Below are 72,089 nucleotides of genomic sequence, written 5' to 3'. Positions count from 1 at the left end.
TAAATACAACTAAATTAATTTACTAAGTAATATTTAACATACATTGCACATATCCACATTTGTTTGTGTTTGTGTGCATGTTTACGTGTTTTGATAGAGATAGATACCGAGAAGAATTCAATGACTTCTGGTGGCAAATTGGCATAAAATATCTGATGATTTCCTAAAACTTAAAAAGCTTGGATTATTTTTGTGTACAGAGGAAGTGACTCCTGATACAGAGGTAGAAAACACCTCATGCTGTTAAGAATTCATTGAGACATTACTAGTAGTTTCACCTTGGAGAAGTTAGTTCTTCTCTCAGAAGTATATCTTCAGTCATCATACAATTTTGCCTTAGGCGGAGTTGAAATTTTCACCACCAGGATTCAATGGATTCTTTGTCTTTATCTCTGTCTTTCTGTCTCTATCAAAATACAACACACACACACAAGAACAAACAACACAAATATGTGTATATTAAATATATGATAGCTATTACCTGGTAAATTAATTTATTAGAATTTATCACCTAAACAGAAACTCTCAGTAATACCAACTATTACTGTATACAAAGAAGCTTTACTGTATTAAATTACATAATTTCATAAAGTATCCATAAGGCAGAAAATATTACACTCTTTATACAGATGAAGAAGTGGAGTGACTTCAAGGTCAGCCAGGGTCTCATGGTGAGTCCATCTCCAGCCTGGGAAGATTCAAGCCATCCCTGGACTGCTGGCATGTACTACACAGGTCAGCCAGTTTATGACAGTGACTTCAAAGCAAGACTGTGTGCCGGAAATCAATGTGAGTCAATGCCCTGTATAGCTATCCTTATCTCAATCATCAAAAACACTTGTTCCTTCCTATTATTGCTTATACTCTCTCTACAACAAAATTAGAAATAAGGGCAAAATAGTTTCTGCTGGGTATTGGGGGGAGGGGGCGGAGTGGGTGGTAAGGGAGGGGGTGGGGGCAGGGGGGAGAAATGAACCAAGCCTTGTATGCACATATGAATAATAAAAGGAAAAAAAAAAAGACTGTGTGCCACAGTGAGTTCAAGGATCCTAGTCTGCAAAGGAATTTAAATGCACTGTGATATAACATAGATTTTTCTGATTGCTTGCATGTGTAGGCATTTGCTTTGTGGCCATGGTCCCTTCAGTTTACATCAAAAAGAGGGAAGCTCCTTTTTGTCAAGTAGATCACTATTCTGCTCCAAGTTTAACATTCAGCTGAAGATAACCAAATTATCCAATGTTTTGCTAGGATAAAATTCCTGATGATTTCCAAAGAACTTTAAAACCTTGATTAAAATTTCAGTATAGAGGGAGGACTCCTAATAGAGGGTGCAAACCTCAAGCTATTGAGAATACCTTCAGCCATTACTTGTAGGTTTCCTAAGACAAGTCAGTTCTCCTCTCAGAATACCACAGCATGTTGTCTTAGATGTCCCTGAAATGTTAGCCACCAGGAATCAGTAGTTTCTTATTCTCTGTCTGTGTCTCTCTGTCTGTATCAAACACATGTACACCCACACAAACACATGCACAAACATAGGTATATTCAATGTATGTGGAATATTACTTAGTATATCTATTTGTTAGCATTTATTCAATAAACTCCCAGTACTATCAAATATTACTGAATATAAAGGAAACCTCCTGCACTAATTGTAAAATATTCTATGTGACAAGAAATATTGTACCCTTAAACAGATGAAGAAATGGAATGAGTTCAAGGACAGACAGGCTTTACTGTGAGTCCAATTCCAGATTGGACCTCAGAATGAGTTCAAGGTCTCCCGGGACTGCCACCTTGTACCACACAGTGAGTTCTGCTTGGCCAGTGATGACAGTGACTTCAAGGGCAGCCTGTGTGACACACTGAGTTCAAGACCAGACTAGTCTGCACAGAGATTTCAAAGTCACCTAGGGCAAATGTGATTTCAAGGATGAACTAGTGGGGTCAAGTCTTGCCTGGGCTGCCAGCGAGCTGAAAAACGCACTTTAGCTGTACAGTAATTTCATGGTTGGCCTGGCACATAGCATGTTTAAGGCTCTCCTTGTCGAAATTGTTTTCCTGTACAAACTGGTCTAAACAGTTATTTCAAGGCCTAACTTGGCTATATTGGAAAACTTGGGCTCAAGCACACCAGGAGGAAGACATTTATTTCTATCTTTAGACCCCAAAAATGCAACAAAACTCCTCTTTGTGAGATACCTTCTACTTGTGGTATAAGCCCCATGCTGGCAGCCTTAGGCTTAGGCTTACCTGTTGCCTAGGTTCTTACAGAGAGATTTAATCCTAATTCACAGCTGGGATCTGAAAGTAGAAGAAAAGGACCATAAGCCAGTACAAAGCCCTGTGTCCACCCTCTGACTCCTTGACTCACTGCAGCGTTGGCTGGAGGTGAAGAGTGGAATCACCTAATTCATCTGTGCTGAGAGTGGCCATGTGGACCTGGTGGATCTGCTTAGCTTCCTGATGCTCACCTTACCTGAGATGTCTTTTCCACATCACAGAATTTTGAAAGGGGGTAGCAGCTGCTACCTGGCCAGTAGCTCTGGCAGCATGGACAGCAAAGGAGGAAGAATCTGCCCTTTTTGTGCTCTTAAATTTATTTACAAAGTAACATTTAGCATACATTAAATATACCCATGCTTGCATTGGTATGTGTTGGTATGTGTGTGTGTGTGTGTGTGTGTGTGTGTGTTGTCATAGAAACATAGATAAATTAAGAATCCACTGATTGCTGGTTGTTAGCATTTCAGGTTCACCTAACACAACATCCTATGGTGATTGAAGATACATTTCTCAGAGGGGAACACACATGTTTGAGGTGAAACTACTAGTAATGGCTGAAGGAATTCTTAATAGCTTGAAGTGTTTTTGCACCCTATCAGGAGTAACTTCCTCTACACCTAAATTATAATTAAGACTTTTGAGTGAGGTTTTGGAAATCATCATAAATTTTATCCCAACTCAACTTTGCACAAACTGGATCCAGAAAGATGACAGGGAACTTCATTGGACTGATTTGATGCCTAGCTGCTGTAAGTTTTAAGCCTGGTTCATGCTAAGTGTCTGGAAGCAGAAGAAAAAGTCAGTAGGTTAGCCCAGAGCCCTGTGACCACCCTCCAATTCTCTGGGTCACCACAGCAATGACTGGACTTGGAGCACAGTATCCATGCCTTTTCTTTTCTGAGAGTGGCTATGTGGAGAGTGGCATACCTACCCAGCATCCTGAAGTTCAACATACCAAGTATGTCTTTCCAACAGCACAGGGGTTGGTTTCTTCAAGTTCATCATCCATTGTTAACCATTTTGCCATAGCCCCTGGCCAGGCAATGACTTCTAAACCCTATCAAAGTTCAAGGATTTTTAACCAATGTAATGTTATAAAAATGTTTTACTGAGTGGTCACATGTGTAAGCCTCTGGGGCCACACTCCCTTCAGACTATACCAACTTAAGTGGCAGCTCCTGGTCACCAATTTTGGCAATAAGATCCTTGTTCTCCTCCACATTCCTCTGTCAGCTTTCTCTTATCACATTGTACAACTTTGAATCAGGACAAAATATGTGATGATTTCAAAAATGCTCAAAAGCCTTGATTATAGTTTGAGTATAGAGGAAGTGACTCCTAATACAAAGAACAAAAATTCCTCATGCAATTAAGAGTTCTTTTAGCAATTTCTAAAAGTTTTACTTTGTACAATTCTGTGCACCTCTCAGAAGTATATGTTCAATCATCATAGGATGTTTTCTTAGGTGGAATTGAAAAGTTCACCACCAGGAATCCATAGATTCTTATTCTCTGTCTTTCTGTCTATCAAAAGACACAAACACACACAATACATACAACACAACAAATATTGGTACATTCAATGTGTTCTAAATATTACATAGCAAATTAATGTATTAGTATTTACCTAATAAACAGAAACTATCAGTAATACCAAATATTACTGCATAAAAAGAAACTCTCTTGCATTAAATTACTCAATTTCATAACATATCCTATAAGACAGGAAATATTACACACTTTATAAATATAAATAAATATAGTGACTTCAAGGTCACCAGAGCTTCAGGGTGTATCCAAACCTGCCTGGGCCATAGAGTGTGTTGAAGGCCTTCCTGGGCTGCTGGCCTGGACCACACAGTGATTTCAGGTCACCAGTGCATGACAGTGACTGCAAGGGAAGTCTGTGTGCCACAGTGAGTTCAAGGTTATCCTGGTCTGCACAGAGAATTCAAGGCTGTGCAAGGCATATGTGCTTTCAAAGATAACCTAAGAATCTCTTTGAGTTCAAGGCCAACCTGGCTGCCAGAGGGTTGAGGAAGGGCCTGGGCTGCACAGTGATTTGAAGGCTGGCCTGGGCCTCATAGTGTGTTTAAGGCCATCCTTATCAAATGTGTGTTCCTGTCCAAACTGGGTGAAACAATTATTTCAAGGTCTGCCATGGCTATATGTGGAGACTTTCTCAAGTACACTTAGCAGAAGGCATTTGTTTCCATTCCCAGATCTCCAAAACCCAACAAAACTCCTTTCTTTGAAATATCCTCTACTTCTGATATAAATCCCATGTTTGCTGCCCTAGGTTTAGGCTGATCTGATGTCTAAGTGCTTGTGCATAGATTTAAGCCTAGTTCACATTTAGAATCTGAAGGCAGAAGAAAAGGATGGGAAACCAACCCAGAGCCCTGTAGTCAACCTTGTAATTCCCTTGGTCATGGCAGTATAGTCTGCACATAAAGAGTAGAATCACCCAACTCTCCTGTGCAGAGAGTGGCCAAGTGGACCTGCTGTATCTGCCCAGATTCCTGATGTTAAACTTACCTGAGATGTCTTGGCCACCGCACAGGGGAAGTTTCTTTGATCTTCTTCCTCCTTTGCTACACATACTGTCCTGGACACTGGCTAGGTAGTAGCTTTCATCCCTTTCAAATTTCATGGGTTTTTAACCAACTGTGATGTCATAACAAAGGCTTTTCTGAATGGTTACACAGCATGGACACTTCCTCTATGGTCATGCCCCCTTCTGCTTACACAAACATGAGTGGCATTCCTGGGTACCATTTTTGGACAAGATCACTGTTCTTTTCCATGTTCCACAGTTAGCTTTGTGAAATTGAATAGTACTAAATTGAATTGGGATAAAATATGAAACAAAAATGAGAATCCACTGATTCCTGGTGGTAAACATGTCAGGGACACCTAAAGCAACATCTGGTTTTATCATTGTACTTATATCTAACATTTGTATAGATATTAAAGTCCTATTTTGGGTCAGACCTAGTACAAAGAATGCGTTTTCTGCTTGGTTGCCTTTCTCAAGGGGAAGTTTAGCCCTTCAAATTTGCATATTACAAGTAATCATCTGTGGTAAATGGCAGTGTGATCTTAGGCCAGTCTCAAAATTTCCACATAACTCACTATAAACTTTTCTCTTCCAAGTGGTTTTTAAACATGTGCTTGATGCATTTTAATATTGCTATTTGTGGTTATTTCTCTTCTGCTGTATATATTTCCTCTCAAATTTTTCACATTTGTAAACTCTGTAACAATCCTACAATTGTATGTTTATTTTGATGTCATACTAATACTAACATTTTAAAAATAATATCATGTACATCTTTCTGAACATAAACATATTAGGCATTTGTATAGTTATACTAGAATGTAAAGAAAGCATATAAGACTGATTTAGCAGGTTTGGAACCACTGCACAGCACCTGTGACATAACGAATCAATAATTCAGTTATAAAAGATGTACAAAACCACTTACACACAAAAATAATTGTATAGATAAACAGCCATGCAAATTGGTAATGAAATTTTGTGTTCAATGAAAAAGACCATTCTCATTTTGATGTAAAAATTACTTTGTTTATAGTTTAAAAACTCCCCTTATATACTTAATTTTTGGAAGTACTCAAGTCATTTTGTAATTGTCAGAATATCTAAAAGCTTTTCAGATATTTACACATGAAAATTTACATATAAATATCTTCTATTCTTATTCCCAGAGCTGATCATGACAAAACAAATTTCTCCTATGTCTTCATTTATGCAGGGCAAATAAAGTAAATGTTTTCAACTGATGAAAATTTTGAATGTCAATAAAATCTTTGTTAAACAATTTACATTATTTCTACCTACAAATTCCATCAGTGATGCACATTAGTCTCTGCTTTGAATTTTATATCATACTGTAACTTGACTTTATTAGATTATTTATGAATTCAGAAAGTAACAATTGGCTCATTTACTTTCAGGGGATTAAAGGCAATCTTTGTAAATTTTTGTGGCAGTAGCATTGTGTCCAGATGACTTACTATCCAAGTTTGTGGTACATTCTGACATTTATTTGGAAGAGAGGCCTTTTCATACTCTAAAATCCCATACAAATAAGCTACATTCCAGTGTCTCCTCCTTTCAGCCCATGGAATTTGTTTGATGAGAGCACTGAGCTTTTAATAAATTTCAAATAAGGGAAGAATATCATATGTTTAGATTTTTAATTCATATGGAGGCAAATTGGTGACTCTATTAAACTGTCATCTCAAGCTCTTTTGAAAACTTGTAAGTTTGTTCTTTCAGAATTTTATCACTGAACTACAAGAAATATAAGAAAGCAATAATTCAAACTTCTAACTCATCCTTTTTGTGACTGTTCTCAAAACTTACTTCTACATGAGAGAATGCACAAAAAAATCTTGACTCATTCAGCTGGAGTGTTTCTTTCTTGGTCTTTTTGTATAAACCAGAATAGAATTACCTGTCTGTATTGTATGGCATTTTAGATAATACACTAGTAGTCTCTCATTTAATGTTGAGAGAATGTCATATATTTGTGGGCATGGTACTTATAAAGGAAAAGAAAATCACTTGGAGTAGCCTCTTTCACTCCCCAACAATGTAAGTTTTCTAGTCAATGAACAGAATACTTTTGCATTTATTAAAAATATTCATTTAATTTCATTAGTCTTTTGTACCTTTTATTATACAAAGCTTTTCCTTCCTTATTTAATTTATTTTTCAATATTTTTTTCTTTTACAAGTAAATGTAAATTGAATTGTTTGATTATTTCTCTTTTTGGGTTAATTATTGCTAATGCACAGATATACAACTGATTTTCTAGGTCTGACTTGTATCTCTCAGGTTTGCTGAATTCATTTAATATTTTTGCTATTTTATGTTTGAATTCCTTATAAGTTTCCAAATAAAATATCATGTCATCTGTGAATTATAAAAAAATTATTTTTTCTCCTCTATATTTTTCTTAAACAGTGTGATGTATTTTAGGAATGAGTTCATTTTTAAATTACATTTTCATTTGTGTAAGTCCTAACTTATTTGTGATTTTTTTCACAGATACACTGTGGTGAACTTGCTTTTTTTATACTGTGATATCAGAAACTTCCTCAAAATAGTATGTTCTCCAAGTCAATTTCATGTATAGAGTATAGTATTTGAAATATCTCTAATTATCATTTCCGTATAATATATTTCTTGTTACATGTTTTAGATTTCTGAATAGTTTTGAATTGATAATAGACTCTTGAAAGTTCCAGGATTGTATATCTAGATCTTGATGCACTATTTCAGAAATAGGACTGATACCCTAATATTCTAGAAAAAAAAAAAGGAAAAACTTCTAAAGATATAACAAAAACTAAGATGCCAATAGTTGGATGTAATACTCAAATTTTCATGAGAATGATTTTGGTAATATAAAATGATCATCTACAAAGCAAAATATGATTGGAGAAGTGAATTATTAGATTTTCCTAAGATGGTTTCTAAGTAAATTGCATATGAAAATGACTAAGTAATATTAGAAATTGATGGACCTGAAGAACTCACAGGGAAATCTAAGAAATGGAGCACATGCTCCATTTCAGGATGGGCCAAGAATGGGGCATTATATTTTCAACTGAGTGATTTAAAGTACACAAACCATATCAAAGAGAAAAGTACTTTGAGATATTAAGTTATAAATTACCTTATTAATAAAGAATAAGAAAATTCATGAAGATTGAGCATTAATATATTGGGAAGAATGCATACAAACAGAACATATGATAATTTGAGGAACATAATAAACCCACAATTAAATCTGAGAAATTTAGCATGTGCTCAAAGCATCAGTATAATAATCCATTTTTGAGCATTATCTGGTACTTCATTTCTATCTTTGTACTTTCTGTATGATACATTTCTGGTTTTGTAATCAATACATTTTTATTTTACTTTTCAATTTCATTTACATATGCTTTGTCTTTTAAGTTATACTTCACCATTTGTACATCTCAGATATCAAGAATGAGCTCATTCTGTCCCCTAAATCATGTGGTCTTCTTTCTTTGATTTCTCATTTTCACATTTGGCACTCTCTCAAAATTGTAAATTGTTATGTTGATCTTTGGGTACACAGTATTTTAGAAATTGCATAGGATTACCACATAATTCAACTATTCCATAGTTTTTCTCATTTATCTTTAAATCCATTGTTAGCTTTTGAAAGTTAAATTGAATATTACTTACATTTAAAAATCTTTCTTATGAATATTGTGATGTGTTTTGCAGTAATTACTTAATTTACGTGATTTGGAAATTTTCCATTATTTTACACTTTAATTTTGATGGTCTAGTTTTCAACAGTCTTTCTTAAATTCTGTTTACTCCTTTATCTCTATTTTCACTTTTACTTTTTAATGGCGATATATTTTGTGCTATATTACAAGTAGAATACATTTTGCTTGCTTCAGTATTTAAAACTACATATACTATTAGTCTCAATCTTTAAGTTGACAGTGTGAACTGGTTAAGACACTAGGAACATGTGACAAACTTAGTTGGCTTTTTAATTGTGTGCTCCAAATCTTCCTATAAATTATACACTTTCTTGGTAACATTTATCTACATACTGTTCAGTAGCCATATTAGACTGATGTGACTGTTTAACTTTTCAAGGTAATATATTTTTATTTTCTCTTTTTATGAGAGTTTAAATTCAGCCTTTATTTTGAAAGTTCTTGCATATTATAGTATGTCTGTCTATATGCATCATTCATTTTTTATCATTCTGATATAATTTGACTTTTCTGGAATTTTCCCCTTTTTCAATATAATTTTAACAATTTATTTCATCACTCAAATATATTCTTTTTATTTTCTGTTACTTAAAAAGTATTCATTTCTTAATCACAATACATCTTTTACTGTTTCTAAAATTATCATTTTGACTGATTTTTGTTTAAATTTGTATCTATCACTTGTTAAATCTTTAACATTCTAGTGTAATCCTGTCTGGGCACTGTGAATATGTTCCTGTGTTGGCTGACCTTTTCATTGTGAGGTCAGAACTCCATCAAAATCTTATGCTGGATTTGTGAACTTCAATTACACACTTTTCATGAGCCAACTAGACCTGTTTGATAATTTATCCTTCATAGGGAAGATACTGTCTACCTGTACTAGTTTCTACACATTTTTAATTTATCCATGAATTTTAGAATTTCATTAGAATATACCAAGGTATATTCTAATGAATATATACCCTTTATTATTATTGTAATATTTTGGCAGGATAAAATTTATGTTTTCTGGAACCTTTTCAGGTACTTGTATAGGTCCATTTTTCAGTAGTCTTTCACATACATTTGTTACTACTTATTTGCTCCTCCATTTATTTATAAATGCTCTTCTCAAAATGTATTTTGTTTTCTAAATTGGAATGCCTTTTTGGCCTTTGATTCTATTCATTAATTCATTTTAGTCACTTTATCATTATATCCGAGAATGGGGTTCATTCTGGCACTGTTGTGGTTGTTGGTTGGCATCTTCATTGTGAGGTTAGATACTGTCATAATTTTATTGTCAGGGTGTCCTTCATGACAACTCAGTAATCTTCAGCTTATGCAAACCTTGTTACTCATTCTTTCCAGGTAAAATATTTTACAGAATTTTCTACATTGTTATGGGAATATAACTATTGCTTGAATGTTGAAGTTCTAGTATATATAAGCTTGGCAGTTTCCTTTTTGATTATTTGGTTATTTGGTGAGGTAGTTATTTAATACATATCTTTGTAAGTTATTTCCTTCTTTTATTTGTTATAACTTTAATGATCTGTTTTTCATCAGTGTCTCATGTGTACATGCCAGTACAACATTTTTTCTTCCAAATTATTTATCTCTGTATCCATATATTTTACTCTAGTATATGAATATTTATGTTCTTCGACTTTATACTTTTAAATTGTGTAAGTCTTTTATAATCTTCAGTAAGTCAATCTGGTCTGAAGAAAATAGTTTCATCATTCTTGACTGTTTCATTGTGTGGTCAACAACTTCGTCAAAATTCAACATTGTCCTGTTCATAAACACTATCTCCATTTTTTGCTTTTCTGTTTTTAACTCAGTTTGAACTCAGTATCTCCATTTATGTGCTATACCACTTAATCCTCAACTTCATCCATTTTTAGTAGGATTACATTTGAGACAGGGTCTCACTTTTTGCCTAGGCTGCCCTGACCCAAGATTCTCTTAATTTACAGTTTTTAACATTGCAGGAATGACAGGCTCCTGTCACAACTCCCAGATTTTATAGGATGACATGGAGTCTCACAAATTCTTTTTTTTTTCCCAGGGCTGTCCTGGAACTGTGATGCTCCTAGTCTCAGTCTCATGAGTAGATTGGGATCACAGTACATGGTACTGTATCCTGCTCTTGGGTGAGATAGAATCTCATGAATTCCCTGCCCAGTGTGGTCTCAAAGATTGTTCCCTTCAATCAAAGCCTCCCTAGTAGGTAAGATTATAGGCATGAGATACTGGCCCCCAACTATAAGTACAGTTTTGAACAGGTATATATGACTAATCTATAAACTCAGTTTCCAGGGATCACATTTCTCCATATCCTGGATTTTTAGGGGATTCAACTTCATTCTTTTCTTTTCAGAGATGCTATAGATTATATGTACATACTGGTATCTTTCAGAAGTTTTTTGGTATGTAGTATGATATTTGTTTAGTGTATTCTGCACTTCTTTTGTTAAATTTAATTTTAGTAGTCTTTTTTCAGCAGTATCTCATATATAGTTGTGACTCTATTATTACTCCAATTTGTTCTTCTGTGATATCTCTTAGCACAACATATTGAGACATGAGAATACACTCCTTTATGACTTTTGTTAGAATTTAATATTCTGTTCTGGGAATGGGGAAGTGTGGCCATCTTTGTTGCCTTTTTCATTGTGAAGTTGGATTATTCCTCAATATTTTTCAAATTTCTGTTCACCATCATGTGTATAGTTTCAGTGAAATCTTAGATGAGTCTTGTTATTCTTTTCCTTACTTTTCCTTTTTTTCTGACTTCAGGGAGATTACATTACATATGACTTACAAAAAATCCAACAGTTTTTGTCCTTATATTGTTTTATTTCTATTATTATTTATCTGTTTATGGAATATTTATTTGTATTACTTATTACATTCTGGAAATTAGTTTTAAATCTATTAATGGACTTCTAGAAAAACACATTCCTTTATATATTTTGTATTTGTGATCAAGTTTTCAAGTTATTCATATTTTCCTATAATATGTGTATTTTATGTCACAAGGTTTGTTTATATTGATCCTTTCAATTCTTAAAAAATTGTATTCATTCATTGAATATAAAGTCACTCTCTGCTTAGGCAAAGCTAAATAATGTAAGCATATGGCTTTCCTGGTTGGATTTCTCATTGTGAAGTCACAGTTCTCAAGCTTCTATCTGAATTGTTCTGGAAATGTTCATATACCCAGTGTTTCTTAGTCACCTTACAAAAGTCTCTTTATTCATCTTTTCCAGGTGAGACATTTTTTGGGCTTCGGACTTTATCATTCACTTTGTTCTAACAACTTGTCCCTCAATATAGTATTTTTTGTCATTTTTTTTCTAAACCTTCCATAAAGACTTTGTGGCATACTTTGAATAGTCTCCCTGAGACATGACCTAGTTATTTTTCAAGGTTGCTTTATTGATTTGTGAGAGTGGGTGTTTTTCTTTTTTCCCCAAACATGCATTGGATAATTATTCAATTTTATCACACACATGTACTAAACATTACTATTTTGCTACTTCAGAAAATTTATTTTCCTCTTTGTTTAGTCTCATTGTATTTTTACAAAATTTTGGAATGTACTTTAAGGACTTTCTTTCTAATTTATATTACCCTTTCCATAAATTTTTACTTATTTAGATTGGATAAGTTTGGCCCAGTTAACCTGTGGCTACCTTGAACACCTTTAACATTGTGATGCCAGAAACACACTCAAAACTCTTTGTTTTCATTGTCACTTTTAGGAATACAGCGTTTAGAAGCCATCTGAAACCTTGGCAATATATTACCATTTCCATGTGATATATATTTGTTACATTTTCTAGGTTCATATGTCGTTTTGAGTTAATCCCAGACTCTTGAGAGATTCATGAACATACATATATATTTAGAAATATCTTTTCAACAAGATTATTTTCATATATGGAAGAGGGAAATTTATAAATATGTCTCTTCAGGTGTTTTTATGTGTTTTTAATCAATTTTAACAGGTATTATTTCAGCACTGTCATGCACATTAGTCAAAAAATTAGTTCTCCATCCACATTATTTATTAAGTCTTTCTTTACAGTATAACATTATATCTGAGAGCAAGTTTAATTTGATTTTCTCCTTTCTATCAGAGGTTCAGGGAAAATGTAATGCTTTTAGACATGGTTGATGTCCTCATCTTCTTAAGAAATGTCTTTCTGAGTTCTCTGTTATGTTCAATTTCTAGTATGTTTTGATCATCTTCATGTTCAGTGATTAGAATCCACATTGTGTCTTTTTTGTAGATGCTGACTAGATTTTAACTGCATCCTCTTTTTAAAAATTTATATCTAAATATTGGCATCTTTTAAAATTATTCAGACATGTAGTGACTATTTTGTTATGCCTTCTGGGTTTTTTCTTCTTTTCTGAAATGTACCAGTAATTGTCCATTTTGCAATTTTCTGACATGGTCTTTTACTTCCATTATATCTTCTTTGAAACTGCTCATTCTTACTGTTTTTACACTCATATTTTCTACTGAGTGATTTTTTTCCTTCTATGCTTCTCCATAAATTTCAGTTTATCTCTATGAATTTATTTTATATCATGGACTTGGCCTATCTGGGTGCTAAGACTGTGGACCTCATTATTTCTTCCTTTACATCAACAGTTTTGAAGATATCAAGTTTGTTCCACATCCTATCAATATATTGGACTGAAATCCTTCTTTTTTCAGTCTGATTTTGGTCCCACACGGTGAAATTTTTATATCTGGATGATAGTAGGGTTAATTATTTTCTTTGTTACTGAAGATATATTACAGTCACAATGCTTGTGACATTGTTATTAGACAGTATGTTGCAGAATTGCTTATGTTTTGTGGATGGATTTTTTTCAGTTTTCCTTAAAAATACATCATCTATTTATTCAGTTTCACCTCTCATATGTAACATTATTTTTTATTTGAAAGTTTTCTCTTTTTTCTCTCTATAATTTCAATGTGCTTTTTTCATAAATTGTGGAATGTATTTAAAAATGGGTTTCTTTTAATTTTATTTGTCTCTTTCTGAAACCTGTAATAGCATAGACAGGCAAGTCTTAGTTTAACTTTCCTGTGGCTGTCTTTATTTTATTTGTCATATCAAACAATCCCTAAATGTTCTTTTTTGTTCTGTTAACCTTCATATACACAGTGCTTAGTAATCAGCTGAAACCATTCCATTAATTTAGCTTCCATGTATTGTTTACTTATTGCACTTTCTAGGTTTCTATGGAGTTTTCTGTTTATCTTGGATTTGTGAAAATTTGTAGAGTGTATGTCTGAGTTTAGGTACAACTTTTCTTCATGATTACTCTGATAAGCAGATGGTAATTTTAAGGTATGTATCTTTGGCTTCTTTTTACCATTTTTGTGATGGAATGTATAAGGATTGTTGTTCATGTAGTTATCCACATTACCAAATTTTTAAAACTTTCATCACAGGATAATTTGTAACTGAAGGTCAGTAATCAGTTTGTTTTTCTATTCATTTCATTTTTTTATGTACATTTCTAGCTCTCTTGAGTGAATATTGATGATCTTAGGCTAGGCCCATCATAAAGCTTGGGCCATGTGCTGAGTTCCTTTTGAGACACTTTTGTGAATTCTCAGATTTTGCTTAAATTTTTATATGACCAGTTTATGTACAGTTCCACAATGATAAAAAAGAATCACTAGGTTATGGCAACCTGATAATTCACATTTTCCACTCAGTTTTTGCTCTGGAGACACTGACTGGGTTTTAACCAATCCCTTCTCTCGCGAAAAATACAATGTACTCTATCTAGGTGTTGGCACATTTCTATAATGGCTATGTTGTTAGGTGTACCTAATTTTTTATTCATGCCTAGTGAATTTTTATTTCATTTTTAGAATATAGTGTTAAAGTCCCCTGCCATTCCAGTGGTTGTTAATTACTTCCCTTTGTATTATATTCTCTTTGAATTTGGTCCTTTTCTATCATTATCATACAAATGTATTTTCTACCATGATAACTTTGTGCCTGTTTTCTTTGTGTATATTAGTGTGACTAGAATTTCTACTCATCTCAATAAACATATATCATATCCCAGTTTGGCCTTCCCTGCCACATGGAATTGTGTTCCTTCTCTTCTATCCTTTTCAATCAGAGACCAAACTTTCTGAAATATTCTTGGGTTTCTTGTTAGAAAGTGAATAGGGTAAAAGTCAACTTACTTTATTATGATTTTTCAAATTCTCAGGGAAAATACTGATTCCTTTTATGGATTGGGATGATTTAAATTTTTCTTTCTGATGAAAATTGAAATAGAATCTAAACATTGTGCCAGGTTCATTTTGTGGTTTTTCTTTATGTAACAGTACTGATTGATTGACTTTATGTTCTATTTGTCCTTAAAACACAATATTGAATTTTTCAATCTTATACCACATAATATTTTTATTTTTGTATATCTTTTATTTAAGAATTTTATTCATCTCAATGTTAAATATTAGTTTAATCTCAATATATTCTTCCTAAGAAGTGAAACACAATGTAAGAAGTTCCTTTCAAATTTTTATGTCCTTTTGTGTAAATCTTTTAGTAAAATTGGCTATTATTGGTGCTAGTAATCTATGGACACCTTGATTTATTTCTCACCAAAAAATGAGAAAATTTCTCATAATTCTATGTTGTTTTCATAATCGTCACATGCACATCATTTAGCAGTAAGCAAACACTACACAAATACTTTTGCATATACTAAATATTTTATTATTCTTTATAGACTTTTATAGCATTTTGACTTTACCTTAGGCTGTTTAAAGTTCTAGGACTGTGACTAAATTTTAAATTAATCTCTCATATTTGCTCTGTATTAATTTATGTTTATGAATATATGTCTTCTGGGGTTTTTCCATGTTGTGGGGATCAATTTCTTAAGGATTATTAATGTGCTACTCTAATGTCTCCTTCTCAATATACAATTCATCCATGCAAATTATTGGACTTTAACTTCATGTATCTTGATACTTTATAACAATTTCTGGAAGCATTTTTCCTTGGATTTTGTCTGTTTATTTGTATCAACACTTGGGTGAAAATATTATGAGGTTAGACCTGTGCTGATGCTTGGAACATGTCCTCAACTTGGAAGATTTCCTTGTGAATTTTTATTCCCTCAAATATTAACATGACATTTATCATTCTCACATGCACTGCAATTACAAACTTGGTTATGACCACTTCAAATTTTACCTTCTCCACTTAATTTTTCCTTTAAAGATGCTCATTTGAGTTTAGCCAGATCTTTTTCTTCTGATTATTAGAGTATGTTATATCTTAGGATTGGCATTTTTCTTAATAAATAAAATACGTGGCAGTGAGGTTTTTGTTCATACATTCTAAAGTTTGATATGTAGAGGAGATTCCAAGATGGCAGCTAGATGGAGGAAGCAGAAAGTGTGCCTCCTATAGTGAAATCTTGGAGAGACAATGGAGACACACTTTGCAGGCAAAACCACTGAGAAGAGGCAAAATTTTGACCCCTTCACACTTCCAGCTGGCACAGAGCATCTCCACTTCACATTAAATGGAGAAACAAGTAGGGCCCCCAGGCCACCAGTCACCTGCACCCAGATGGCTTGGAAAGAGGCAGACAAGGTGAGCTTAGCAGTACCATGGTACTCCCACAGACAATCCAGGCCAGATCAGCATAGCCCCCAGGACAGACGACCTCCATCTGGGGAAAAAAGAGAAACTGAGTAATAAGCAATAAGAACAACAAAGACACACGGGAAAGAGGGTGGGGTGAACTGAGCACCAAAGAGGAGGGGAAGGGAATCCTTCCCAGAACTGTAAATAAACAAGCCAGGGCTGGGCTGGTGAGGCTCCGATGGGAGTGGGGGCATGCGCCCAGCAACCAGGAGTGGGAAAGCCTGTGAGAGTGGCAGAGAGAGGAAAGCTCCACAGGAGAGTGGGGAAGACACACCTCCCACGTGAGCTGTAAATAAACATGGCGGCTGGCAGGAGCAGCAGCACTGCCCAGCAATCAGGAGTGGAAAAACGTGTAAAAGTGGTGGTGGGAGGAAACTCCACAGGAGAGGGGGGAAGACCCACTTCCCAAGTGAGCTGTAAAGAAACATGCAGGCCTGAGAAAGTGGGTGCAGTGTCACCTATCCCAGCATGCTTTGAAAGGGGAAAGCTTGCAGCAGAGGCTTGCACACAGGAGAACTCTGAGTAAACAAAGCCTGCAGGACCAGGTGAATGTTAAGCTCACCCCTGAGATCTGCATAAATAATGCCTCCAGCAACAGTAGGCTGAGAGCAGTGGGCAGGCAAGCCACAGCTGCAGAAACCATTCACAGAACTGTCTCCAGATTCTTTTTTTTAATCTCTCTCTCTCCCTACCTTTGATGAGAAAACAACCAAACTACACCTGCATGCTGAACAACTTACTGAAACTGTATTGCATTTGAACTTGGGACACTTTGTGGGGATTTTTTTTGTGCAGTTTTGTACTACTTTATGCGTCCTCTTTGATGAGACAACTACAGAACAACATCTGAGGCACCATCTTCAGTATTGGAGACTGAGATGGACACCAAAATTATTAAGACTGAAACTTCATTGCATTTGAACTTGGTGGGTTTTTTTTTCTATTTTTCATTTTGTTTTATTTTATTTATATATATATATTTCTTTCATTTACTGATTTTTTATTTTTATTCTTATCTTTATTCTTTTTATTTTTTATTTTCAATCCTCTCTCTCACTCTAATGACTGTTCAGCTTACTGTCAATTAGTACACAAACGCTCCCTGTGTATACCTTTGAAACATTTTTGTTTGATTCCTTGTTTTGTTTTTTCCTGTCTGTTTGTTTGTTTTTCCCTTTTCTTTAAATTCTTACTTTCCATCTCCTCTCACCCTTCCATTCTAAATATGACCATTGTTATTATTACAAGCTAGAAAATACTTAATTGCACACAGTACAGGGACAGTAACAACACCAAGGACAATGATGAGAAGACAGAAAAAACAGGGAAACCAGTTTCCACACAGCAAAAAATTAGTACAGGAACCAGAGGGGAATGAAGAAAAAAGATACTCAGATCCAGACTACAACAAAATGAAGATAAACTATCCCAAAGAACCCAATGAAGCCCACAACAATAATTTAAAAGAAGACATACTACAGGTACTCAATGAGAATTTTATACAGATGATATTGGATATGATCAACCAAAATGTACAGGAGACACTCAAGAAATCCCCAAGACAACAAAAATAAAGAATTTGAAAAAGCAAAACAAGAAATAAAGGAAACCATAGAAGCACTGTATAAACACCAAAGTGAAACAGAGAACATGATTAATAAACAGAAAAATGAACTCAGGACAAAAATAGACAACATTAAAGAGGAAACCACTCAGGATAGGGAAAACCTCAGAAAAAAGAATGAAACAGAACTGCAAAACAAAATGGAAGGCCAATCCAACAGAATAGAACAAACAGAAGACAGAATCTCAGAACTTGAAGTTGAAATGGTAATTAAAGGAAAAACTGAAGAACTATTAATTAAACAACTCAAGACCTGTGAAAAGAAAATGCAACACTCACCAACTCCATCAAAAGACCAAACATGAGAATCATGGGCATCAAAGAAGGAGAAGCGGTGCAAGCAAAGGGAATGCGTAATATATTCAGCAAAATAATTACAGAAAATATCCCAAATCTAGAGAAAGATATTCCCATACAGATGCAAGAGATCTCCAGGACACCAAATGGACCAGATCAAAATAGAACAACCCCACAACATATCATCATTAAAACAACAAGTTCAGAAACTAGGGAAAGAATATTGAAGGTTGTAAGAGAGAAAAAACAAATAACATACAAAGGTAAACCCATAAAAATCACAGCAGACTTCTCAACAGAAACATAACAAGCAAGAAGAGCGTGAGGTGAGATCTTCCAGGCACTGATTGAAAATAACTTCAACCCCGGGATACTCTACCCAGCAAAACTATCATTCAAAATAGATGGAGCAATAAAAGTCTTCCATGATAAGCAGAAACTAAAACAATATGTGACCACAAAGCCACCACTACAAAAGATTTTTCAAGGGATTCTGCACACAGAAAGTGAAACTCAACTTAACCATGAAAAGACAGGCAGCACCAAACAACAGGAAAAGAAAAAGCAAGAAAATAGAGAATAATCTCAACTTAGGTACACACAAACAAATCTTCAAACAACTAAGACAACTAAATGACAAGAATCACCACATACCTATCAGTACTAACACTTAATGTTAACAGACTTAATTCACGCATCAAAAGGCATTGCTTGATGAAATGGATTAAAAAGGAAGATCCAACAATTTGTTGCTTACAGGAGACCCATCTCACCGACAGAAATAACCATAGGCTTAGGATGAAAGGCTGGAAGAAGATTTACCAAGGAAATGGCCCCCGAAAACAGGCAGGAGTATCAGTACTTATCTCTGACAAAGTAGACTTCAAACCTACATTGATCAAATGAGATAAAGAAGGACATTCCATACTAATAAAAGGGGAAATAGACCAAAAGGAAATAATAATCATCAACCTATATGCACCCAATGTCAATGCACACAATTTCATCAAACATACCCTGAAATACCTAAAAGCATATATTAACACCAACACAGTGGTTGTGGGAAACTTTAATACTCCATTATCATCAATAGATAGGTCATCCAAACAATAAAGAAATCCAAGATCTAAAATATACAATAGATCAAATGGACCTAGTTGATGTCTACAGAACATTTCATCCAACTTCAACACAATATACATGCTTCTCAGCAGCCCATGGAACCTTCTCCAAAATAGATCATATCCTAGGGCACAAAGTAAGGCTCAGAAAATATAAGAAAATAGAAATTATACCATGCATACTATCTGATCACAATGCAGTAAAAGTAGAACTCAACAACAAAAATAAAGACAAAAAACATGCAAACAGCTGGAAACTAAATAACTCATTACTTAATGAACAATGGATCTGGATCATTGATGAAATAAAAGAGGAAATTAAAAATTTCCTGGAAGTCAATGCAAATGAAAACATTACCTACCGGAACCTATGGGACACAGCAAAGGCAGTCCTGAGAGGAAAGTTTATAGCCATGTACATGCATATATTAAAAAAGACTGAAAGATACCAAATCAATGATCTAATGATACATCTCAAACTCCTAGAAAAACAAGAACAAGCAAATCCCAAAACAAATAGAAGGAGAGAAATAATAAAAATAAGAGCTGAAATCAATGAAAGAGAAACCAAAAAAACCATACAAAGAATTAATGAAATAAAAAGTTGGCTCTTTCAAAAATAAACAAGATCAATAGACCCCTCTCAAACCTGACTACAATGAGGAGAGAAAAAACCCAAATTAGTAGAATCAAGACTGCAAAAGGGGAGATAACAACAAAAACCATGGAAGTCCAGGGAATCATCAGAGACTACTTTGAGAACCTATATTCAAATAAATTTGAAAACCTAAAGAAATGGACAGATTTCTAGATACATATGATCATCCAAAACTGAACCAAGAGGAAATTAATCACCTGAGTAGATCTACAACACAAAATGAAATTGAAGCAGTAATCAAGAGTCTCCCCAAAAAGAAAAGTCCAGACCTGATGGATTCTATGTTGAATTCTATCAGACCTTTAAAGAAGAACTGATACCAACCCTCCTTAAACTGTTCCACAAAATAGAAAGGGAAGGAAAACTGCCAAACACATTTTATGAAGCCAGTATTACACTTATCCCAAAAACAGGCAAAGACACCTCCAAAAAAGGAGAACTATAGGCCAATCTCCTTAATGAACATTGAGGAAAAAATCCTCAACAAAATAATGGCAAACTGAATTCAACAACACATCAAAAAGATTATTCTCCACGACCAAGTAGGCTTCATCCCAGGGATGCAGGGTTGGTTCAACATATGAAAATCAATAAACGTAATAAACCACATTAACAGAAGCTAAGACAAAAACCACTTGATCATCACAACAGATGCAGGAAAAGCCTTTGATAAGATCCAACACCATTTCATGATAAAAGCTCTAAGAAAACTAGGAATAGAAGGAAAGTACATCAACATTATAAAAGCTATATATGACAAACCTACAGCCAGCATTATACTTAATGGAGAAAAACTGAAACCATTCCCTCTAAAACCAGGAACCAGACAAGGATGCCCACTATCTCCACTCCTATTCAACATAGTACTGGAATTCCTAACCAGAGCAATTAGGCAATAAGAAGGAATAAAAGGAATACAAATAGGTAAAGAAACTGTCAAAATATCCCTATTTGCAGACAACATGATCCTATACCTTAAAGACCCAAAAAATTCTACTCAGAAGCTTCTGGACATCATCAATAGCTATAGCAAGGTAGCAGGATATAAAATCAACATAGAAAAGTCATTAGCATTTCTATACACTAACAATGAGCAAACTGAAAAAGAATGTATGAAAACAATTCCATTTACAATAGCCTGAAAAAAAATCAAATACCTAGGTGCAAACCTAACAAAAGATGTGAATGACCTCTACAAGGAAAACTAAACTTTTGAAGAAAGAGATTGAGGAAGACTATAGAAAGTGGAGAAGTCTCTCATGCTCATGGATTTGTAGAATCAACATAGTAAAAATGTTTGTACTCCCAAAAGTAATCTACATGTTTAATGCAATTCTCATCAAAATTACAATGACATTCATTATATGGAAACACAAAAGGCCATGAATAGCCAAGGCAATACTCAGTCAAAAGAACAATGCTGGAGGTATCACGATACCTGACTTCAAACTATATTACAAAGCAATAACGATAAAAAGAGCATGGTGCTGGCACAAAAACAGACATGAAGACCAGTGCAACAGAATAGAGGACCAAGATATGAAGCCACACAACTATAACCAACTTGTCTTTGACAAAGGAGCTAAAAATATATGATGGAGAAATAGCAGCCTCTTCAACAAAAACTGGGAAAACTGGTTAGCAGTCTGTAAAAAACTGAAACTAGATCCATGTATATCACCCTATACCAATATTAACTCAAAATGGATCAAGGATCTTAATATCAGACCCCAAACTCTAAAGTTGGTACAGGAAAGAGTAGGAAATACTCTGGAGTTAGTAGGTATAGGTAAGAACTTTCTCAACGGAACCCCAGCAGCACAGCAACTAAGAGATAGCATAGATAAATGGGACCTCATAAAACTAAAAAGCTTCTGTTCATCAAAAGAAATGGTCTCTAAACTGAAGAGAACACCCACAGAGTGGGAGAAAATATTTGCCATTTACACATCAGACAAAGGGAACTTAAAACACTAAATTCTCCCAAAACTAATGAACCAATAAAGAAATGGGCAAGTGAACTAAACAGAACTTTCTCAAAAGACGAAATTCAAATGGCCAAAAAACACAGGAAAAAATGCTCACCATCTCTCACAATAAAGGAAATGCAAATTAAAACCACACTAAGATTCCACCTCACCCCTGTTAGAATAGCCATCATTAGCACCACCACAAGCAACAGGTGTTGGCGAGGATGTGGGGAAAAAGGAACCCTCTTACATTGTTGGTGGGAATGTAAACTAGTACAGCCATCTGGAAAAAAATTGGAGGCTACTTAAAAAGCTAAACATTGATCTAAGATTTGATCCAGCAATACCACTCTTGGGGATATACCCAAAATAATGTGACACAGGTTACACCAGAGGCACCTGCACACCCATGTTTATTGCAGCACTATTCACAATAGCCAAGTTATGGAAACAGTGAAGATGCCCCACCACCGATGAATGGATTAAGAAAATGTGTTATCTAGAATTCTAATGGAATTTTATGCAGCCATGGAGAAGAACAGAATATTATCATTCGCTGGTAAATGGATGGAATTGGAGAACATCATTCTGAGTGAGGTTAGGCTGGCCCAAAAGACCAAAAATCATATGTTCTCCCTCACATGTGGACATTAGATCAAGGGCAAACATAACAAAGGTTTGGGCTTTGAGCACATGATAAAAGCAAGAGCACACAAGGGAGGGGTGAGGATAGGTAAGACACCTAAAAAATTAGCTAGCATTTGTTGCCCTTAACGCAGAGAAACTAAAGCAGACACCTTAAAAGCAACTGAGGCCAATAGGAAAAGGGGACCAGGAACTAGAGGAAAGGTTAGATCAAAAAGAATTAACCTAGAAGGTAACACACACGCACAGGAAATTAATGTGAGTCAACTCCCTGTATAGCTATCCTTATCTCAACCATCAAAAACCCTTGTTCCTTCCTATTATTTCTTATACTCTCTCTTCAACAAAATTAGAGATAAGGGCAAAATAGTTTCTGCTGGGTATTGAGGGGGTGGGGGGAGAGGGAGGGGGCAGAGTGGGTGGTAAGGGAGGGGGTGGGGGCAGGGGGGAGAAATGACCCATGCCTTGTATGCACATATGAATAATAAAACAATAAAGATAAATAAAAATAAAAAATAAAATAAAAAAATAAAGTTTGATATGTAATATCTAGGTTCAATTCATAATTGTCCCTTTTATTTATTCTCTGATAATTACTTTTCCCACCACATAGTCTACTTTGAAATTTTTCATTTCTTACTGTTTCTACATCAATGCATTTTCTACAGATAAAGACAAGTATTTACTTTCTAGGATTTTCTATGAATTCCTATGTCTACAAATAAACTTTATATGAGGGTCTTGTCCTCTATTGTCATGTAGAACTAAGATCCATCTTTGCTGGGCTTTTCTTCCTGTGGCTTGAGGATCCTCCATATTCAAGATTTTCTGATAGCCTCTGTATACACAGTCTGAAAGTCAACTTATTTCACTGTGATTTTGAAGCCTTTAAGGGTTCTTTTCTATTGTGCTCCTATTGTTCAAATTGATCTTTCTTCTGAAAGTTAGAGTTGAGTTTGTATAGGTAGTGGCATATTGATATTATGATTTTTTGTATATGTTACATTATTGATCAATCCACTTCATTTAATTTATCCCTAAATATGTAATGGTCACTTTTTTTGTTTTTATCTGAAATATGTAGTTAATGTTACTTTTTCTCACTTCAAAATTTAATTTTTCTCTATTTAATATCAATATATGTTTCCAAAGTAGTGTAATGTATTTTGAGATGAGTTTTCTTTTAAAATTTGTGTTTCCACATTTGTAAAACAATTGATATTTTGGCAATTTATGGCACAGGGAACTTGTGACCACTTTGACTTTTCAATCAGTATGATGTCAGTAACTTCCTCACAATTCTATGTACTTTCCCTTACATAGGTGTTATCAGCCAGCTGGTTCTAATGCAATCATATGCTTTCATAAAAGTGAGATTTGGTTGTAATTGATAGATGTTTACAGTATTTTGTATTGACCCTGGAACATTGAACATTCTAGGAGCATACACCTACATATAACATCTTCATGATTATTCTGGACTGTGGAGGGTCATTTTAACTGTGTTTTTTGGAAGTGCTGGGCGGTGATTATAAAATGTATTAATAAAATCAGTAAGCTCTTTCTGCCACCTTGTATCCTGCTGAATGTAAAAGTGCACGCAATTGCTCTTTGTGTACTGTCTGTGAGCAAGAAAGTGAAGGGCCCATAATGAAAGCAAAAGAATGAAGCATCAGAGTGAAAGGGAAGGAAAGTGAAAGGGCAAAGCATTAGGATAGGGAATGTCTGAAATGTCTTACTTTCATTCTATCGTAGGCATCTATTGCCTGTGGTTCCTAACTGGATGAGTGGAAGTACTTTCTCTTTCCTGGGCTTGAGGAAGAAGGATTCCCTGAGCACTGTTGTAGCTCCTCACTCTGGGCACCACTTGCCTCGCATGCAGAAAACAAAGTACTGAGACACCAGTTTGATGCTGAGCGACCCACAGGGTTGTCTCCAGAGGACAGCAGTCTGAAATGTCAGTTGCTGTCATATTTTACTAAGTGAATCATTGGACCTTAACATTGGTTTCCTATTCAGCAGGGTAGAAAGGCAAATTCAGTAACAAAGGGCTTTTTAGGGGTAAATAGAGTGAAGATGTCTGTACACATAGTTTCTGGAGGAATTTTCTATGGCATTTACTGGTAGACCACAGGACAATAATAGTTCAGCACCTTTTAGGATGTTGTGTGCAAAGTCCCAAGGACAAGAGACTTGGCTGACTTTTCAGCTTTTCCTGCAAACCTGCCCCTAAGGCCTGCAGTTTCTCTAAATATATCCCAACATTTAAGGTTTACATAAAACAAAGAACACTGTGTTTACCTCTGTGATTCAACATGTAGGTGTGTTGGCCAGGGCCAGAGGCAGGGCTCTGACACTTAGACAAACTGCTTTCTCTGAGAGTTGGTCAAGCTGATACCATTCCAATTTCTGTATATATCATGATGAAAAAATTGCTTAAAAGTCCTGAGCAATATGTGGAGGTGATCAAGAACAGCCATTGCTGGGCCATAGAGAATGTGTATTCATGTTATCTTAGAATACAGACAACATCCATAGACACAGAATAACCCCCCCACACACTAGCAGTTACATGTATAATAGATGAAAGTCAGCATTTGCCACTTGTAGTGGTGCATGCCTGGAATCCCAGTTCTTGGAAGATGGAGACAGGGGGATGATACAATGGAAGTCAGACTGGGCTATATAGAGACCCTGTCACAAAAACAATCTATATTATATCTGAAAATAATAATCTGCATACACCAGGAAACTTCTGCAAGTATCCTTGAATTATGCAAAGATAAGCCTGGACACATTCACATTTTAAAGAGCTTCCTTCAGCAGTCAGTGGTTCATAAATGAGGCAGACTGCAAGTAGGTTAGCATTCTGCTGGGAGGAGCTGAGAGGAAATGGTTATAAAGTACTCTAAGAACAGAAATTACCTGTGATTATTTAGAGTTGAAAATACCCAGTTGAAGATCACTTGCTTTCTGACTGCTAAAGGGTCTAGTTCTGCTCACTGTTTCCATTGGGCTTTGGTTTACTGATGTGGGAACCAAAGCTCTAGGCTTTCTCAGCCTAACAACATCTCAATAAAAAAGCACTGGGGTGAAGGGTGATGGAGAAGTACTGCAGTTTAAGCTCAGGGCCTCCCACTTGCTATGTACGTGCCCTACCACTTAAGTCACACACCAGCACTCCATTTCCCCCTATAAAAAGTTTTCTTTTTGCAAGATTGACCAAATTGTGGGCATAATCACCACTGTCTTTAGCTATCATGACTGCTTTACTTGACTCAGCAAGGAACTCATGAATCACCATGTTATGTTCATTGAGGGAATACTTCTTTTGCAGTTCAGTTTGTTTGTTATTCTAATCACAGAGACCATCTGGCATACCCTTATGGGCCTTAGATACAAGGGTCACACATTCAAGGCCCTTGTGAGAATGCAGCACACTGGGAGACTCCAATGATTATTCAAGAGAAATACAGCCCGAGACTAGAATATGCTCCTTTGCCAAGATCCCCACAAACCAAAACAACTAAAAAAAAAGCAAACACAGGCTGATGACTAAGAAGAGCATTCAACTCAATCTCTGAGGCATAGGGCAGTTAATTGAGAAGAGTCATATGGTTAACTCCTCGAGTGTCCCATATGGCAGACCCAAAGGTTCAACTCTAACTTTATATCAAGTTATTGAGCTCCAACTTAAGACTTAAGGAACAGGGCAGATGTAGCTATCCAACTTTTACAGACCAAGAACAGGAGTAGAATCTGATATTTACTTAGGTGCATCTTCATCTTCTACTAAAATGCAATTAATTTTTCCAGTAAAGTTGCCCCCATTTTTATGAGAGATAACCACAAAGTTACCTAGTGATTTATTTTTCTTTTTGCAAAATAGGCTGGTTTCCACACTGGTCCAAATTATCTAAATAAGTGCAGCAAGTAGAGTGATGGACTACATAGGTATTTTGTTGTTGTAGTTAAGTCAGCTTTGTTGGAGTTTGTTTGGTTTGATTGTTGTATTTCTCCTCCAGACATATAGGGTCTTGAATGTTTTCTTCCTCTGAATGTTTTACTTTCCTTTTTCTGCTCATTTTTCTTTCCAGATAGGGTTGCTCTATGTAGCCCAGGCTATCCTCAAACTCATGATCCTCTTGCATAAAGCTCATAGATGCTGGGATTATGAACACACAAATTCCCACTACACTCTGCTGTGTTGGAACTTCTAAAGGACAATCCCAGATTAGGGCTTTCAGAATCTTCTCCTTGTGAGAAGCCATGACAAGGAGTTGGCATCTAAATTTTCCCACAACACCTAAGACTTGGGAGAATTCCATTCTCTTCAAGGTCCTCAAATTATTTCTAAGATTGCCAGACCTTCCTTCCTGAAGACTGGGGAACCCTTAAAGCCATATACCAGGTCAGCTTTTAATGGGATTTGAGGCTCTGTAATGTGAGCCTTCATTCTTTAGAACTCTCTGGTCATATCTGATTAGATAAATATTTACAAATATGACATTCTAGTGAATGTCTTGTTACAAAGAAAATAGGTTGCTGTTGAATTTATGGAAACAACTCTATTGCCAACAAAATAAGAATAGTCACAAATTTTTTCCAATTCCTGGAAATAAGAGGGAGGAAAAGTAATTGCTTCATCTTTGTTCACAGAAGGTATGATTTACCAAATGGCCCTAAGCCTCAGATAGCATAATTTAAAACACATGAACAAATAAACTTAACTAAGGAAGTGAAAGTTCTCTTCAATTTAAACAGAAAAACTTTGCTGAAAGAAATTGAAAAAGACACTAGAAGATGGAGATACCTTGCATGTTTATTGATTGGCAGAATTAACATTGTGAAAATGGCTGTACTACTGAAAGCAATCTACACATTCAATGTAATTCTGATCAAACTCCCTATGTCAATCTCTGTAGAAAAGGAAAAATTAATCCTAAAATACATATGAAAACATAAAAGACCCTCAACAGCAAAACACAAAGAGGCATGCTGGAGGTATCATAATACTAGACTTCAAGTTATACTGTGGAGACATAGTAACAAAAACAGCAACAATACAATGGTAACAAAGACAATTTGTAAAGAATAGGAGACACAGAAATAAACACACTGAGCAAAGAGCCATATGATTTTTGACAAAAGAACCAAGAACATACAATGCAGAAAAGATAGCTTCTTCAACATATGGCACTGGAAAGACTGGATAACTACATGCAGAAGGCTGAAACTCTACAGTGATCACTCAACCTATACAAAACCCATTCAAAACACATTAAAGATTTTAATGTAATATCTGAATCCTTGAAACTTGTACAGGAAAACTTGGGGAAAATTCTGGAAAATGTAAGCATAGGCTACTATTTTCTGAATGGAATTTAAATTGCCCTGGAAATAAGAGCAAGAATAGAAGAATGGGGTTGAAGTAGCTTAAAAAGCTCATGTGCATCAAGGAAACAATTAATAGAATCAAGAGACATCTCATAGAATGGGAGAAAAGCCTTGCTGGCTATTCAACACATAAAAGATTACTCTCTGGAATATACAAAGATCTCAAAAAAAATTTAAAGAGCAAATAATCTACTTAATAAATGGGCAAATGAACTGAACAGACAGTTTTCAGGGGAAGTACAAATGAGTAATTAAAAGGCAGAAATGTTCAACATCTTTAGCCATAAAGGATATATAAATGAAAACTACAATGAAATTTCATTTCACCCCACTCAGAATGGCACACATCAAGAAAACAAGCACCAAGAAATGCTAGTGAGTATACGGAGGGAAAAGGAACCCATATACACTGTTGGTGGGAATGCAAACTAAGGCAGCCTCAATGGAAATTAGTAAGGAGGATTTGAAAAAAAGACCCAAAACAGACCTGCCTTTTTCATGTCCCCTCTTAGGATCAGGAATTCCAGAGACATAGGTCTAGTAGACCCTGTTCTGGCTCTCTTTCCTGAGGAATTAAATCTCCCTCCTTATTTCTTTCCTCTGGAAATCTCCCAGGTTGACTTTGCTGTTCAACCCTCTGCCTTTTACTCCCTAGACTTTCTTTCCTTTTGCACTGTTTGTTGAAGTCCAGGTAGGTCCAGGAGTCTTCCATTTGTCTTCTCTCTCTTCCCATCCTATCAAGAATTAGAACAAGTCTCTGTACTTGGGGAGAGACCCTTAATTTTTGGTTCTACCACTTTTGGCATCTGGGGGCACAAAACAAGAGAAATATGCCCCATTTGTTATCTGTTCTGTGTTTGGATGTTGTATATAAAATAGCTTTATGTTCCATCTGAAAGCACTTTGGAAAAACCTCAAAGTCACAGACACCTCAAGAGGGGTGGAGAAATGCTGCCATGTGGTAGGTGCCATCATGCCTCCTGGAGAAACCCAACTGCGCAGGGACCATCTCCACTGCCATGATGGCATTAGGAGGGCAATTATGGGGGCTATATTCCATCTTGTTACCCCCTAGGGAGGTTTGCAATTAATCTATGACTGAAGGCAAGCTCAAGAAAAAAAAGATCACAGGTCATGTTTTCTCTCATATTTGGAAGCTAGTTCTATAAGTTAAATGTATATAGAGAAGTGTACATGATCATATATATAGTGACAAAGAGAACAAAATTGTCTTAAGGGGGCTACAGGAGGTGGGAGAGATAAAGAAAACATTAAAGAATGAAAAATATTGGAACAATCCAGCTATATGTGAATATAATATAATGCACTGTAGAGGAAGCTGTTTTATGTTAGGGGAGCATGGTGGTAGACAGTGAGTGAGTAATGGAGGGGAGAGAATTAATTTGAAAATGCATGATATTTGCTGACCTATAGGGCAGGAGGGAAAACTTGCACTGGCCTGTGTGGGTATGCTGCATGAGCCTTACTAAGAGTGATGGGGAACAAGAAATAAAACATACACAAACATACAGACATACAACATAAAACAGAATGCTGGTATCAGGAGGGCTAAACATTCCTGGTGGGAAGCGTGAGCACCTACCCAAGCCAGAGTGTTTATTTTATTAGGTCAGTACAAGGAAAATACTCAGGTAAAAATCAAGCTTTAACAATTCTTGATGCAAAGTGAAAGGAATGAGGTATGGTGGGCTAATTGTCCTAAGGCTAATGAAGCTTAATTGCAATACATCTGTTCTGGAATCATCAAGGCTGACAGGACACCTTATCTAAGGTATTGATTAATCTGGCATCAGGGAGTCTCCTAACAGTTCTGGTACTTTATCTGGTTTTGCATCAGGGGGGCTGGTATGCAGACACAGCAGGTTGTATCCTTCAAGAAGATGTGAGAACAAAGGTCAAGACACCAGGTACTGGGGAAATTATGGTGGAAGAGGCTGTGCAAACTTCTACATGGAGGGATTGTGCAAACTCCTGTATGGAGAGGGAGTGCAAACTCCATTATTCCCAATCCAGGGTCATGCCTGTTACCCAACAAAAAACTAAATCTTTTCCTTTGGTGGGTACCAGTGGGTGGGGGTGGGCATAAGGAAAGGGGAAAAGAGGGTGTATATGGTGGATGTGTTTTGTATACATGTAATATTAGAAAATAGAAGAATGAAACCTGTTGAAATTGTTCTAAGAAGGGAGGGAGAGGGGAATAGGAAGAATGATGGGGGTGGTAAATCCAACTAAGACGTATTTTAAACACATATGTAAATATTACAATGTATCCTCCTTTACAACTATTACATGCTAAACAATCAAATAAAATAAAATTACCATTTTACAATTTTTTAAAAAAATCAGTGGCTACATGAACTGTCTGAGGTTACTCTAAATTAATATGCTTGCCTATATGTGTTATTTTTGTAAATATGCAAACGAATTTTAAAGAAAAAATTTTAACTCCATCAGATCTAAGTAAAACCAGGCATTCAGGAACTAACTCTTAGACTAGGGATCATGGAAAATACTGGCTGCTTTAAAGCTCAAGTAGCTGTTATGGCTGCCTAATTGGGTGTTGTAAATGGGACTTATAATTTATTTTAGTGTTTTATTTTCAAAACTCTTGTCAGAGGTCTAATTTTATATACATATATAACACCTTGAGGAACTCCACCAGCCCTCTTTTGCGATGTGTGTTTTGAAAATTAGGACTTACAGACTATTTGCCCAAGCTGGCTTTGTGCTGTGATCCTTCTGATCTCTGCCTCCTGAGTAGCTAGGTTTACAGGTGTGAGCCACTGGTGCCTAGCTATAAAAAATTTTCAAATAAACATTTTTTAAAATCAGCAAATAGGCCTGTCAATTGCTAAATAGTTTTCAGTTCTTGGCTGTTCTTTTGTCATTACAGTTTTGATCCTTCTGGAACATTTATGGTCAAACCCATTCACTACTCACATCTCCTCTTCCTTAGGAAATCTTCCTTGTTCTCTTTTCCACAGAGAGAGTAGCCCAGTGGCCTGTACAAGGTTCAGGAATTGAATCCTTGAACACAGGAGCCTTGTTTCCAGGCATCCACCAGAAGGAAAGAAAAGCCACCACTGGTTTTCTAGCCTACTATGCACAAGAGCAAAGAGGAGCCAGACTCATCAAATATGCTCTTAAAAACACTCTTCAATGTCATGCACTGGCGAATCAAGCTTGAAGTGTGTGTGCATATTCCATTTATTTTCACTGTGGAAAAGGCCTGACTTGCCTGAGCACTCAAAAAAGCCCCTCTTAGAGTGGTGTGGAAAAACAAAGCTTCATTCACAGGAAATCCAACTGGGTCTCCCACATGGGAAGAGAGAATTCTACCACTGAACCACCAAATGCCCCTGAAATCTCCATTTAGAATGTATTTGGAAAAGGCATCAAATCACTCACTGGTCAATACCTAAAATTGAAATGTGTCATAAAAACAAAATAGTTTGATCAAAGTTTCAGTGGTGCTTGAGTCTATGTGTGCAATTGGTGAGTACTTTCTGGTTATTAACCTAAAGGCTCATGTTTAAAGCCCACCCAGGGACATTTGGTGCAGATTTTAATCCTTCCTGGCTACATTGTAAAAATGTCTTCTAGCTCGTTCAGTATTCCTTTTCCTTGGTCTTTCTGCAATAGAGAGCAGGATCACTAAAGAGCCTTAAAAATTGGCATTTCTTGACATTCCTTGATTTAAAATACCATCAGCACTAACCCTGAGATAGATGAAGGAGAAGAATATACAGGGAACACACCACCTGGCCCTCTTTAGATCTACAGGCTATGATCTTTCTGCTTTCTTTTTTCCAACATTCAGAGTCCCTTCCTGTTTATTTATACATGTTGCCCTGGAAAAGAAGAATAGGGAAAAGTACACTCATCTCATCTTCTCAATGTAGGGCATTTGTTTCCCTTTCTTTGTCTTATCCCTCCACTTATAATGCTCATGGAGCATTATTATGGTCAGAGCACACTTCCTTGTTTTGTTATCAAGCTTAGTGGAACGCATGTTGTTTTTGTTTATTTTGAGGATTTTTTGTTTACCATTAAGAATTTTTTAATAGCTATTCTTTATCAAGTAGTGGAAATTCCTTCCTCTTCCTCTTTTTCTGAGTAGTTTTACCACATATTGGCACAGAATTGTGTCAACTCTTTTTCTTCATCAATAGAATAATTCATGTCATTATCTTTCTGGAGACTGTTTTCAAATTTTGAAGACACCTTGTATCCTGAGACAATACCCAGTTCATAGTTTACAGTTCCCTTTATACATTGCTAAAATCTCTTTGCTAACATTTGTTATGATTTTTTTCACCTCTGTACTCAGGAAGGATATTTTGTCTGTAGCTGTCTTTATTATTTATTCTATTTTTGTTGCTTGGTTTTGGAATCATAGCCATCATAGCTTCAGAGAAACAGTTGGAAGTGTTCACTTCTCCCTGATTTTCTGGAAGAGAGTGTGTAAAATCAGTGTAAATTCTTCCTTAAACAGTGGCAGAATTCACAAGTGAAATCAGCTGGAGCTGGAGATAGTTTTCATGGATTTTTTTTGATCTTTTTGTAAGATCAAAAGAGCAAAAGGTCTGCTTTGCAGTGGGTGAGATGTGGTTTTTTTCTACTTAGAAGCAACTGGTCCAATTCATCTGGATTGTCAAATTTATGTCTATATAGTTATTTGTACTTTCCCTTATTATCTTCTTGATACTGGGAAGACTGCTGGAACTGCAGATTCTGTTTCATTTCTGATTCCTGCAATTTATGTGTTCTTTTCTTCTTGTTCTCCAACCCCTTGAAGTTTTTGCTTCTTTGGTTTTCTCTAATGTTTTTCTGTTTTCATGACTTTGGATTTCTGTTCTTAATTATTTTCTCCCCTTCTGTATGCTTCTAATTTCTATTCCATGCCCATTTCACTTTTTGAGGCCAGATCTTGGCTGAGACCCTTTCCTGTTTTCTGACGCGAGCCTAGAGAGCCTTGAATTCCTTCAGCACTGTACTCACTGCTTCTCACAACATGATCAATGGCATATTTTCATCCCATCCTTAAAAACAGAAATGCTAGATCATTGCTTTTGCTATGGTACTGTCCAAGACAAAGGCAGGGTTAAATTATCTGGCTTCAGCTGAGTTTAACAGAATAAACGTGAGCGAGACAGCTGACTTGCCAGGACACTGGGAAGCACTGAACAGAGGGGGCTCTCGAGGAATGAGCGCCGCTTCTTTGTGGGGGGGGGAAGGTGTGTGGGTGGGGAAGACGTCCTTTATCAGGAGTCCAGGAACTGAAAGCCTATGACCAGATAAAGGTCTTGGGGGCGTGGTCTCCAACCTGTGGCTGTGCCACTCACACTTTTGCACCCAGATTGGTCACTGCTGCAGCTTCCCAGAGCCTCGAGGTCCCCTGCGATACAACACTGTGCAGGCTTGCGCTGGGTTCTTAAGTTGGAGCCCTGCCAGATGCAGGGACCCCAAGAAGAGTGGGCTCTGGGTGGTGGAACCCAGCTGGAGAATCTTCGGGGATGTGGTCTCTGAGTCTGGGGGCTTCCCTGGTGCTCCACTAGCAGAAGCAGCTCCAAATGCAGTTGCGTTGGAATAATAGAATGTGTCAGGTTCTAATAATTGAGGTGGCCAGGGACAAAGAGAGGACCCAACGTGGGTCGCCATCAGCCAAGTCCTTCAACCCAGTTCACAGGTCTGGAAAGCAGTAAGAGGAGACTCTGTTCCTGGCCCATAGAGAGCTGCATGGCCAACTTCCCAGCCAGGCTCCAAGGTTGGAGAATGCCGACTTCATTGTGGCACAGTTGGCTATATCCCTTGAGCCAACTCCAACAGCTCTTTTCTTTTTGTATTCAGGGGTTTTTGTTTGTTTGGTACTGGGGTTTGAACTCAGGACCAACACCTTGAGCCACTCCACCAGTCCTTTTGTATGATAGTTTTTTTTTTCTCCTTTGGAGATAGGATGTTGTGAATGATTTCCCTGATCTGGTTGCTTTGAACTGTGATCCTTCTGATCTCTGCCTCCTGAGTAGCTAGGATTCTCACAGGCTCAAGTCACCATCACCTGGATGTATTGGGTATTTTCAAGATAGGGTCTAGTGAATATTTACCCAAGGCCAGTTTTGAATTGTGGTTTCCAGTCTCCTGTATACTGGGTGTCTCCTGGCTCCAGTGTCTCTACCCCACCACTGCAGAAGCCTCTCGAGAGACAGTTTTCAAACCATGGGGCATCCGGGCTTCCCTCAATCTCCACCACCAGGGTCCTGCTCTTCTGGCAGAAGCAGCTGGAAATGAAAGTCGTTTGTCCAGCACTGGATGCAGAGGACTTGCACAGGCATAGCCCAGGATTTTCTGGGGTAAATCCTCAAAAGCAGATGGTCTGCCTGCCTAGTGCATCACTTAGAATTTTGCCTTACAAGCTTCCTATATAGGGGTGGCAAGGTGCTCATTTCCTGACAGCCAGATTCCTTTGAAAATAACTTTATAAAAGAACATGAATGGAAAGGAGAGAAGGAGAGGAAGGAAAAGAGGGGTACTGGAGAGAGGAGGCCAAGGTGAAGGATCCAGAGTCTGTCACAGTCACAAGAGAGAAGCATGAGTTCTGTCCATTACTGCCCATCCCTACTGGGTGCTAGGATGGAGACTGGCTTATGTGCTGAGTGCAATGGGAACCAGAGCACCTCAGCAGGCAGACCTTAGGTCACCTTTGGATCCCAAGCCCCAATTGCCCAAATCTCTACAAGCTCACAGCTGCCAGGGATCAGAAAACCAAAAGGTTCTTTCCTTTGCAGCCCATGGGGCTTCTTCCCACCTAGCATGGTGTGAGCAGACATGTTGGTTTGTGCAGGCAGGGAAACAGAAACTGAAGAGGATGTCTGCACCTGGAGCTCGAGTCATGGCATAGTTGAAGAGTGTTCTGCTCCTGTAATTGAGGTGGTTGGAGGAAGAGAAGACCTGACACAAGTCACTGTCAGCAAAGTCCATTGAATCAGCTCACAGGTTGGGGAGCAGGAGGATACTGCTCCTGGTCCACTTAGAGCAGCCTGGCAACTTTCTCTACCTGGAGTTCCGTGACCCAGAGAGCACCACTGGGCTTTGACACGCATGGTGCTGAGGACAGACTGGAAAAGACCCCACAGCATCCCACTGACTGGGACAGGTTGGACATGAGGAGCAGCATGGCAGTGGCTCCACCAGCCCTGGCTCCATTCCTGGTCACCTGGCATAAAGGTAACCCTTTTCTTTCAGTATGGACTTCTACCTTGACCTAAGATAGTTTGCATAGTTCTGTAGTGCTTTAGTGGCTAGGATTCATCACTTTCACTGCTGCTGTGGCTTTGGTTTGAGTGCCAGTCAGGGAAGGATATCTTTTTGCCACCACAAGCTTGCTCTTCAATTTTGTACATCTCAAGGTCTAGAAGCAGCAGAGCCCACATCCCAAATCACAAAATGGCAAAAAGCTTCAGGTAGCCTTGGGTTTTGCTTGGTAGCACAAGCCAAGATTATTAAGTTGTGTTGGAGCTGCTGGACTGCGACTCATCAGCACTTATCCCTGGTCCAGGTCCATTCATGACAGTGGATTCATGCACAGCCAGAGACATCGGTTCTAATCCCATCTCCATTAAAAAAGCATACTAACAAACAAAAAACAACAAAACCACTAACCCAAGAACAGACACCTGAACAATGAAGGACAAGAAAGAAAAACAGGTCACACTAAGGGGAGGGCACAAAAGGGATGGGGAGAGTAAAAAAGGAAGTAAAGAAGGTGAATATGGGTGATGTCCTTTCTATACAAGATGAATATAGAATTTTTAAAGCTGTTGAATTCACCCAAAGAAGAAGACTAAGGTAGAAATTAGAAAAATGAAGGTGATGAGCCAATTCAGGATACACACACAAATACATGGAGATGTCATAATGACACTCTATAGGCACCTTAAACAAACAAAACTTCTGTCTTTTTTCCCAAAAACTGGGGACAGGAAGGTAAAAACAGGTCCTGTCTGGGAGTTGATACCAGTGGGAGGGAAGAGAATCTAAGGAAAAGGAGTAAGAGGGTCAATATGGTGGAAATATTACAAATTCATGTATGAAGATGGAAAAATGACACCTGTTGAAACCTGTTGAAGAACTTTCATGGTTGCACGTCCTCATGCTGGGTCCCCCAAGTTTCATGCTTACTGGAAATTATTCATGTATCAATACTCAGATCAAGTTAATGAAAATTGCCATCATCCTAGCATGTTCTATTTGCTAAGCCCACCTTCTCTCTGCTTGGACATCACCATTCTGACAAGCATGGTATCATGAACAGACTTTGTCATGAACTGACAATTAAGATGAGTTATTTCTCTTTTCTTTCTTTTTTTTTTATTTTTGCCATACTGGGACTTGAACTCAGGGCCTTCACCTTGAGTAGGTAGGATTACAGGTGTGAGCCACAGGTGTCTTGCTATTTTTCCTTCCTGATTGTAACATGAATGAATGTACCCCCCTCAACATTGCTCCCCAGAAGACATAGTTCTCATGTATACCCTATTCAGGGTAAGTTCATACTTACTTAATACTGAATAATAGTTATTTAAATGAGTAAAAATGGGGGTAGTTGCAATCATATTTTGGGGAAAGTATAAGTTAGTACAAAGTTTTCTGAACAATGCTGCAATATACACATAAAACCTTGAGCTGTGTTTTGCTACATTTTTTCTTAGAACTTTATAGTTTAACTAAAAGCTATTTTTTAAAATACATGATATATCAAGTTTATCTCCTGGCCATGACAAACTTGGAAGCTACCAATGCCCTGGTCCTCAGAAATCTTTTCTGTACTAGAAACATGTTGAAGACTGTTCAACTCTTTGTCAGTGACAGGCCCTTGATGTTAAGCACAATCATCACAATCTATAAAGAAGAGAAAAATGGGCATACAGAAGAAAGAATGGTTAATACTCCCCAGAATGTGAAGAAAGACAAACCCAGTAATGTTTCCTATTGACAGTAATGTCAATAGGAAAAACTAACAGTCCCTCCCAGAGACATGTTTATAATCGAAATGCTGAAAGACATAGTGAGAATGGTCAAGAAGGAATCAATGATTAAATTTCCAAAACTCACCAATAAGGTCAACAGACAGTTTATCATCAGAAACTGTTAAGGCTACCAGTCTTTGGAATGACATATTTAATATGCTTAAAGAAAAATAAGACAATGTTCAAGTTTACTGCAAAGACACAACAGAGATCTCCCCACCAAAGCCACCCAGAGCAGAAGACTCCACCCCCACAAGCCAGGCACACACTTCTGGGGTTCAAGAGGCAGCAGGTACAAGAGTTCCCTGGATGGCACCCCAGATCCATGTACTATAGGGTCTGTTTCCCTTTTAGGACCCACCAGGCACACAGTGGCCAGCTTGCTCCTGTAATCCTAAGTACTCAGAAAAGAGAGACCAGGATATACTCTGTCTTGGGGAAAAAATCATCACACACACACACACACACACACACACACACACACACACAAGTAGTGGTGGAGTTGCTCAAACCCAAATACAAGAAGAACAGGGCTGTTGGATTGGCTCAAGGGATACAGTGTGTTCCTACCCCTACCAAAAATATATAGAATACGCAAGGGGCTTTTTTTGTTTGGAATAGGACATGCATGACATTAGAATTTTCCAGGTCATTCTATGTAAAGTATTCAAATTCTGTAAAGTGTTAGAGCATTCAACATTCATTCTCATTACCAATCTGTTTTTTTTCTTCTACCTACCACTGACATCATACATTTAATCTACAGCTAAGCATTTTTCCCTCCCCAAGAACTTGATTCCGCAAGAAAGGAAACACAAAGATTAAATAAAAAATACCCCATCAATACCAACCTTGGATGCCACTGGAGATCCTGGAAACTGAACTTGGGGAGAAGAATATTTGAAGATGCACCCTCAAATCAGGATTCCTCTGTGTGACTGGTCTTTGACTTGGAGTGGGGATCAGGTCAAGGCCAGCACAAGACAAGTTCTAAGAGCCACTAAAACAGGGCAACCACCACCTAGACATCACCTATCCAGATGATTCTGGAAAGTGCTTGAGAATTTCCCCTAACTTTCACCCTGCAGGGCACAGGGAACCAGGCAAGAGCAAGGGTACAGCAGCAATTCACCCCAAAAGGTTTCACTTCCCTGGTAGCTCCAGAGCTCAGACTGACCCAAGTGTCCACTAGACAGGCACTAAAACAACCAAGAGGAGTTAGGAGGACAGCCTGTGCTGGCAGGATATCAGCTTCAGGGCAGAACTGGTGGGCCTGGACTGGACCTTCAGTTAAGGCCAAATAAATGCCCAACTGAAACTTCTATCTCAGCCTGACAGAAGAGGCAAGAGATATGTGTGTCCTCTTATTTTTTCTTTCTTTGTTTTCTTTTTTTTACTGTAGTACTGCAGCTTGAACTCAGAGGCAAGCACTCTAACACTTGAACCACTCAACCAGCATAAGAGGGGTGTCCTTGAGAGGACAGAGCCTTCCCTTGTTTTCCCAGGAACAATCCCAAAGTCACTGGCTCTGAGGAGCACCACAACAGTGAAAATACTGAATCCTAGCTACAACCGGGGAGCTGTGTGATCTTTCTTTGGTCACTTTAGAACCAAAAAGTCTGTAAGCAATGAGATCAATACCTCGCTCTGCCTGGGGAACCCTGGCTGGTGACAGCCACGGGTTGGCTGGTCACATCTCCCTTTCACCTGACCTAGTCTGGCCCATTCTTTGGGTTCCTTTCTAGTCTGGCTGCAGCACCCTGTGCCAGAGCCAAGTCAGCTTTCTCCGACCTCTGGTTCTGGGTTGGGAAGGTAGCCACTGGCCAGGAGCTGAGTCTTCCTGTTTCTCCATCTGCAATCTGGCTTGCAGGACTCACCTGACAGTGACTGACTTTGGGACTCCTCTTCGTCCCCGACCATCTCAAATATTAGAACGTGACACTATTATTCTATTACTAGAACATGACTGCATTTAGACTGCTTCCGGGGTGGCTGAGCCCGGGGAAGTGCCCACCGCCCGCAGACTCGTAAAATGCCACTCTGGAGGGGCCCCAGCTCTGGTTCCATCACTCGGGACCTGCTCTGCTTGGGGTCCATGCCCCTGACAGGGCTCCAGCTCCAGCACCCAGCGCATGTGTGTGCTGTGCTACTCTGCCTGGGACCGTGCAGAGCAGTAGTGTGGGCGCCGCACCCATGGGTTGCAGAACGCGACCCCAAGACCTTTGTTCCGGCACAGGCAATCACTGTCTGGGCTCCTGATAAACGATGTTGCCTCCCAGTTGACACAGGACCGTAGCACCTCCCTGCCTCCCCTGCTCCACAAAAATCCATCTCAATACATCTGGTTGTGCTTTCATGAGCTCCTTTTTCTCAGTGCCTCCCTGTGTCCTGGCAAGTTAATGTCTTGGCATTCTGTCGCTCTTGCTTACTCTGTCAAATCCAGTTGAAGCCTGAGAGTTTAATCCATACTTGGTTTTGGACAGTATTATAGCAAAGGCAATGATCCGACATTTCTGTTTTTAAGGGTGTGATGAAAATAAACTACTGAACATGTTGTGAGTAGCTATGAGAGCAGTGCTGATGGGAATTCAAGCCTCTTTAGACTTGCATTAGAAAACAAGAGTCTCAGTCAAGCTCCGACCTCAAAAAAGCAAGAAATGGGTGAAGAAAAGAAACCAAATAGTTCACCACACGCTATCCCAAAAAATTTCATCACAAAAAACTGCTGGTGGAGTGGCTCAAGGTATAGGTTCTGAGTTCAAGTCCCAGTATGTCAAATGAACAAACAAACAAAAACCAGTTGGAGGAAAATAATCAAGCCAAGAGCAGCAATCCTTTGTCGTGTAAATAGAAAAACACTAGAGAAAACCAAAGAAGCAAAAACATCAAAGATGTGGAAAACAAAGAACAGAAGACACAAAATGCAGGAACCAGAAATGAAACAGTGTACAGTCCTGGCAGTCTTCCCAATATCAAGAAGATAATAAGGAAAAGTACAAATAGCAATATACACATAAATTTGACAACCCAGATGAACTGGACCAGTTGCTTCTAAGTAGAAAAACAAATCACATCTCATCTTTTACAAAGCAGACCTTTTGATCTTACAACCAGAAGGGAAGTTGGAGTCCTTTAAAAAAAAAAAAATCCATGAAAATAACCTCCAACTCCAGCTGGTTTCACTGGAGAAATTCTGCAACAAATTAAGGAAGAATTTACTCCAATTCTACAATCTCTTCCAGAAAATTAGGGAGGTGAAACACTTGCCAGCTGTTTCTCTGAAGGTATGATTGCCATGATTTCAAAAGTAGGCAACAAAAATGGAATAAATAATAAAATTACAGACAAAAAAGCTTTCATGAATATTGGTGAAAAAATTATAAGCAAAAGTTAGCAAATAGATTTCAGCAACCTATGAAAGGAAATGTAAACTATGAACAACTGGGTGTTATCTCAGGATACAAGGGTGTTTTCAAATTTGAAAACAGTGTCCAGAAAGATAATGACATGAATTAGTCTATTGATGAAGAAAAAGCATTGACACAATTCATTGACCATTCATGACAAAACTGCTCAGAAAATGGGAAGACAAAGAAATTTCCACCACTTCATAAAGAAAGGTTACAATAAAAAAAAGGTAAACAAAAAATCGCCACAGAAACAAAAACAAAACATCTTCCACTAAGCTTGATAACAAAACAAAGAAGTGTGCTTTCAGCAATGCGATTTCCCAGGAGCATTCTAAATGGAGGGATAAGACAAAGAAAAGGAAATAAATGGCCTATGTTGACAAGATGAAAGGGGTGTAATTTTTGTCCAGGGCAATGCACATAAAGCAAATAGAAAGGGACCCCAAATGTTGGAAAAAAGAAAGCAGAAAGATCGCAGCCTGGAGACCTGAAGAAGGCCAGGTGGTGCATTCCCTGGATTTTCTTTTCCCCCATCTATTTCAGGGTTAGTGCTGATGGAATCTGCCATCCCGGAATGTCAAGAGATGCCGAGTTAAAGGGCTCCAATGCGATCCTGCTCTCCATAGTCAAAAGACCAAGAAAAAGGAAAGTTGAATGAGCTAGAAGACGTTTTCACCATGTGGGCAGGAAGGATTGAAAGTTACACCAGGCGTCCCTGGATGGGCTTGAACCACCAACCTTTCGGTTAACAGACAGAAGTGCTAAATGATTGCACCACAGAGGCTCAAAGACTGTTTCTGCTTAGGATGCACAGGGAGGGTCAGTGACTGCATGCCACTCACCCAGAGCCCACTGGCCTAGCAGGGCATCTGCTGAGCTGCAAAGCCTTGGATTGCCTGGAGACATGGGCAGTGCCCTGTCTTGGCACTTGGCACGTTGGAAACCCATGCAATGGGGCCTGAGGGCTCCCTAAGGCTTGACCTGCGCTGCCCTTTGCCTGCTTCAGAAGCTGGCCCTAGCCTTGCTCTTCCCATTCTCAACTCACTGTCACCCAGGGAAAGAGTCCAGTGTCCCACCCCCCTGCCCCAACCTGGCACTGGGAAGTGTCCGCTGCTATCTGGGATTCTTGAACCATCCCTGGGGCTTCCCCATTGCAGGGCTCATCCCTGAACTGGACTAATGGGGTAGAAGAAGAATTCTTGGAGTGAAATCTTGTTCAAGGCAGTGAATGCAATCCTCAGAAAGGCAAATACAAAACAAAACAGTACTAACAGCAAGCAAACCAACAACAGAGTAACAGCAGAAGTAGAATTTGGCTGGTTCAAGTGAGATGGTTCTCTTCAAAGCCACAGCTTTGAAGTCCAGGGAAATATTGATGAAACTTTTGTTTTTCATGATGTATTTCAGTTTTAGGTCTTGACCAGTGAGTAGTTCGACTGCTTTTTCAAATTCATCCTAAAACAATGGTACCAGTAAGGCATTGGTGGTTCAGTGGTAGAATTCTCGCCTCCCACACAAAAGACCTAGGTTCAATTCTTGGTCAGTGTAGACTTGTTTTTCCCCCACCACTGCTTTTGAGTTATCAGGCAAATCAGGTCCTTTCCACTTTCTGACTTCTAGGAAAGGCCACCAGAGAGAAAATAAATGCAATATACATACTTGATCCCAAGGTTGTTTCCCTGACAACCACTCTTCAGGAGTGTCTGGAAGAGCACACTTGCTGAATCTGTCTCCTCTCTGCTCTTTTGTATATTAGGCTAGAGAACCAGTGGTGGCTTTTTCTTCCTCTGGCAGATGCCTGGAAACTAGGTTCCGGTATTCAAGGATTCATTTCCTGGACATTGTACAAGCCACTGGGCTACTGTCTGTGAGGAAAAGAGAATAAGGAAGGAGATTCTCTAAGGAAGAAGAGCTGTGAGCAGGAAACACGGTCAATGGTGGGTTTGATTGTAAAAGTTCCAGAAGGATCAAAACTGTAATGACAAAAGACTATGGTTGAAGTATTGAAAAATAATTTAGCAATTGCCAAGCCTATTCACTGATTTTTAAAAAATGTTTAATTGAAAAAATATTACAGAAATTAGATCTTAGACAAAATTTTTTTAATAAAATTCAAAAGCAAACTTTAAATCCCACTTACAAGCTCCTAATTAGGCAGCCAAAACAGCTGCTAGACTTCTAAAACAGCCAATATTTTCCTTGGTCCCTAGTCTAAGAGTTGATTCCTGAATGCCTGATTTTTACTTAGACCTGATAGAGTTAATCCATTTTCTTTAATACAGCCTTTGCACATTTACAACAATAACTCTTGTAAGCATGCATATTAATTTCAAGTACTCTCAGACAGACCTTTTTGATTTTTTTAAATTTGTAAAATGATAATTTTATTTTATTTATGATTGTATCAGACATAATAGTTGTACAGGGGGATATACTGTGATATTTACATATGTGTTTAAAATATATCTTAGCTGGATTTACCCCCTCCATCATGTTCTCTGTTTCTCGCTCCCTCCCTTCTTAGAACAATTTCAACAAGTTTCATTCTTCTATTTTCATATATGGATACAAAATATATCCATCATATACATCCTCCTTCCCCCTTTCCTTGTGACCCCTCCCCCCACTGATATCCACCACAGGAGAAGATTTACTTTTCCCTCTTGCACTTCATTTTCTTAATTCACTGTATATTGATAGTCCAAGGGAGTTTCACCTTGGTACATCAGTTCTGTATATACTGTGTTTTTGAAATTAACTCTGCCCCTCCATTACCCACTCATTGTCTACCACCATGCTCCCCTAATATTCAGCAGCTCCCTGTACAGTGCATTATATTATATTCACATATAGCTGTATTTCTTTATCTCATTCTTTAACACTTTATCTCTTCCACCTCCTGTAGCTCCCTCAGACAGACTCACTAATACAATTTCCTTCTCTCTGTCACAATGTACATATATACATGAGTATATGTATGATCATATATGTTTCTATATATACATTTAACTTACAGGTCTATCTTCCACATATGAGAGAAAGCATGTGACCTTTGATCTTTAAGTTTACTTTTAGCCATAGATTAATTGCAATCCTTTTTAGGGGGTAACAAGATGCCACAGACCTCATGACTGCCCTCCTAAGTGTCATCATGGCATCAAAGATGGCCCATGTGGAGTTGGGCTGCTCGGGGAGGCATGGTGGCTCCTGCCACATGACAGCATTTCCTCACCCTCTCTGGACTTCTCTGTGGCCTCCAGGTTTTTCCAAAGTGCTTTCAGATGGAAAATAAAGCTATGTTATACACAACATGCAAACACATAACAGATAAAAAATGGGGAACTTTTCTCATGTTTTGGGCCCACAGAGGCCAAAGGTGGTGGAACCAAAGATTAAGGGGCACTCCCAAACTAGACAGGCTTATTCTAATTCCTGATAGGCTGGGAAGAGAGGGAAGACAAATGGAAGACACCTAAATCTATCTGGACTTTTACCAACAGTGCAGAAAGGAAAGAAAGTCTGTGGAGTAAAAGGCAGACGGTGGAACAGCAAAGTCAGCCTGGGAGATTTCCAGAGGAAAGAAATAGGGAGGGAGATTTAATTCCTCATGAAGGAGAGTTGGAACAGGATGCATTGGACCTATGTCCCTGTATTTCCTGAACCTGAGAGAAGGATATGAAGGAAGCAGGTCTACTTATTTTTTGATGACCCTCCTTACTGATTTCCATAGAGGCTCCCCTAGTTTGCATTCCCACCAACAGTGTATATGAGCTCCTTTTCCCCCACATACTTATGAGCTGTTGCTTATTTTCTTGCCATTCTGACTGGGGTGAGATGGAATCTCATTGTAGTTTGCATTTGCATTTCCTTTAGGAAAAATATGTTGAACATTTCTGCCTGTATTAATTACTCATTTGTACTTCTGAGAACTGTCCATTCAGTTCATTTGCCCATTTTTAATTACTTTCTTTGCACTTTTACTGTTTTTTTTTTTGAGATCTTTGTATGTCCAGATAGAAATCTTTTATGTGTTGAATACCTAGAAGGATTTTCTCTCATTCTATGGGGTGTCTTTTGATTCTGGTAACTGTTTCTCTTGATGCACGTTGAGTTCTTTAAATTACTTCAATCCCATTTGTCTATTCTTGCTCTTATTTCTGGGTAATTGAAGTTCTATTTGAAAATAATAGCTTATGTCTACATCTTCCTGAATTTTCCCTGTGTTTTCCTGTAATAGTTTCAAATATTACATTAAGATGTTTGATACATTTTGAAATGACTTTTGTATAGGGGGAGTGATCACTGGACAGTTTTAGTCTTCTGAATGTAGATACCCAATCTTTTCAGGGCCATGTGTTAAAGATGCTGTCCTCTCTGCATTGTATGTTTTTGGTTCTTTTGTCAGAAATCAGATGGCTCCTTCTTCAGTGTGTTTATTTCTGTGTCCTCTATTCTTTTCCATTGGTCTTTTTTACTGTTATATTGTTGCTATTTTTGTTACTTTCCTTGCAGTATAATTTGAACTCCAGTATTATGATACCTCCAGCATTACTCTTTCTGCTTTTGCTATTCAGGGTCTATTTTTCCACTTCTGCAAAAGTTGATGTTGCAATTTTGATGGCAACTGCATTAACTCAGTAGATTGCTTTCAGTAGTATAGCCATTTTCACAACATTAAATCTGCCAGCCAATAAACATGCTTCTAGTGTCTTCTTCAATTTCATTTGGTAAAGTTTTATTGTTTTCATTGTAGAAAACTTTCACATCCTTAGTTAAGTTTATTTGTTCATGTGTTTTGAGTTAAGCTATGTGTCCAGGGCTGATGACCACAGCATGATTTGTAATGTTTGCAAAAAAACATTTTCAAGTAAGTTAACTACATAGTGCAGGAAGTAAGGAGGAAATTGGTTTGAGATAATGAAGACTATGCTCATGCTGATGGCCCCTGTGGTGGACACAGCAATGTATAAATCCTTGTCACTCTCAGACAGGATACTGCTGTTGACATAGGAGTTGCACATAGAAAGTGAGGCCCAGTTTCCCTTTGGCCTCCAAGCCTCCAAAAGACTGAAGCAAAGCAATTGTTTTCCTGCCTTGTTTGACAGGGAAATGAATGTTTGTGTCCCCCAAGTCTGAAGAGCATATGTTAGTAGATGCTCTGTGACTAGAAAATCTGAGGTGAGGTTGCCAGGAACAGGTTCACAATAACACCAAGAGTCCCTGGGTGGGCTTGAACCACCAATCTTTCAGTTAACAGCTGAAAGAACTAACTGACTGCACCACAGAGACTCCAGAGTTGTGCCTGTTCAGGATGAGGATGTACACGGAAGGCCTGGTCACTGCAGCCACTCCACTATGGCCTGCAGGCTTCCCAGGGTGCCTGCTGAAATGCAAAGCCTTGCATTACTTGGAGACAAGGGTGGTGCCTAGTGCACTTGGCCCATTGGAAATCCCTGCCATGGGGCAGGAAGGTGTCCTATGGCCTTGACCTGCACTGGCCCTCGATTACCTCAGAAACCTGCATCAGGCATACCTGAACCCCCCCACAATTCTCTTCCTGTTCTCTGCTCGAAGGCTCCCAGGGAATCTGAGTGTTTTCTCCCCCAACCAGGGCCAGGGATGCTTCTCCTGCCGTCTGTGGCATTCCTAAGCCATTGTTGGGGCTCCTGAGTAATGAGGTTTTCTGTGAAATTGCTCCCTTTGACAAGATTCCTAGAAGCTCTGGGTCTTGGGGAGGTGGGAATTGTTTTCTATCCAGGCAATGTGGGCTTCTCAGGATAAATGAGAAATGAAATGAGACTTGGAAGTCCAATGCCTGAATTTTAAATAATATTTAGTAAATAGAAGACAATTGTATGTTCTAATCAATTACATACATATTTGCACAAATATCCAGGACATGGCTGATAAATTTGAACAACAGAAACCACTCCTAGATCTTGTGATAGGACAATTCCATCAGCCCAGAATGTCAGTGGAACCCCTTTTCCAGTGTGTTTCTGTCTTCTCCCAGAATATAAACTCAATTTCTTTTCAAACATTTTCAGTGGTTTTTCTATTGTTCATATATAGACTCATGACTAGTGGTGGGGAATGAATCCAAGACCATGCACCTTCAACCATCAGGGAACACCCTAGAATTGACTGTACATTTTAAAACTATTTTTCACAAATTTCTCAAAATCAAATTCTAAATTAAGTCTCCTAGATTTAAAGAAATTTTGAGGGTTTCCAGAGCCCCCTTGATTATCTCAAAAGAATTATTTTTTTCCTTATAATAGACATTAATCATGTTTACTTCAGATATTTTCTTTTAACTGTTTTTTGTTAGCATACATTAGTAGTAAAGTGTGTTTCATTGTGGTAATTCCACAGATGCATGTAATTTGAACAAGTTCCCCTGTTATTTATATTCCCTTAACCTCTATCCCTCTTTATGTCTTTCTCCAACACTGTCTGGTGGGTTTAAATATGCTGTCTTCTTGTGTGTTTTACATACTTCTGTCCTTTTACCCATCAGTACTCTCTGTTTTCCTTTCTTCCCTCAGTCTCCCTTTCACCCTCAAGTCCATTATCACCACCAACATCATTATTATCCTCTTGTAGGTCTAGATTCCACTTATGAGTGAAAACAGGTGATATCTGTCTTTTTGAGTTTGGCTTATCTCACTCAACTTGATAATCTCCAGGTTGATTCATCTCCTGCAAATGACATGAATTCATTATGCTTTATGCATGAATAATACTCATATATATTCATATATGTACACCTGTACATATATATGCAAGTATATATACACATACATATAGATGCATATATATATATATATACATATGCATATATAAAGATATACAGATATATAATATATATATAATATGTAATTATATATATATAGTTTTCATTATGTATTGATTTGTTTTGGAGGCATCTAGACTGATTACACAGCTTGGATATTGTGAACTATATTGTGAACATGGTTGTGTGTATGGGTTTCTCTCCTCTGTTTATTCACATTCCCTTAGATATATGTTCAGGAGTGATATGGCTGGTACATAAGGCAAGTCAATTTTTGATTTTTTGAGGAACAGCTATGCTGAATTACTTAATGATTGCAATAGTTTTCATTTCCACCAATAGTGTATAAGGGTTAAGTTTCCCCAACACTCTTGATAGTATTTTTTGTTGTTTGTTTCCTTTTTTCCTTCCTTTCTTTCTTTTTTGTTAGTGGGGTTTGAACTCAGAGCTTCATGCTTATTAGGCAGGCACTGTACTACTTCAGCCACTTCACCTGTTTTGTTGTTTCTTTCCATGACAAATGCCTTTCTGAATGGGTGAGATGAAATCTCGATGTAGTTTTTTGTTTGTTTGTTTTGGTTTTGGTGGTATTGGGGTTTGAGCTCAGGGCCTGGAACTTGTTAGGCAGGCACTCTACCACTTGAGTCACTCTACCATCCTTCAGTGAAGTTTTGACTTACATTTCCTTTATGTCTAAAGTGTTTGTGTATATATTAGGCATTAGTAGTTCTTTTGACAACTCTCTGTTCAATTAATTTACCCACTTATTAATTGGATTATTTGTTCTTGTACTATTTATGTTTTTGATATCTTGGTATATTCTGGATAGTAACTGTTTATCTGTTGAATAGCATCCAAGAATTTTCTCCCACTGTATTTGATGTCTCTTGATTCTAGCCATTGTTTCCTTTGATACACATGAGATTTTAATTTAATACAACCCCATTTATCTATAGTTGCTCTTATTTCCTGGACAATTGGAGTCCTACTCAGAAAACTATTGCTTGTGCTTATATCTTCCAGTGTTTTCCTGTAGTAGTTTCAAGATTTCAGATATTATTTTAATATCATTGATTCAGAGGTGGTGAAGTGGCTCAAATGTTAAGACTTCCTGTCTAGCAAGTGTGAGGCCCTGAGTTCAGGCTCCAGTAGAGTCAAACAAATATAATTAAAGTAAAATCATTGCTTCTTTTTGAGTTGCTTTTTATAGGGTGAGAGATCACAATATAATTTCAGTCCTCTGCATGTAAATAACCAGTTTTACCTGTACTGTTTGTTGATGCTATAGTCTTTTCTCTGTTGTATATTATAGGCTCATCTGTCAAAAATTCAGGTGGCTGTACCTCTGTTAGTTTATTTCAGAGTGTTCTATTCTGTTCCCTTGTCTTCATGGCTGTTTTTGTGCAAGTACCATGCTATTTTTATTGTTATCCCCTGGAGCCACTGGTCATAGATTCTGGAAGCTGTGTTTTTGCAACCACACATCTCCAAAAACCTAAAACAATCCCAGGAAGTGAGGACCAGAATACCCCAGGCATAACCATCGTGAAAAAAGTTTGGGGATAAAGTTTTGTTTCTGGCACAAGGTGACTTTGAAGGAGTGACTCAATTCCCTAGCTATAAAAAGAAGAGAAGTTGTGATGCTTAATGAGCTCATGTATCATTTAATGAGGAATGTAGATAAAACATTTGCACTCTTAAATAAATTCTCATTAAATACTAGTCACAGCTGAGTACTTATGGCTCACACCTGTAATCCTAGCTACTCAGGAGGCAGAGATCAGGAAGATCACAGTTCAAAACAAACTCCAGGCAAATAATTCGTTAGGCCTTGTCTTGAAAAAGCCCATCCCAAAAATGGGCTGGTGGAGTGCCTTAAGGTGTAGGCCCTGAGTTGTAATCCCACAAAAAAAACCAAAATGAAAAAACAAACAAAACACTAGTTCCTTAGTGCTGCAGGTGTGGCTGAAGTGGAAGAACACATCCCCAGCAAGTGCAAAGCTCTGAGTTCAAACCTCAGTATCACTGAACACAATGTTAGTCACTGAATTATTTCCAGTGGCATCATCATTTTCATTTTTTACCTCAGCCCTTTTAAACACAGCATATCTTTTCATGGTATGGGTAAACCATTGTACCTTTAAATGTACCACAATTGGTGGACATGAAATTGCAACATTATTGTTTTAAATAGTTTTTCACAGAAGATCTTCACACCTGCCGTAGAATTGTCTGATGAAGTTATTTGAGCATTTGTACCTTTGAGGCATGACAGATGTAACCACTCTTATTGCTCCTGTGTATGGAGCACAGGCTTCAGCTGCTGAAGAATCTAAACACTCCCTGCAGAATGTGAACTTCACTATGTGTCCTGAGCCAAATAAAAATTGGGAAGAGACTTGGACGTTTTAGGCAGTGACTCTTTTGTTTATTTTCTTGTGGCAACAGAGGAGACTTTGCATTCTCCAGACCTTATTTGGGGAACTTAATAACACTGGCTAACCCACTGCTCTTGTGGCACTGTTTGGGCCTATGCTGATATGTGGTTCTTGCTACAAAACCTTATCTTGTGTGCTGAAGTGGGCAAGCAGCTGAAGAAAACTTCATGCAGAAAGTCGGAACAGATGGAATTGAGTCCAGTCTCTCTCCCCGCTTGGAAAACCCTGTCACAAATGTCCCCGTATCTATCATCATGACTCTCCTTGAATTATGTCTGCTTTATCATTTTTATTATTATTTTTTAAATTCTTGTTTTTAATACAGGATCTCATTATGTCCCTTTGGCTGGCATTGAACTCACTATGCATCCCACATTGGCCTTGAACCTGTGATCCTTCTGACTCAGCTTCCCATTGCTAGAGTTACAGATATGGGCCACCATGCCCAAGTGATTTGTCATTTTAAAGGAAAAAAAAAGAAGGAAATAATAAGATAAAGGATGAATTCTCAAATAGATGTGGCCAGAGTTAAGTAGTCTTATTTTCTTTCTGGGATTTGGATGGTGTCTTAATCCTTCTGGACTCCTGTAACAAAAAAAAAAAAAAAAACATGGACTGGGTGACTTAAACAATAGTCATTTATTTCTTACAGCTCTGAAAGCTAGCAAGTCCAAAATCAAGGTGCTAGCAGATTTGATTCTTCAGCTACTAGCTTTTTGGCTTGTAAACAGGGTCTTCCCTCTGTCTCCTCACAAGGCAGAGAGAGGAAGCTCTGAAATAGATGGCTCTTCTTCTCATGAGGGCATTCATCCTATGATATAAGTTACAGCCTCATGAACTCATGGAAACCTAATTACTTCCCAAAGACCCCACCTCCTAACTGCATCACATTGGAGTTGAGAGCTTCAACATATGACCTTGGAAGAGGGAATACATTCAGTCAAACCAAGTGGGAACATTAAGAGCTATTCCTCATGAGTCTAAAATGCCTTCATATTGATTGATTGCAAGGAGAGCAGAGCAGTGCTAAGAAGGCGAGAGAAGAACACATCCTGTAGTTCTGTGATCTTTTCTTCCTAGATGGACTGCTGTGTGTGTGTGTGTGAGTGTGTGTGTTTGTGTGTGTGTGTGTGTGTCTGTGTGTGTGTGTAGGAATTCAAATACGAAAGTGAAAACTCTCATCTCTACTCAAGTTTCCCATTTCCAAAGACAGGAAAAATACTAACATATTTTTTTCCTCACAAGCATGAATTTATTATGTGTATAATAACAAAGCAATCACCCTCATTTTATATGTTGAAAATATCAGCCAAGCCAGGATAATTTGATATAATAAAGCATAGTATAACTTATTCCAGCAATTCATTTCCTTTGCTGAGTAAGCATAGGCTATAATGCTGAGAGGGAAAACTAATGATACACCTTTAAAAAAAAGGACAAAAAATATCTTATAATTATTTAGGAAAGATCTTACTTGTAGCTGTGCACCTAAAGGCAATAGTCCTCAAAAAATATATATGGATGTTATGGACAGGGACATATATAAGTAAGGTAATTTTATATGCTACCGAGTCTGTATCTTGTCCCCTTGGCTAATAATGTCAAGGTATGTAAGCATCAGCTAGACTGCTTCCTTGGAATTTCCCAACATGCCAGTGCTATTTCTTAGACTAGAAGATCATTCTTCTTCTGCTGTGACTAACATTTCGCTAACTTGTCAAGATGCATGTAATCACTCCATTTTGAATTCTTCTCTGGGAACCTATTCTGGCTGCTCCTTCCCTGTGTCCCCAAGGCATGGTTTTAACCTCTAGCCATAACAGTATCCTTGCTTTGGCCTGCAGAGGGCAGACCTTCTATTCTCTTCAGGAATTCACCTCTCAGGGTCTCTGCTCACACAGACATGGCCCAGAAAACAATTCTGGGGACCCGAGGCTGTGCGAGAATCCAGGAAACCAGTGTAGCGGCTCTCCGCAGGGCACACAATGGCGTGGCAGCCCTTGGAAGGTGCAGGTGCTCACTATAGAGGCGATGCTGAGGCGACTATAGAAGACACCACGGGGATGCACATCCAGCCCCTAGAGGGGCTCTTCCAGGAGTTGGCTGGAGGGCAGCCTCTGGAGCATGGCGGGCCTTGTGGATGGGTGAGTGTGCTAAGCTATCGGGCCAGCAGACTCGGGAGCTTTGACTCCATAGGTGGAGGTGAGCGGGTGTCCCCGGTGCAGGAGAGGCAGGAGTCCTGGAGCCGGGGGACTTCCTTGCAGGACACAAAGGAGGGAAGGTGGGCGGGAGGGGACCCCAGGCGCAGCCATCTACAGCCAGGATTTCTCTGTCTGACGCAGCCGCTCCCACCACCCTGTGTCATTATCATGCAGGTGGCCCAGAGTGGACTTTTCACTATGGGAAACATCACCAGGGAGCGCCTATACCTGGAGCACCATAGCAACAAGGCTGCCCCTGCTGAGGGCGATGGAGGCCATGCCCGGGCAAGGACAAGATCATTGGGGGGGCAGGGATGACTCCAGAGTCTTCAGCCTTCTGACACCTAGGGAAGTCCCTGTGCCGCCAAGGGGTCCTCCGCCCTGAAGCGCTCTTAAGGGGTTTTGGGGAACCAGGGTGTGTGGTGACAAGTCCTCTCCCAGGGCCGCCCCAAAATAGGACCGAGAGGCAGCAACGTTCTTATTTTCCTGGGCTCTGATTCCTCCCAGGCCACAGTTCAGTACTGGTGCGGTAGACATATGCCCGCTGCCCACTCTATGGCTGTGGGTCTCTTCTCATAGTCTTGGCAGAGGCAACATTTCCGCGACTGTGAGGTGGTGCCGCAGACCAGGAGCTCCGTACTGGTGCTGTGGGCACCTTGCTCATGCTCAGTACCCATGCAAAGCAGCAGTGGTTGGAGAAGCGGATCTGGGGAGAGTGGGAGGGGCGGCTAGAGAGCAGTTGGCTCAGAGTGCGAATTAGATCATACATGGGAGAGCGTCAAGGGGGCCTCTAGAGATGGCAGCCTCTAGGTCTGTAAGGGCCGCTCTGCAAGGTTGGCCTGTGGCCTTGGCCGCACAGCTTTGTGCCCTGGAGCTGGGAGCGACTGCGGAGGTGAGCGGGAGTTCCAGTGGTGCCCAGAGCGGACTTCCCAAGCAGGGACAGTGGGAGGCCGGACACTGTTGGGTGCCCCTGTGGGCCATGAAGGAAGGAAGGAGGGTGGAAGCGCTCCCCTGACAGGGCTACCTGCGAAGGGGATTCCCTGTCTGATGCAGCCAGGTAGTGCAGCCTGGTACTCCCCATCTGGTGTCATTCCCATGCAGGTGGCCCAGGAGGCAAGTTGTGGTTGTGGGAAACACCACCAGCCAGCGGGAGTCAGGGAGCGCCATGGCGCCTAGGCTGCTCGTGCCTGGGGCAATGGACTCCATGACCTGGGCAAGGAGCACAGGATCAACCAATGGGGAGTAAAGATGACCCCAGTGTGTCAGCCTGCCAGACATTTGCGAAAAGTCCCTGCTCTGGAGACTGGGACCCTGAACCTACAAGCGAACTATGGGGTTCCCGTCCTGAACTGCCTTTAAGAAGGGCGCTTTGGGGCTAGGTGTCCAGTGGCAAGTCCTGTCCAGGTGATGCCTCTAAAGGGGACAAAGAGGTGGAGTTCTTGTTTTCCTGGCCTCTGACTCCTCCCAGGCCACAGTTGAGGACAGGTGTGCTGGGTACTTCCCAGCTGCTGGCCCGTCCTTCGCTCTGAAAGCATGGAGGGCTCCATGGCTCAATTTGTCTCCTCAGGTGGCTTGGTACACATGTCTGCTGACAGTTGCTGTAATTCTAATGGAGGTAGTTAGTGTATTGTTGTGAGAATAGGGAGACCAAGGTTTCATTAAGCCTGTATAATGTGAAAATTCTTAATATATTCTTTTTTCCATTTACTTTTGATTATGCTCCTGTTTTCTCATAGTGTAGTTTTGAGACAAGAGATAGTATGGAAAGGTGACTTATATTTTGGGTAAAAATAAACCCATAACTTGAATGAGATAGTCCTATTTATTTTTTAATCCCATATTATTTTGGTCTATTTATTTATTTATTGAGACAGGGTCTTGCTTTGTAGCCCAGGCTGGCCTGGAACTCCATATCCTCCTGCCTCAGTCTCCCTAGTGCTGGGATTCACAAGCATGTGCTGCCAGACTTGGCTTATATGGTATTTTTTGTTTGTTTGCTACTGGGGTTTGATGGTAAAGAGAAGAAGGTAAGGAGGTAATTCTATTCAGAATCCTGTTAACCTCATTTGATTATGGAACTGCTTTTGTTAAAAAAGCTGTGTTACTCCTTGAGACTTCAAAATTAGTATCCCTCATCCTGAAAGAACTTGTATAAACTTGTATATATGAGCAACATCTAAGCACATCTCCAATTTTAGTAGATCAATGATGTGGGTTTGTTTTTTTTCTTTTAGCATTTATTGTGCTTATTCGTGGTGCTAGGAATCAAACCCAGGATCTCATATGTACTAGGCAAGTGTTCTTCCAATTATCTACATCTGCAGTTCTTAGATGTTTTTTAGTTTTTATTTGCAGCAGTGGGGTTTGCACTCAGAACCTATACCTTGAGCCACTCCACCAGTTCTTTTTTGTGATGAGTTTATTGAGACAGGGTCTTAATAGCTATTTGCCAGAGCTGGCTTCAAACCTGATCCTCCTGCTCTCTGCCTCCTGAACATCTAGGATTACAGGTGTGAGTTACTGGTGCCTGGCATATTCTTTTATTTTGTGGACTGGGGTTTGAACTCAGGGCTTCACACATTCAAAGCGAGTGCTCTACTGTTTGAATCACACCTCTAGCCTGAGCCTTAGAATTTTTAACTGTTAATGTCCCTTTGTGTAATTTATTACCTAAAATAGAGTTTATGTATTCCTTAGGAATTCTTGTATCTGTACTTTTCATTCCAACTAATAATTGAAACCTTTTTATATTTGACTATGAAAAATATGTACCTGACTTTAATTTTTTAAGAAGCATACTTCATTTTCACTTGTTTTTGAGGTGTACTCACAAGCATGTTGTAATTTACTGCCTCTGGGATAAACTAGCAGCAAGGTGTAGGGTGATCTGAAAGCTCTGGAGTGGCGGTGATGTGTACAGACTCATGTCAGGCTATGATTTAGATAGCAAGTGAGCATAAGACATTTGACCATTTTTTGGTGCTTTATTAGTCCTATTCCTATAATTCATTCAAATTCTGAGTTAGCTACTAATTTTAAAGCTTATATCTCAGGGCAAATCCAAGCACCCCTCTCTACCCTAGGGAGCAGAGTGACCTTTTAGGGATCCTTGCTTCCCAATTATTCTAACATGACCTACTTCTTCTTATAGCTCCCTGGGGACAAAGAGTGTGTATCCTGAGAGCAGGATTTAGACAACGCTGTAAAAGTCCACACAGCAGGACTGTCCCACAGTTTCACTGGTCTGAAGGTGGCAGAGAATCTAGGTCTTTCAACAATTGAAGCATCAAGCTCCAACTGATCAAATGGTGCAGACAAATGTTTGGTTGAGTCTACAGAGTCCAGGAATAGAGACCTGATTCCTGTCTTAGAAGACAGACAGCCCTGTGGGTATCTTCTTTTAAGTGGTGTCATACAGTCTTTTCCGTGCTTGCAGGAAGTTGTCTACAACTGGTCCAAGTCCTGTTGCTCTGACTTCTGCATTAAAGCAAAACATATTTTGAAGTTACATGATAGTAAACTTTACTGCTTTCAATATGGAAAGAGTACTTTTCAGTACTTTGTTTCTATGGTACTGGGAATTGGACCTAGCTAGGACCTTGTGCTTGCTAGAAAGCACTCTACTACTAGAGCTATGCCCCCAGCTCCCTTGAAGTACTTCTGTGTACCAAATAAAGTACTTACTTTATTTGTACTTCTGAGGGATCTCTTCTATTAGAGCAAAATAGTTGTACTAAACTGAACCATTTTGGTGGAATCAATAACTTTATTATGTTTTTTTCCCAGATATTTTTTAAGATCTAAAGTTATTGAGAGGACTTGACAAATATCTGTCCAAGATGATATAGAAAAGGAGAATGGATTTATAGGTCATTTTTGCATGAGGGATACAGTGGCTTAGGAATATGGGATGTGATTGGTATGATACTGTGATTGCCCCTTGTTTTTTTACATTATGTTTTCTGAAAGGAATTGACTTGCTTAATTTTCTGTTTTCTTTTGTAGTCCAATGGACTTTGTTGTCATGCTGGACCTCCATGAGGGAGAGCACTGATTCACATTCTTTGTGGATGGACAGTAGGTTCATGATCCATAAGGCTTTGATTTTCAAGGAAGCCATTGTCTTAGCAGCTTCATTTTATCTGCTATTACTGTCATGATTGAAAGGCAACAGCTCTCCTATGCTAGGGGATTTCTCTCTCAATAAAAGTTGGAGGTGCTTAGTAGGATCAGTTTTAACATTTAGTAAAAGCAGAGGGGAGGTTAGATGGAAGAGGTGTGTTTGAAAAGGGGATTCAACAATGTTTCCATTCCTTGTTTCTCCCTGTGATTACCAGCCAGCTCATGGGAGGTTTGGGGAACAGGAAGAATGTGAATCCTTGTTTATTGCTCCATGCTGTTATTTCTTTTGGGGTTTTAACAGGTTGTCTGCTTTTCACACCATCTTTCTCTCCACTTTTCTTTTCACATTATTTCTAATTTCCACTTACTGGCATATTAAAGATAAGATAATACATAGTGACTTCATGTTACTATGTAAGAATGTTGCTGGATGCTGGTGACTAACACCTGCAGTCCTAGCTGCTCAGGTGGTAGAGATCAGGAGGATTGTGGTTCCAAGACAGCTTGGGCAAATTGTTCAAGAGACCCTGTCTTGAAAAAACCCATCATGGAAAAGGACTGGTGGAGTGGCTGAAGGTGTAGCCCCTGAGTTCAAATCCCAGTACCACAAAAAAGTGTTTTGTCAGATAAATGTACGCATATATATTATATACTCACTAAAAGTTCATGATGAAACATGTTTCTGGAACATACACATTATATGTATGTGGCTGGTGTTATTTTATATAATGTGCATATAGGATATACATCATATATTTGTGCAAATTTTATAAATTTTCCAGATTAGTCCATCCAGTTCTTATCTCTCATAGGGTTTTCCTTCTACTTTGATTTGACTTCATTTTCATAACATTTTACTTCCCAAGAGCACAGACCATATTCATTGTAATTTCCTTATATACTTACAAGTATTATAATATATTCTTGGGAGATAATGAGTTTTTCTAATCCTGTTGTTCTGGAGTATTTCAGTAAATTAGAAGTACTTTTGTATTATGCAATCTCACTACTGGATATGTAAGAAATATCAACAAATATTCTAACATCAGAGTGTATGTTCACTTCAACCCACTTTAACATTCTTCTCCCAACCTATTTCTTTCTTACATTCTTTACAGCCTACTTTCTTTCTTTCCTTTCTTTACCTGTTAGATATATTGATATCTTATATATAGTGATATATATATATATATATATATATCTTATATCTAGTAATAGATAGATAGATAGATAGGGATATATCCCAATAAGGTCATAGATAACAATGGCTGTGGTCTCAGTTTCAGAGATGAATTCTTATGCTTCCTTTGACGTGAAGAACCCTGCCAAGTTGGATAGTGATGCTACTGAAGAATCAGTTGACAGTACACATGCGATTCCACATGTCCTCCTTGAGTCTGCAAGTGTCCTAAAACAGATGATTACCAAAAGAAAATTACTGTTCAGCCAGTGGAGACTAGCCTGCAGATTCCCTGTCCCAGCTTGCAGAGGTAATCACACCTGTGACTCTTAGATGCAGCTAGTCCTTATGACTCTCAACATAGTATTGGAACTCATTCTCTTCACCCTTTGTTCTGTCCAATAGTTGATGTAACCTCTGACTGTTCTTTCCCCAAATTTCCATAGGCTGCTACCCTGTCAGGTCCTTCTATCTTCATCACCTGTTTGCATTCTGAACCCTGTTCCTACCACTGCTGCTGTCCTGATGCTTTAACTTCCACAGGGAGGCCTGGCAGGTAGTCATCCTATTGTATGAAGAGCATTTTTTAGGCTACTAATTGCTTGCAATTTCCCAAAACCCCACATTTTCATGGCTTTTTGCCTTCTTTTCCCAGCTTCCCCAGCTCAACTGCCTCTGATCCTCTTGGAGCACACCTTTCATATATGACTTGTGCAGATTCTCCTCTTGTGACTGCCTTGGGGAGACAGACCAAGTAAATCCTTAATTCTTGAATTGGACATGCAAATGAAAAGTGTTGAAATTAATAGAAGGAACCCTGATTTCAAAAACTAAAGTGCAAACTGGGCTGTAGGTGGGAGACACATACTGGCCTAGAGTGTTGAGTTGTTTTCAGCTCCATGTGTGCAGCTCTGTGTCAATGTGCATGGGTTTTCCCAGACTCAATGTCTGTAACTCATGGACTCTGACTTTAACTAGAGAATATTAAATGGCTCTGTAAAGGGACATCAATCCAAAAGTAGATGCCAAATGCAGTATTTCAATACTGTACAAATCATGAGCTACTTAGGCATTCTGTGTTGTCTTCTCATTTCCTTTAACACTTTAATGTGTTTAATAAACAGTCTAAAATGAATGTTTATTGAATGGAAAGTGAGTCCAGGGCCAGTTATATTCAAGACCCAATATGATTGATTGAGAATACAAGATGAGCTTTGCATTAGGCCAGTGCAATTGACCAGGGAGTGATTTGTCTGAAACTATCAGAAGAAAGAGTAAAGTCCATATAGCTAGTGGATCAGGAGCTAGTTGTGAGAGTTGGGGATAGGAATTGGTGATCCATTCCATATCTCCAGAATTCACTGCTGTGAAACAAGCACCTGAGAATCTGGAATGTGGTTTGAGTATCAGAATTTTTAAGAAGCTCCTAGGTGATGATAACATATAAATAAATATGAAGCATAAAATGAGGGGCACTTGTTCATGGTAATCTGAGGTTGTCAAGATAGAGTTGTCCCAAGTGTGTGACTTACTCCATAGAAAAAGCTGAGCATCCACTAAACATAATGGAATTTATGTTCTCCTGTCAAGAAAACTGTATATCACACCAAAACATGAAGGTATATGAGTGAGACCTATGCCTTCCATAATTGAAGCACATGTGCAAAGCCTGTTTTGAACATAAGATTAAATAAGTACTAATGATTATATTGAAACTCAGTGTACACAAAAATACTTCCTCCAAACACAGATAGTAGAATGTAGTTTTTTTCTTTTTCATTTTCAAATAAAACTTGCAGTTTACATTCTGCCATGTTAACTTCCCAGTCCTTTAATGTGGTCAGGGCCACAATTTGAAACTTTTACTTTTGGTCAGTGAATTTCATGAAATAAAATCCTCAACTAAAACTTTTCAGTCTCCCTCCCTTGAAGGAAATATAAAACATTAAATCTGAAATTAAAAATTAGTTATATATTTACACATCCGTGACATTTTTTACTGCCATGAAATACTAAAAACCAACCTTACTTGAAGAAGTGTTTCAGAGGAAAAAAAAATACAGAGAGGGGGGAGTGTAGTAAAAGAAAGTGCGGTCTCTTTAACTTTAGAGATTTGTGGCTCTAGATATTCGGAATATTCCTAGAAATGTTTTATTGTATAACCTGGTGTGGAATTGTCTTCAGGAAATTACAGTAAAAGAGTTGGGTTGTGGTTGTACTCACCACTGTCCCTTCACTCTTAACATTTTGAGTGAATTCTCTCCCAATCTCCTTTGGAATACACTTGGAAGCTTTCTTGTAAATCCTGATCCCTGTCTACCCAAGGTGACCCAACATCCACAGTGCCTACTCTGGTCTCCATTGGTGCCTTCTTTGTTCTCTGTCAATGTTTATGGAAAGGGTTTGCTCCAGGTTTGTCAAGAGGTCATGTGGCTTCATGTAAAGGTCAGCCCCAAGGCATCACTGTCTGCTCTTTAGTAAAAGGTAGGACTGGACTTGGATCTTGTGCCAGGGGCCCCTTTCAATCTTTCTCATGCTGTGATTGACAATTTATTTAATAAATATTTTTTATGATAGTGGCATTTGAATACATGCCCTCCCATTTGCTAGATAGGCACTGTATCACTTGTGTTCCATCAGCCACACCCCAGCTGAGATAACAGGTGCAAAACTTCACCAAGCCAAGCTTTTTCATTGGGATGGGGTCTCAGCTATCATTTTGCTCCAGTTCTTCTCAGATCACCATCCTCCTATCTCTGCCTCTAAGCTAGCTGGGATTACAAGCATCAGCCACCACCCCAGTTTGCACCAAGTGTTTTTAAGACATCTGGTTTCAACCCTTCCTGTCCATTGTATCTGAGTCATGTTTACCTTGACTCTCTGTCACTCTTAATTTCAACTTCTGTAGCCTCTGATATTGCCTGTTGGAAATATCAGGAGGTGGTGATCCTTAGGCTAAGGAGCCACTTGAAGAGTTCCAATGGGAAGTGCTCCTGAGCATCAGGGGACATGCAGTCCCTGATCCATGTGATAAATTGTAGTACTTAACTGTCTTCTCATCCATCTGGCCTCTCTTTCCTTTCCCATTGGCTTCCCACAACACACAGCCAATACTCAACCCCTTGACTCAGTCACTCTGTCCATGAACTACAAGTGGATTTACCTCATTCTTGTAGGGACAATGCAAAGTTCTGAGCAGAGAAATGATGAGGGCTGAAGATGGGGTCCTCTAGGGTCCTGACAGGACTTTGTGTCTGTGGAGTTAATTCTGAGAGTGGACTTATCCCCTACAGCACATTTGTCCTTGTGGTTCCATGGTGTAAGGGTAAGCATTCTGGACTCCAGAGCCAGGGATCTACCTTACTATTTAGATTTTGAAAGACCATTTTCCACTACTGCGTAAGTGGGCTAATGTTGTATTTCCTGTTCCCTGCTTAGAGACAGGTAGGTTTTGGCCCTGGGAACCTCAGTGTAGCTCTGGGTCTCCATGTCCACTGTAGCCCCTGTGAGACTCTTCAGGAGCCCAGTTCCAGAAAGTGGTTTCTTAGAGAGGCTGAGTCCACAGGGAAGTTTCCCACACATCCCACGAGAGCCAACAGGACTGCAGTATCTGACTCGGGCCACCCAGCCTGGAGCACAGTACCTATCATTGGAAGTCCAAAGCCAGTTCCAGAGCACAGTAACCCAGCAGGCCCCACATATGCTCAGGTACCTTTGGGGTGGAATTACTGTGACTACCAGGTTCCAGCATCCTACTTTGTCTGCCTCACACCCCACAGTGGCCCTGCTGTATTACTTCTGCCCATGTGGAAGTGAAATAAATATGAATTAGCTTTTCTTAGTTTGGCCATGTGGTAATGAGACAAAATTTCCAGGTCACAGCATTTGAATGCAGGGCCTTGTACTTTCTAGGCAGGTACTTGACCACTTGAGCCATTCTCCAGTTGTTATTTGATTTACTTAGCTTTTTAGGGTCTCACTCTTCGCTCAGCCCAGTCGAGTACATAGGTCTCCCACATAACTGGCACTACAGGCATGCACCACCATATATGGTTCCTTTCTTTCTGTTTTTAAACATAAGGAACACATGGAAATAGTCTCTTTGATAATTATTCACATGATGAAAGAATACATAGGGAAAACATAAATCCCACTCCTCTGCACTAACTTCCCCCAGGCAATCCACTATGAACCATATGTAAACCCACATCTGGCTTACTTCTAATTTCCCATTGTGTTAGTTTTTAATAGGTGTGACAAATACCTGAGTGAAACAATTTAACAGAAGACAGATTTATTTTGGCTCACAGTTTCAAAGGTTTTAAGCCATGGTCAACTGGCTCCATTGCTTTGGGTCTGAGGTGAGACAGAATTATCATGGTGGGGAACAGAGCAGGGCTGTGAGACAGAATTATCATGGTGGGGAACAGAGCAGGGCTGCTCACTTGGCAGTGGCTGGGAGGGAAGAGAGAGGGAAAGAGAGACTGCTTCCTTCAGTCAGGCTCCAACTCCCCATAGAACAATGATGAAATTATTGTTCCTCATGATGCAATATTGCAACCAACTGGAGATCAATCCTTCAGCACACAAGCCTTTGGGAGGTGGGTAGTTCACATCCAACCACAACACCCACTGAACCTGTCTAATGTAACAATCTTAATGTATAAAGGTAAAACCATATCTCCTCTCCACTCAGGAGTTAGGAATATCTGAATATTCTGATGCTGGGTTGTGTACATGTGTGCTTGGGAGGCTTTCTGGTGCCTCAAAATTTCCAGATCAAAGGATTAGCTGCAGAAGGTTGAGAGTCTATGACTCAATCTTTCTTCTGCCTTCCAATCATCTGTGCACCCATATTTGATACCACAGCACACACATTCTGAATCCTAAGATGCTTTCTCAACCACTTTTAGTCAGGAAAGGTGCATATCTGTTTCTTCCTATCTAGACCTCACTTCTAGTTTGTTAGACTTAAATTCACAGTGCTGAGTATTGCCCTGTGTTCTTTCCAATGAAAATGAAATGAAATGTGCCTAATCAGTACAGGACCCATGACAGGAAGATGAAAAACTGTGCAATCTTATCAGATGAAGGGATTGAGGAGCCAAGAAGTACATTTTGGCACTTGGATCATTTTCTGTCTGAAGACACAGAGCAACACCCAATCACATGGTGTCCAGCTGAGAAAAAGATCAGGGTACAGGACTCAGAGGCAACTTCCACCACCTCCTCGAGGCCACCTAAGCACAGGTGGGACCTGACAGGTCAATGGGCCCTGATGGACAGGGTCCAGACCCAAAGACCAGGGAGCACAGGCCAGGCAGGGCAACCATCAACTGAGTGCCTAGGTCTCAATCACCCTAGTTTTCTATATTAACAGTTTCCCTGTGGACTGGGCTTAATTAAGGACTGGTTTCCTGAGAGTGAATGGGAGAGCCTGGGTCAGGGACAAAACTGCAGCACAAAAGTTAGCAGCTTGTGGCAGAACCCAGGTCCTGAATCAGCTACTTCCCCTCACAGCTTCCTTCCAGGGACCAAAACCTTCTGGTCTCCCAATTCAGCACCTGCAAGGTACTCAGAAGGGTAGAATTGAGTTTGCTGTGAAGAACCAGTTCCCGGCCAATTAAAAGCAAAAGATGGCTTCCAGTAAACAGTAATGTTCCACTGAGATTTGAACTCATATTGCTGGATTCAAAGTCCAGGGTGCTCACTGTTACACCATGCAACCACAAGTGCAGACCTGCTGCAGGTGAAAGTTGCTTCTCAAAATGTCTTCACCAGGCACCATTTCCAGTCAGACTAGTACTTGGGGACCCTATCTGCAGTCCCCACTACCTTCTCTCTGCCTGTCTTTGTGTTTGTATGTTGAAGAAGAGATTAAATCCATTTTGGGATTAGGGACCTGAAAATGTGTTTTAGGCCTCCTGGAAACCTCATTGATCTAGTGGGGCTACTAGTTTCCCATTCTGATGGCAGTTTCCTGATTACCCAAGTGTAAACCTTTCCTTTACTTTGCAATTATCCTCTTCCCACTCTTCACTGTTTACTGAGCATTTGATGACATGTGGAACAGGATTTTGGGTTTACTGGAACTCTTCCTTCCCCTCCTGTCCGTTTCCCCTCACCTCCTTCCTTCCTACTCAACATCTCTTTCTTTTCCCCTCCTCCTATTTTGTTCTGGATAACCAGATCTCTCTTTCTACCCACCTACTTCTCTGTCTTTCCCTGTTTCCATTTCCCCCAGATCCTTCCACCCATTCATACTTCCTGACCACCTCCATCTCCCCTCCTCCTTGGCTGCTGCTCCTTTTCCTTCCCCTCCCTTCCACTCTGCCCACCAAAATACACACATAGTCCAGTCCAACAGAGGAATGCTACCCATCTGAGAGGACTGCAAAGAATATGTCTCCTGTCACAGGACCCTTTGAGGGTCTGGGTTGGAAGGCCAAGAAAAGTGACACCAACTCTGTTGCTAGATCTTCAGGTCTTGAGTAGTATTGGTTGGGTTGCTCCATTTCTAGCATGACCCAAAGTAGACAAGGTCCAGTTGTGAAAGGCTGAATCTACCAAAGTCAACAGCATTAAATTAACTCACTCACATGATCTATTGAGTAGTGATGGGCCCTGTTTTGTTCAATATGTGAGGCTAATTAATTAGCATATTTATAAGTCTTCCAAAAATAGATGGTTACAACATGTACTCAAGGTTATATACATAATCATTTTAATCATGTTGCCACCTTTGATAGAGCTCTTGTGGGGATAAGATGTGTTTATAAGCAACACATTTATTTACTGGTGTTTGGTGACATTAAAAATAAACAAAAATAGCTGAGTGTGTGAGTACACATGGGAGGTGAAGACAGTAGGATCATGCATTCCAGGCCAACCTGGAAAGCTTGTTTCAAAAATCAAAAAAATAGATGCTGATGACACACCTGTTATCCTTACTGCCTGGGAGGTTAATATCAGGAGGATCATGGTTTGATCATAGTCCAAGCAGATAGTTCAAGAAGCCCCATCTCCAAATTAACCACAGCAAAATGAACGGGAGGTATGACTTGAGCAGTAGAGCTCTAGTTTTGCAAATGTGAAGCTCTGTTCTCAATTCCCAGTCCTACCAATAAATAAATAAGTACATAAATATGTAAAAAGATAATGAATAAATAAATAAATACTTTAATAAATAAAACCAAGCAAACAAAATATAAATGAAATCAAAACCAAAACCAAAACGTGGAGGAGGTTAAGGGGTAGAAGTGGCAGAGTTGACTTGGGTTTAATGAAAAGCCAACATCTTCCCCAATGAGAGGAAAGAAGCCAATGTAGAAATGGAATATATAGAGATGTGCCTCAAGCAGTAGAGTGCCTGCTTCTTATGTGGAAGCTGGGAGTTCAAATCCCAATTAAAAAAAAATATCCAAAAACAGAATCATACCAAAAAAAAAAAAAAAAAACAGGACAAAAATGGAATATTGATAAAGGAAAGAAAAAAATTTATTTTTTGCTGGTACTGGGGTTTGTACTTGATTCATGTTTGGTAGGCTGGTGTTGTAGTTCTTGAGCCATTCCAACAGCCTGAAGGAAAGTAAAATATTAAGCACTAGAAATTTATTCTCTTACTGTGATACATAGCTCTGCCTTACAAGATATGCTCTAGTGTTAAAGAAATGGACTTCTGGGCAGCTCTAAAGAAAGCATAACTTGTTGGGAAGCTATTTCCTCTTTGATGACTTTGGCCATACATAAGAATGAGCAATGAGAAATAGGCTTAATCTTTTAGGAAAGAGAGGTGCTAGTATTAGTACAAGAGCATACAGCTATTTAAACTGACTGGTGACTGGGCAGCCCCAATCAATAATAGCATCCACTGAGACCAGATGGCTTGAGTATCAAAGTGGACTGACAGTGGGAAGACAGCAGCCATTCCATGACAGCCTCCACATTGTAGTTCTGTTAGTGCAACTCCAGGGCATTACATGGCATGCAGGGCACTTCTCCCTCACTCCTGTTGGAGTCTGAGCTACAGGTAGTGACTTTGGCTGTGAATTCTGGCTTCTTGTCCCTTGTTTCCAGGGTTAAGGATGCTCAAACGGGGGTGTTGATCAACTTTCTCTCAACAGTAAGTTAATAATTAAAAATATAGTCATCCCTCAGACCTGATGATACCTATTTGACTTCATGTGTCTTGGTTTCTTCTCAACAGACCCTGGCTTAGTTTCTTCTGCCAGAAACACCACCATGGTAGGATATTTCATCCCTTTTTCTGCTCCAAGGGCAGAAATGAACACCTTCGAAATGAATGAGAAATTGTGCTGTCAGCTGGAAGCCAGCCAATAGCAGTCCCAAGACCTGAAAGAGAAATTTCTTGTATCTGAAGCTATTGCATATACCCTTGCCCAACCAGCTATGGAAATACAGTTAGTTTTGTAGGTTCAGTCACACAAATGAAGAATTAGAACCTGTTTTATCTATGAGATATGAAATGTCTCCCATACTTGATTCTTCACCTCCCTTTTTCAAGTAAACTTCATCCTTCCCATATTCCTAGAAACATAGACATTGAAATTTCTCCCTGAATTTTCTGATGATAGGAATATGGTGACACAAAGATGCACAAAGTGTGTAGTGTGGGACAAGGCTTAAAAATCTTAGTTATTGGTTTCTGATTCAGGGAGAGAATTGCCTGCTTTTTGCAAGAAGTGGTCAAAGTATTTTTAATTAGGATCCTCTCTCTACCATGACAGATCCTGCAGGAATAATGTCAGTGTCAGTGTTGAGACCAAGACAAAGGCCTGGCACTAATGAGCTTCCACTGAGTTTGACTTTCTATTGAGTTCTAATTGGCCAAGCCCTTTACTGATCATGCTAGAGACATGGTGAAAGAGCATAGTACCTGCTTCAAAGGAGGAACAGATGATCCTGCTGGTGACTGAATCTGTGGCATAATAGATGACCCAACTTGCTGAGGATTGCTCACAGACACCTCTGTCAAAGCCCATATAATCTATGGTATAACTCTATGTAAGTTTCAATTTTATCTCTGTTCTACCTCAGGTAATCCAATGTTCTCATTCAAGACCAGGCCTGGAAGCTGTCTTAGTTAAAGCTAGAGTTATGGCAGTGGAGAGAAGTATTATTTCTCCTCAACCAACATCTTAAGGACCTCTTCACCCTGGATGAGAGTGGTGATGACCAGGACCAGGGCCTCCAGAAGTAACTGGCTGAGGGTTGCTGGCTGGCCAGTTCCCTATACTCAAGCTCAGCCCAGGTGAGGTAACCCTAGGTCATGATTATGCTCAGCTGTGTGCGGTCCTCAGCTCACAGATGGTCCACTTGCAAAGTGATTTTAACCAGCTGTTTTGGTTTCCATACTACTTTTAGGGCCATGGCAAGAGCAGCACTATCTGCACGGGAACACATAAGATAAATGTACAGTGTGGAAATCATAATATCTACCTCCTCTCTCATTCTCTTCCTGATGAATCAAGGGCTTTTGATGAGGAGGGGAACATCGCCCCAGTGATAAAGCAGAAGGGGGATATGATGGGAGACAGCTCTTTTAGATATAAAGTTGTTCCAGATTAAGAACAAAAGCTTCTCAGCCTCCCACCTATTTGCTTTCTTCCTAACTCTGGACAGTTGATCATTTTATCTTTCCTGAAATTCAGTCTTCTGATCTATAAAAATGGATCACATAGCAGTTGTAGCCATCATAGGTAGGAATGTAATATTCCTGAATGAGTTTATAAAAATAAAGGTCCTCATTCTTTGGGGATTCTTAGGTAGTTTTGAAAGACATATAATAATATACATCCTCCACTGCAGTGACATAGACTAGTTCCATGACTCTAAAAGTCCACCTTACCCCACCTCTTCATTCCTCCCTCCCATACCCAGAACTCCAAAGAATCATATCTTCATATATCACCAGCCTTTCCTCCCAGTCTGTACTTTCTCTTTTAGTTATGTTAACCATATTTTTCACAGAGCAGAGGTCAATTTTAACAAAGTCTGACTTAATCCATTTTTTCTGAATTGTGCTTTTGGACATGCAGTGTGTCTAAATGCAAACCCATTCTCACCTAGGTTTTGTTCATTATCTTTGGGAGTTCTATAAAATGTTTGTAGGCTTAGGCTGTAGTTCAGTGATAGAGGGTTTGCCAATCATGTGCAAGGCTGTGGGTTTCATTCCCAAAACTGGGGCAAAAGACAGTTTATGATTTACACTTGGGGTCTATGATCCATTCTGATTTTATTTTTGTGGCAGTTATAAGGTTTATATTTAAATTCATTTTTGTGGCCTGTGAATGTCCATTTGTTCCAGCATCACTTGTTGAAAAGATTTGTTTTGCTATTGAATGATCTTTTCTTCGTTAAATATATTTCTGTGGCTCTCTTCCTGAGCACTATGATTAAAGGATTTTCTTAGGAGTACCTCCATATCTCAGTTCTGGTAGCTATCTTTGAAGTGTCAGATTTGGGCAGTGATAGTTGTTTGACTTTACTGTCTTTCAGCACTGTCTTTTGTGGGGTTTTTGACTTTTCTTATACACTTGAGAATCTGTGTTGGGTATCTTTGGAATAGCCTGATGTTTCTTAATTGGCAGCACATTGCATCAATAGGTTGAGTTATGCAGAACTGATTTCTTGGTAGTATTGACATCTTCTCCATACACATGGAATATCACTTCATGTATATCTATAGTCACTGAGTTATTTGTTCTATTCTTCCTTATGCTTTCCTATTGCTATGCTCTATAACTTTTTCCATGAATATCACAGCAGTAGAATCCAGGGACAGCTAGAAAATGTGATGACCTGCATAACTCGAGACTTTTAACAGTGCTTCCATTTTCAGCACAATGTGCACTGTGGGTGGTATATCAGTTTGGGAGTTGTTAACTGACGAGTAATAAAACCAAGGCAGAGTATTCATGAGAATACAACATATGAGATGTACATTACCATGTTCTCTGTGCATATTGAAATCTTCCCTTGTTATTTATGTCTCCATACCCAGAGAGGACATTGTGTTTTTATGTTCGGTAATGTGGACTCAGTGTTAAATGGACATTTTTGACTTTGACTGCAGGAAAACATGAAGATGAGGGAAATGATAATGAATGGAAATGACTCCCCTCAAGTAACAATAAATATTCAGTTTGGGATAGGATGCATAAAATATGAAAAGAGTCTGCATATGAACCAACTCAAGTGCAGGCACAGGTTTCACAAGGTGTCCATTGTCCTGGTTGTATTCATCTGTACCTAGGTAGAACTGATTAGCCTTTGAAGTCTATGAGCTCACAGAATCTACCTCTTCTCTCTTTTGTGGATAACTTGATGATGAGATCCATATCTGATTTTTGTGCTAGATCTTAACTTCTTGGCAGAGATTTCATAGCAAGGAAAGTTATCAGACTAAAACCAAAATTGTATAATGTCACTTTATACACAAAGATTCCTAAAATGCTCAAAGCACTTGGACTCTACAGTGTGTCAGGAGCATAGACTGTTATGCTTGATGTAAAAGTCAGAATAACTTACTGAAAAGGTTAAGCCACTGTTACAGCTTTCTGTGAGGGGCATGGAAAATCCTACCTCAGAACGTCACTGTCCAGTCAGTGCACTGGGCTCCTACTCCTGTCTCTTTTCATGAAGACAGCATTACCTCATTTTTATCCCAGGGGAATGTTTTCTTTCTGTTTGAAGGGAGTGTCCCTACCTTATGTTACCTTACCACTCCCTTTTGCCTGTATCAGGAGCACCTGCGAGTCTTGTATCTCATCCTCTTGATATAATCACATTCTATCCTACCAGGTTGAACAGAGAGGGACAGGAGAAGAGAGGTAAAGAAGCTCTTGAGAACTCATCGTATGAAGGTCTTTAGACTTTCTCCAGTTACCATGACCTGTCTTACACCCACCGTCTTCCATCATTCCTGCTGTTCTGGTGGATGACCATGAAGAATCTTCCTTGGATGCAGCTGGTAAGCATTCCTTTGGAAAGAGAACTGCATGCATAACAATCATATTTCTGAGGTTCCAGTGGAAATTTCAGAGTGGTGAACCAGAGAGGGAAGATCAAAGAGAGTATAAACAGGCAAAGCCACCACTGATGACTGAGCTTATTCTTTAAATGGGGACCATTAAATCTCTCCTTCAATGTTCTTGCTAATTGTTGATACTGAACAATGTTACACTGTTACAAATATGTTCTAAAACTGAGTTTATATGATCATGTTTGTTTTTGTGTATACATTTGTCTTTGGATCTATCGTCCAAGTATGAGAAAAACCATGCATCTTTTTTTTTTCTGATCCTGGCTAACTTCACTTATCATGATGTCCTCCAATTGAATCTATTTACCTTCAAACCCCATGTCATTATTTCTTGTGGCTGAGTATTACTCCATTGTGCATATATATCATATTTTCATGATCCATTCATCAGTTGTAGGGCATCTCAGTTGTTTCCAGAGCTTAGCTATTTTGAGTAGTGCTGCTATGAACATCGGTGCACAGGTGTCTACTGTATCTTGTTTTATGCTCTTTTGGGTAGATGCCCAGATCAGTATCACTGGATCATATGGCTGTTCTGTCTAGTTTTTTGAGGAATCTCAGTACTGTTTGTACTAATTTGCATTCCTACCAGCAGTGTATAAGAATTCCTGTTTCACCACATCCTCACCAGCATTTGTTGTTATTACCCTTGATTCTGGCCATTCCAACTGGGATGAGATGAAATATAAGTGTTGTTTTGATTTGCTTCTCTGTTATAACCAGGAAAGTTGAATACTTCTTCATGTATCTACTGGCCATTTGTACCTCTTCCTTTGAGAATTCATGTGACCATTTCTTCACAGGGGTGTTTATTCTTCAAGTTTTTGAGTCCCTGTAGATTCTGGATATTAGACCCTTGTTGGATGAGTAGCGAGTATGATTTTCTCCCATACAGTGTGCTGTCTCTTTAGTCTAGTGATTGTTTCTTTTGCTGTATAGAAGCTCTTTAGTTTAATGCTGTCCCATTTGTTCATTCTTTCTCTTTGATGCTGAGCCTTTTGAGTTGTATTTAGGACGTCATTCCCTGTACCTGTCTGTTCTAGTTATTTCCTACTGCTTTTTGTAATTAGTTCAATGTTTCAGGCCTTATTTTAAGGTCTTTGATCCACTTTGAATTGATTTTGGTACACAGTGAAAGACATGGACCTCATTTTGATCAGAATTATTTTGGCTATTTGAAGTCTTTTGTGTTTCCATATGTACTTCACAATTGCTTTTTCTATGTCTGGGCAGAATGTCATTGAAAATTTGATATTCATTGCATTGAACATGTACATTGCTTTTGGTAGTATGGCCATTTTCACAATGTTGATTCTGCCTATCTGTGAGCATGGAAGGTCTTTCCATCTTCTGAAGTCTTCTTTGATTTCTCTCTTCAGTGGTTTATAGTTTTCATTAAAAAGCTCTTTGGTTCCTTTTGTTAAATTTATTCCAAGGTACTTTATCATTTTTGTCAGTATTGTGAATGGGATTGTTTCCCTGATTTATTTCTCAGTCTGTATGTTGTTGGTCTATAGAAATGCCTCAGATTTCCATATGTTAATTTTGTATCCAGCTACTTTGCTCAAAGACTATGTTTCCAAGTAGTTTTTGTGTTAGATATTTTGGGGGGTCCCTTAGGTATAGATCTGCAAATAGGGATAGTTTGACTTCTTCCTTCCCTTTTTGAATCCCTTTTATCTCTTGCTCTTGTCTTATTACTCTCGCTAGGTATTCCAAAATTATATAAGAAAACTATATAAGCTATATAAAACTACACCTGTGTTGAGGAAGAGCTCTCAAATAATGAATTCCAGAAAACAATAAATGACCTCAAGGAGAAACACAAAGGTTAGTATTTGACCTCAAAGAGAATGTGAATAAACAGTTAAATGTGCTCAAAGGAAATACAAACAGATAAGTCAAATTATGCAGGCAATCCAGAATATGAAAGAGAAAATCAATAAAGACATGGAAGCCCTGAAAACACCCAAAGTAAGCATTCATTATCCCAAATAAATAATACAGTCATAAGCTTACTGAACAGATTGGAGCAATCTGAAAATATAAAACCATGGACAGAAGACAGAGTATAAAATGAGACCAACTAGAAAAAGATCATGAAAAAATGTTAAGAAAATATGAAGGGAACATGCACAATATCTGGAACTCCATGAAAAGACCAAACCTATGAATCATGGGTGTAGAAGAAGGAGAAGAGTTACAAACTGAAGGCATTGACAACCTATTCAATAAAATAATAATAGAACACTTCCCTAACCTGAAGAAAGAGAGAGTCACCCTGGTATGGGAAGCTTACAGAACACCAAACTATCAGGACCAAAAGAGAAACAGCACCAGGTACATCATAATCAAAACACTCAACACACAGAACAAAGAAAGAATTCTGAAAGCTGCAAAAGGGAAAAGACATGTCACATATAAAGGCAAACCCATTAGAATAACAGCAGATTTCCCAAGTGGAACTCTAAAGGCAAGGTCATGGAAAGACATAATACAGGCCCTGAAAGAAAATAACTGTCAACCCAGACTAGTCTACCTAGCAAAACTATCCTTCCTAATTGAAGGAGAAACTAAAACTTTCCACAGCAAGAAAAACTAAAGGAACTTGTGAAAACCAAGCCAGCACTACAGAAGATACTTAGAGGACTTTTACGTATAAAGGAAGAAACTAGAGTGAGACAGATAGACTCATGAAAATATAATCCTTTTTGAACAAGTAGACCCATAAACAAGGCATAAGGTAAAACTAAACAACAGGGAAAAAAATGACAAGAAAAAACAGGCACTTTCAGTATAACACTGAACGTAAATGGCCTCAATGCTCCA

The sequence above is a fragment of the Castor canadensis genome, chromosome 6 (assembly GCF_047511655.1).
Source record: "Castor canadensis chromosome 6, mCasCan1.hap1v2, whole genome shotgun sequence".
NCBI classification, from domain to species: Eukaryota; Metazoa; Chordata; class Mammalia; order Rodentia; family Castoridae; genus Castor; species Castor canadensis.
The sequence above is the reverse complement of the archived record's forward strand: the minus strand, read 5'-3'. Positions refer to the sequence as shown.